The sequence below is a fragment of the Podarcis gaigeae genome (genome assembly GCF_964106915.1).
Source record: "Podarcis gaigeae genome assembly, chromosome: 6".
Lineage (NCBI taxonomy): Eukaryota > Metazoa > Chordata > Lepidosauria > Squamata > Lacertidae > Podarcis > Podarcis gaigeae.
Genome location: NC_139682.1, coordinates 81,674,611 through 81,746,699, shown reverse-complemented (window position 1 = coordinate 81,746,699; position 72,089 = coordinate 81,674,611). Strand labels below are relative to the sequence as shown.

Here is a 72,089-nt window from a genome sequence, read left to right as displayed (position 1 = left end):
GGAGCCTATCTTCACATCCAGGGGAAGTCCTTAATTCATCAAGGGTTTAGGTAAAGGTAAAGAACCCCTGGACGGTTAAGTCCAGTCAAAGGCGACTATGAGGTGGGGAGCTCACCTCGCTTTCAGGCCAAGGGAGCTGCCGTTTGTCCATGGACAGCTTTCTGGGTCATGTGGCCAGCATGACTAAACTGCTTCTGGCACAACGGAACACTGTGACAGAAACCGGAGTGCACGGAAACGCCACAGCAGAACCTATTTATCTACTTGCACTGGTGTGCTTTCGAACTGCTAGGTTGGCAGATGCTGGGACAGAGCAACGGGAGCTTACCCTGTTGTGGGGATTCAAAATGCCAACCTTCTGATTGGCAAGCCCAAGAGGCTCGGTGGTTTAGACCACAACACCACCCATGTCTGATCAAGGCTTTGAGACCTATCAACTGCCCTCACCTGGTTCAGCCAGCTGGCCAGAGCCGTTCCCAGGATGTAGCCACTGTCACATGTGATCAGCTTCCAGGAGCCACGGGTGCAAACTGAATTCAGGGTGGGAACCTCCCCAGGAGGAGCACAACATGCTCCCTACTAATGCTGCTATCCCTCCCTTAACACCCCATAGGATGTTGATATCTCAAACATTACATGTGGTGCTGTATTACTGCAGGTGGGTGGGGGGTGTTGGCAACAGCTCCTTAACCCTGTTTACTTTCTGCTTGTGTTTATTATCCAGACAAGGCTGTCAACCCTGAAGCAGCAAGGGGCACTTGAAGTGGAGAACTGGTGGGTAGAGAAGCAATTAAGCACAGAAAGACACATTTGCCTGTGCACATCGCTCCAGTGCTCTAGCTTTGACATCTCCCTCCTTTGACATCCAACTTTTGTTACAAACATATGCATGTAGTACAGCGTGAAATTGTGCCTTGAGTGGAAAAGGTGGAACCAAGTGGATGGCTGGAAAACAATGTAATGGCAGGAACCTTTTTATCAACATACTTAGACAAGTGTGCCTAGCCTACAGATCCCTTCATTCCAACGTAGAAGGCCTTGACTTGACTGGTGTATTTTTTACCCTGGTTTTGTGTCAGTTTACAAGAAATCAGTAAAACTGATTTTCTTGTAAAATCAGTTTACAAGAAAGAGGCGGCCTCGAATTCTGTAATAAGAGACTGGAAGGAGAGTTCCTGATATATCCTACATTTTTCTTTTCATTCTGGAAAATCCTTTTTATCCTAATTTATGTATCCTCCTTATTTGCTTTCACTTGCTTAATGCAGGGCAGACAGTATATTTTATATCATGGTCTGGCTCTTGAGTTTTCTTCCAACTGTAGAAAGCGCCACATCAATTTGAAATGATTATATAGTGTCATTTAAGCCCTTATGGGACCAATCTACCAGCATCATTCCAAATCTGACCTCCATATCTTTACAGACCGATCTGTTCCCTGTATTTCTTCTCAAAACCTCCACAGCTTGACATGCTGCCTATATTTATTCCCAGTTCTGGGAGCTCAGCCAGGAGGAAGACATGGTAGTGATGCATCACTTTTTAGAGTATTCATAAGTTTTCAAACACATCATCTATATAATGCTAGTTACAAAAAGCCTGTAAGGTATATCCCCCCAAATTGGCTTGCATAAGATTGTTCAAGTTCAAGACCGAGACTCAGAATTCACACTCTTACGGTGTAATCCCACCATTTCAACTCAGAAGTAAGTCCTATAGAATTTAGTGGGGCTTGCTCCTCCGTAAGTGGAATTAGGATCTCATCCTTAGTCAATGTGGCGCCAACTCCAAGGGATGAGAGCTTTCCATCAAGGCTGAAGTCAATCAAAGTTTGGATGACTATTTGTCATGGATGCTTTAGTTGACATTCCTGTATTGCTGGGGGTTGGTCCAGTGTACCTGAAGGAGCATCTCCACCCCCATCATTTTGCCCGGACGCTGAGGTCCAGCGCCGAGGGCCTTCTGGCGGTTCTCTCATTGCGAGAAGCAAAGCTACAGGGAACCAGGCAGAGGGTCTTCTCGGTAGTGGCGCCCGCCCTGTGGAACACCATTTTAGCAGATGTCAAAGCGATAAACAACTACCTGACATTCAGAAGACATCTTAAGGCAGCCCTGTTCAGGGAAGTTTTTAACGTGTGATATTTTACTGTATTTTTGGTTTCTATGGAAGCCGCCCAGCCAGATGTGCGGGGTATAAATAAATTATTATTATTATTATTATTATTATTATTATTATTATTATTATCCTCAGGGTCCCTTCCAACTCCACAATTCTATGATACTATGAAACTACTCATCAAACTTCTGGGCACTAGAGATGGGGCCTTTTCAGTGGTGTTTCAATATCTCTGAAACATTCTCTGTCCCGAAAGAAGTACAGCCGTACCTTGGTTCCCGAGCGCCTTGGGAGTTGAACGTTCAGGCTCCCGAACAATCAAAAACCAGAAGTGAGTGTTCTGGTTTTCGAACATTCTTTTGGAAGCCGAACATCCAGCAGGGCTTCCGCGGCTTCCGACTGGCTGCAGAAAGTTCCTGCAGCCAATTGGAAGCTGTGCCTTGGAAGTCGAATGGACTCTGTTTAATCCTATATTTGTTAGCTTTTCAAAACAACCTTAAACATGCTTTCATTTTAACCTGCGTTTTGGGGGGAAAGTGTTCCACTGGGCACAGAGTCGCCTGCACAAACTCAAAACATATCCAACAATCCTGCGATGCTAAAGGGTCACCAGGTGCTAAAATTATAACCCTTTGGCATAAATGATGATATGATGATAATGATTAATCATTAAATTGCAATATGATCCAACTTACTTTAAAAGTGGCAATCCTGGAAAGAAAGTCACTGTTGCTGTTTTTTCACTTTATAAACGCAAAATTATTATTGAACTACATCAGAGCAGGCATTGCCAAACTGGATTTAACACATACACTTCCTCAAAAACAAAGATTTTAAGGGGAATTCCCAGTGCACCAGAAGAGATTAGGAAATGCTGTTTGTGATTCGAGGACCCGATCCCCGCTTGGGGAATAAAGACACATGGACACAGAATGTAAGGTTAATGGGCAAGAAAAGGCCACAACTTTATTGATTACAGCATGTGAGAAGGTATTGGCTTAGGCACTGGACCACGGAAGATTTGACTCCACCTACTCAAAGAGGGGTGAGTCTGAAGAAGGGGTTAACCACCAGTAGGGAGAGCCTGTTGATGCTAATACAACTATAAGCTCTCCCCTGATGTCACCGAGGGTTGTGCGATGGCCCCCCGCCACACAGGGATCGGACAGGATCCACGACCGCCGGATTCCTTTAACGGAATACCCAAAATGAAGGGGTAGGCGATGGCCACACCTTGCCCTTCCACACACCAACAACACATTCCAATGCCTAACCACCAAATACCACGAAAGTTGTGACGATTGCTACAAGGTAGGCGAAAAAAACCAAAAGGCCGGTGCCAATTTGCCAGTTGGAAAAAAATCCTACCAGGCCCCCTGGGCAACCAGGGGGACCAACCATAGGTCCATAGCAAAGTCAGGAGAAAAACTAAGCCCTAAAGGGAGTGGTGGGGTGACTCGAGGTGAAAAGTGAGTGCAATGAGGCAGAATGGCTGGCACGGCTGCATTTTGGGCAGCAAACCACGTCCCCACCGAGCCTCCCGGTTGGGTGCCCAACCGGGGGTGTGGCGCACCAGCCATGAGGATAGGGCAGGGAGCTGAATGCCCCATGTGTGACGCGGGAATCATCTCCCGCTCACAACACCTCCCCTCTGGAAGGAGGAGAGGCCTTCTTTACGTCTTCAGAAAGCTGTTATGGTTGAAAAGGGAAGAATGCAGGGCAGCAGTCCCCTACACTAACCTGTTGTCCCCCAGTGTGGTGCTGAACATCTTTCCGTCACCAGTGTTTGAATATGATTCAGCCACCAGTTTATCTGTTCTCTGTAGGGTGAAAGGGGAAGTTACCATCTTGTTGTTTGCCTCAGGCTACACAATGTCTTGGGCTGGCCCTGCTGGAAGGAAATGTGGTAGCCTCCTGCTTTTGAGATTTGGGGTGATATCCTTGATGTCTTTGACTCCTTTTGCTGCTGTGCTCAAGTCTGCCAAACTGCCCCTCTCCAAAATTTGGCAGCATGCGAAAAGGGTGACAAAGCTGAGGAAGGCGTTTCTGATCAGGCCTATTCTGCATGGTTTTGAAATCAGAACTTCTAATGGAAAGTTGCACTTTCGTGATATTCCATGGGGATTTGCTGTTGTCTCTAGGCCTTTCGAAGTGATGGAGTTACATTAGGATAATGGCTGTTTCTGTTTACACCAGGGGCTTAAATAATCACTCAGTGCCTAAGTAATTATCATGTGAGGCATTTAACACTCAGCCTCTTTAGAGGTGATGTCTTTCGGAGTCTGCTGAACAGTATGCCACCACTTAACCATTCATAGGCTGTTAGCGCCAGGAAGAAAGACATTTAGAAGCTGGCTTTTCAGTCAACAATGAAGAGTTCTTCAAAAGAATGGAGAATTTGTTGACAAAGAACTCTTTTTAAAATAGTGTTTCTTATAAAACATCAGAAATAGTAATACATAAGCTTGTAGAGCATCCAGAGATTTATAATTTCAGTGTGCTATCAAAGCAATTTTTTTTCAACAAAGGTGTTTGGGTGTGGCTCTTTAACATCAAATATATCAATTTTGCCAGAAATGGTACATGCCGTTGTGACTCATTCCCACAACCAAAACATTTGGAAGAACCGACAGAATAAAGGTCTACCTCCCATTTTTTGGTCACCACCTGACTAATAATAATAATAATAATAATAATAATTTATTATTTATACCCTGCCCATCTGGCTGCGTTTCCCAAGCCACTCTGGGCGGCTTCGAACAAAACACTAGAATACAATAACCTATTAAACTTTAAAAGCTTCCTTAAACAGGGCTGCCTTCAGATGTCTTCTAAAAGTTTGGTAGTTATTTTTCTCTTTGACATATGGTGGGAGGGCATTCCACAGGGTGGGTGCCACTACTGAGAAGGCCCTCTGCTTGGTTCCCTGTAACCTGGCTTCTTGCAGCAAGGAAACCGCCAGAAGGCCCTCGGCGCTGGACCTTTATTATTAGAAGTCAGACCTGCCAGAATAAATAAATATTTCCAAATAATCACGTTTCCCCAGCAACTGCTGGCAATGCCATGTTGCCAAAAACACAGGTCAGAGGCCTGGACTTAGCATATCTTGAAATGTATACTAAACCAAGAATGTGCTTAGCACAGATTATAAGTGAAATTGTTTGGGGAGTTCCCTTCTATTCTAATACCATGATAATCTAACAAAGGAAAGCCAAGTTCCTGTTCAACAACTGTTGACTTCAAATCAAAATCTTTTGCAGTTACTGCCATGTGAGTACATAGCAATGCATCTCATGTGATTGTGGTAAGGTGGAATGCCAGTTGAACCAGTCTCAGGCTATTCATCACTGCCCTGCCTCATCACTGGCCTAATGAAAGTCACTATAGGAAGTGTAGAAAGTTTGGGTATTTGTTTCCCACCCGACAATCAGATGTGTGACCAAGAGGCGAACCAAGAGGCTCTCCGACAAAGAGGCTGTCTTGAATCTTGATTCCTAGCCAAATTGGTCATCTATGGAGCTCCTGCCCATAAAAAAAGTGTTCCCAGGGCTTTCTTTCAGCCAAACCTCAGCAGAACTCAGTTCTGTCACTTCTCAGGTGGGCACCATTGCCATTCTAAGAGAATGAGGGAGGCATTCATGGTTGTTCCGGCACCTCTTTTTATATATATATAAAATAGCACTGAGTCTTCCTCACCCTTCTCTTTGCCTTGGCTCTCCTGGGACCATGTAGGTTCACATTTTAGACCTTTCTGGATCTAGCTTGGTGTCCCCTGGCTTCCTTGGGATGGTAGAATAATGACTTGTTTGTAAGAAATAAAAATGTTGCTTTTTCATATTTTTCATAAAAGGTAAAAAGAGGTAAAACAAAAACCAAAAAAACCCTAAATCATACATTGACCCATCCACATCCATAGTACAGTGGTACCTCGGGTTACATACGCTTCAGGTTACAGACGCTTCAGGTTACAGACTCCGCTAACTCAGAAATAGTACCTCAGGTTAAGAACTTTGCTTCAGGATATGAACAGAAATTGTGCTCCGGTGATGTGGCGACAGCAGGAGGCCCCATTAGCTAAAGTGGTGCTTCAGGTTAAGAACAGTTTCAGGTTAAGAACGGACCTCCAGAATGGATTAAGTACTTAACCCGAGGTACCACTGTACTAGCATATCCACAAACTTTCAATTATTTATTTTGTATAGCACCCTAGCCCCTTAGATTTCAGGACAGTTCACAACATAAAATCCTCAAAATACATAACAAAAACAAAGACAACCCAATTATGCCCCCTTCCACAACACATCTTAAAAGGGCATTAGATGTTTACTAGCAGAATTTGGCTTCAAAAGCCACAATGTATTGTCGCACATATAGATAAACACATGCTGCTCCAAGTACAGTGGTACCTCGGGTTAAGAACTTAATTCGTTCCGAAGGTCCGTTCTTAACCTGAAACTGTTCTTAATTAGGTACCACTTTAGCTAATGGGGCCTCCCATTGCTGCCGTGCCGCTGCCGCGCGATTTCTGTCCTTATCCTGAAGCAAAGTTCTTAACCTGAGGTACTATTTCTGGGTTAGCGGAGTCTGTAACCTGAAGCGTCTGTAACCCGAGGTACCACTGTATATGGATTAAAGACTTAGCTAAAATTAAGCTATTGAGCTAAAAACCATAGCACCTTCTCCCCCATTTCTAGCCTATCTGCCTTAGTAAAAAGGTAAAGGGACCTCTGACCGTTAGGTCCAGTCGCGGACGACTCTGGGGTTGAGGCGCTCATCTCACTTTACTGGCCGAGGGAGCTGGCATACAGCTCCTGGGTCATGTGGCCAGCATGACTAAGCCGCTTCTGGTGACCCAGAGCAGTGCACAGAAACGCCGTTTACCTTCCCACCAGAGCGGTACCTATTTATCTACTTGCACTTTGACGTGCTTTCAGACTGCTAGGTTGGCATGAGCTGGGACCGAGCAACGGGAGTTCCCCCTGTCACGGAGATTCAAACCGCCGACCTTCTGATTGGCAAGCCCTAGGCTCTGTGGTTTAGACCACAGCGCCACCCGTGTCCCAATCTTCCTTATGTAGTATCAAATAATTTAACACCCCTCCTTTTAATTCACATTAAAAATGACACCTTATACAGTTTTACATTGAAGCTTTTTTCTTTTTTTTTTTTTATAAAGATATTTATTAGGGTTTTTTATAAAAAATACAAAAATAATAAACAACATTCCTTTTGTCTTAACAAATTTTCAAACCTTTTTGGACTTCCTCACGTTTCCCGTTCACACTTACATTGTAAATACATTTTTCCAAGCAAATTATCATGTAATTTATAGTCGCTCTTTTAAATGATAAATAATAAATAACAATTCTTCAGCAATTTTTGTTTTCTAAAATCTCACTTATCTTCCAATTCAAATCCAAATTAGTGATGGCCAATTTTTTGTAATCAAGCACCCTTCTTAACATTCCACCAAATTACAATATTTTTGTAAATAAATCTTGAATTTCCTCCAGTCTTCTTCAATCTTTTCTTCTCCCAAGTCTCGGATTCTGCCGGTCATTTCCGCCAATTGCATATAGTCCATCAGCTGCATCTGCCATTCTTCCAGTGTGGGTAAATCTTGAGTTTTCCAGTTCTTAGCGATAAGTATCCTTGCTGCCGTTGTAGCATACATAAAGAATGTTCGGTCCTTCTTTAACACCTTCTGGCCGACTATACCCAGGAGGAAGGCCTCTGATTTCTTAGTGAAAGTATACTTAAATACTTTTTTCAGCTCGTTATATATCATTTCCCAGAAGGCCTTCACTTTCGGGCAAGTCCACCAGAGGTGAAAGAATGTTCCTTCATTTTCCTTACATTTCCAACATTTATTTTCGGACAAGTGGTATATTTTAGCAAGTTTAACAGGGGTCATGTACCATCTATATATCATTTTCATTACATTTTCCTTCAGAGCATTACATGCAGTGAAGTTCAGCCCAGTGGTCCACAACCTTTCCCAATCTTCAAACATAATATTATACCCAATGTCCTGTGCCCATCTTATCATAGCAGATTTAACCATTTCATCTTGTGTGTTCCATTTCAACAGCAAGTTATACATTCTTGATAATATCTTACTCTTTGGTTCTAACAGTTCTGTCTCTAACTTCGATTTTTCCACCTGGAATCCTAACTTTTTATCATTTTTAAAAACTTCTTTAATCTGAGCATAATGTAACCAGTCTAGCACTTTACCCTTCATTTTCTCCAAACTCTGCAATTTCCAATTGTCACCATCTTTTTCTAATATTTCCCAATACTTTGGCCAATTGGCCTCCATATTGGGTCTCTTCCGGGCCTTAGCCTCCAGAGGTGAAAGCCACCTTGGGGTTTTGTTTTCCAACAAGTCTTTGTATTTTGTCCAGACATTAAATACAGCTTTCCTGACAATATGGTTCTTAAAGGCCTTATTGGTCTTGACTTTATCATACCATAGATATGCATGCCAACCAAATGCATTGTTAAAACCTTCCAGATCCAACACATCCGTGTTTTCAAGAAGTAGCCAGTCCTTGAGCCAGCAGAAGGCTGCTGCTTCATAGTACAGCTTTAAGTCCGGCAGGGCAAAGCCACCTCTTTCTTTCGCATCAGTTAGTATCTTAAACTTAATTCTAGGCTTTTTGCCCTGCCAGACAAATTTAGAAATATCTCTCTGCCACTTCCTGAAGCACTCCGTCTTATCCACAATTTGTAATGTTTGAAACAAAAACAACATCTTTGGCAATACATTCATCTTAATAGCGGCAATTCGGCCTAGCTACATTGAAGCTTTTTTCAATTCGCATAACCCATTTTCTGCATGCAACATCTTGTGAGAACAGCAGCTACTACATTTTCAGTTGCACTATGCACAATTTTAATTACTTTTTCCTCAAATAAAATTTTAATATAGTGGTATCGAACATCCATATGTTTTATTCTCTTACTTGATTTTTCTGACTTAGCCGTGTTACTGCAAGCTTGATTATCCTCATAAGCTGTAACTGCTGCTTGCATCTCCAAGATTAAATCAGTTAACAAGAAACTTTGAGAAACTTTGAGAACCGTTAGAAAACCCCTGCCAGAACAGGCCAAAGACCAGATACAATCAATTAAAACTAGACACCACAGGCTTATAATAATAATAATTTTTTATTTATACCCCGCCCTTCCCGGGTCAGAAAACCGGGCTCAGGGCGACTAACAACAAATTTAAAACACTTAATTGATGCTACAAAAAACAGCATAAAATACGGTATAAAACGTGAATAACAATAAAATCAAAAACCAATTTAGGGGGAAAATCCATCCAATAAACATTAGATGATCACCAGGGCTAGCTGGCTAAATTAGTCCTATTTGGGCCAGCGAGGAGACCAGGGGAGAATTAGCTGTGGGATTCCACGCTAATCTCACACCCTGGAACACCCTCCTTGCAGATGTCAAGGAAATAAGCAACTATCTTACTTTTAAAAGACATCTGAAGGCAGCCGTGTTTAGGGAAGTTTTTACTGTTTAATGCCGTATTGTGTTTTTAACATTCGGTTGGAAGCCACCCAAATGGGTGGGGTATAAATAATTCTTTCTTTCTTTCGAAAAACACAAAGAGGCAGGGAGTGGAGGGGAAATAAAAAATAAAATTCAGACACAAGTTTTTGATCAGCTTTTGCATAGTTCAGTGGTCGGAGGTGCCCTTGAATGTGGGCAAATTCATGAGCATGAGGATGAAGATGATGATGATGATTTATTTATACCCCGCCCATATGTCTGGGTTTCCCCAGCCACTCTGGGCTGATCCCAACAGAATATTAAACAGAACAAAACTTCAACTATTAAAAACTTCCCTAAACAGGGTTATCATGAACTGGCAGGACAATGGGGAAGAGGAGGAAAAGGATCCCGGCGAAGGGTGTAGCTGAAACTGAGATACACCTGGGGAAGAAGAGGCTGGTGTAGGAAGTACTCACAGGGTGGCGGAAGGTGGCAAGGGGATGGAGGTCAGTGCACATCACCAGAGCCAGAGGAGCCCCTGTCCCCATTAACACGGCAGGTTCTAAGGCATAGGGAGCGGCAGGAATGGCACAGTAGGAGGCTGAGGCAGGCAAGGGCCTACAGCCCAGCTCCCTAGCTGGCCAGGTGGAGCTTGCTAGCTCTGGGATGTAGGGATGTGATACCTCAGCTGGAGTAGGCTTGGAGCAGGTGAGGGTCACCTGCCTCATCCAGCCCTGCAATTAGCAGGCAAAGTATAAAAGGGGAGCTGAGCTGAGGTGCTAGGTCTGCTCAACTGTCCATGTTGGTGAACCTCAGCTTGGCTGCTCCAGGATCTCTGAAGGACTGTGCTTCGCTTTGGACTTTGGACACACTGCTTGATCCTGGACTGGGGTCTTGGCATACTGACTTGCTGCCAGGTCGGCCCGGGTTTTAGGATGCATATATTCTGAATGATCTTTCATGTCTCCTTGCTCTTCCTTGCCACCCGCTCTGTAGTAATATACTAAAAAGAGGAAATGCTCTTAGTTTTTTATGTACTCTGCTGGGCCCAGGGGGTAACCCAAGCAATGCAGTCCAGGTCCGGTCCCAAATCCAAGGGTTCTGTGAGGAGTCAGTCCGACAGGGCCAAGGCAGGAAACCAGGTACAGGGTCTCAGGCAGGTTCTGGCAAACAGCAATGTTGCTCCCGCAACTTGGGGTGGGGTCTGACAGCCTTTTATCTTCGTCGGGGTAATGACCAGTCCTGATTCCCCAGTGACTCACCTCCCTGTCTTGCCCGAAGGCAAGCACTCCTCCTGCGAGTACTCAGGTCTCTCCTTCTCCCAGACCTTAGTCTCTGCAGCTCGGGAGATGTCTGTGGGTTACTAGATTTGGAGGCCACCTCAGCCTCTCTGGACCCAACTGATAGGGAGCAGCTGTAAGTGATTGCCCAGCTGAAGGCAATGAAGTAATCCCCGCATCTGAAGCCAGGGCAGGCTCAGGCCCCTGACTCGGCCCAGCTGGTGCTTGTTGCAGGGGAACCTGTGCAGACTGGGGCTCTTCAGAATCAGGCTCCAGACTAGGTTCAGATGCCGCCTGAGGCAAAGGATCTGGTGCGGACTGAGACTCCTCTGGTTCCGAGTCCGAGCCTGAGTCCCAGGCCATCACATGTACTACACAAATGGTACATTTTGTCAATTAGACAAATGGTCAGGACTGTGTGTCGGGAAATGACACAAGGTGTGTCAACTTATATTAAAGCTGAAGAGTTTGCCCAGGGAGAAACGAGACGGAAAGAGGAACCTTCATCCTTCCTAGACTGTTTTTCTAACCTAACCACTGACCTCTTCTAAATTGCTAGACTATTCTCAAGGTTTTGTTGATCTGACTTCCTGCTTCCCCTCCCTGCTTTCTCACACTCTTACTTCTGAAGCAGAGAGGAGAGGCTGCATCTCTCTTTTGTTCCTCTCCTGCAGAGATCAAACAGCAAACATGGCTGCTTTGTATCCTCAGCGTTGCTAAAACTTGGAATTCTTTACTATCCAATACAGTGGTACCTTGGGTTACAGATGCTTCAGGTTTCAAACTCCGCTAACCCAGAAATAGTACCTCGAATTAAGAACTTTGCTTCAGGATGAGAACAGAAATTGTGCTCTGGTGGTGCGGTGGCAGCGGGAGGCCCCATTAGCTAAAGTGGTACCTCAGGTTAAGAACAGTTTCAGGTTAAGAATGGACCTCCAGAACAAATTAAGTTCTTAACCCAAGGTACCATTGTATGTATTTATTGTAATAAACATAACTTTTTATTTTCCATACTTAAAGGCTCGGTGTGATTGCCTTACTACTAAAGGGTGCTCAGCAGCAAATGTTCAGAATACAGCCTTTGCCAAGTTATCCAAAGTGATGTTTGCCCTTATTTGTGTATTGCTTGTTATAATAGTCTCTTAGGTACAAGCAGATCTAGGCAACTTTGGAATATGCCATCTAGAAATGAGATCCTCGTTCATAATTTTAGTATTTTTACAGGGCCGGAACTAAGATCTCTTAGATGAGGTAACTGAGTAATTTGCTGGACCCAGAACTCAAATTGTTGACATCCTGGCCTGTTTTAGCTCTTTGGAAAGCATCAATAAATATAAATTGGTAGCAAACTGTTGGTGGGCAAAAGGAATCCAAGGATTTCATCATTAAAGGAAGGGTGGAGTGATAACTTCTTGTAAAAGCAACAGAGGAACAACATAGTGGTTCAAATAGAGTTTATGGATAGCTTTTAGTGGCTAGCGGGGGGAAGTATTATCTCATTAAAAATACTGAAGCATAACCAAGGCTTGCATTTTTGTTTTTTTAACCAAGCTTATTATGGCAATGTGCATAAAAGCTGATTTGCCTACTGGCACAGTGCCTTCACAATAATCAAAACAACTCCCAAGTTCCAGCTAAAACAAACTTGGTTAAGGAAAACATCAACAACTTCCAAGAAAATAGTGCATCTCCATTTTAAAAAATTGATATGCTCCTTGCCTGCGTTTCATCCATTTGCTGCACCTACTGGAAGAGAAGGAAAACAGATCCTGCAAAGAATGAGGTCTGTATCCGATGAGGCTAAAAATGGGAGCAAAGATCTCTGGAACAATGTAATACCTATGTCAGCATTACAGCTCATAGCAGATCTTGAACTGGTGACCGGGCACGGATGCAACCAGTTTGTTAGTGTCAAGTGTTAGCCAAAGGAAAAAAACAGCAAGGATGTCAGGCACACAAACCGAGGGAGTCCCCTTGCACCAATAAGACAGAACCAGGCAGGTGTGGCACTGTGCTCTAAACCACTGAGCCTCTTAGGCTTGCTGATCAGAAGGTCAGCGGTTCGAATCCCCACGATGGAGTGAGCTCCCGTTGCTTGGTCCCAGTTTCTGCCAACCTAGCAATTTGAAAGCATGCCAGTGCAAGTAGATAAATAGGTACTACTGTGACGGGAAAGTAAACAGCATTTCCGTGTGCACTGGTTTCCATCATGGTGTTCTGTTGCACCAGAAGCGGTTAAGTCATGCTGGCCACATGACTTGGAAAGCTGTCTGTGGACATACGCCAGCTCCCTCGGCCTGAAAGCGAGATGAGCGCCGCAACCCCATTAGTCGCCTGTGACTGGACTTAACCATCCAGGGGTCCTTTACCTTTACCCTTTTTAAATTACACATTGACCCCTAAAAAGGCTTTGGGGAGGAATTTGCTTGCTGGTTTCAGAATTTAAAAGCAGACTACATGTTACTGTAAGAGCCAGGTACATGAGGTTTGAGGTCCCAAGTCATGTAAGAGTTTATAGTTTAAAACTGGCACATAAAACCAGGCTCATATTGGTTGCTTGTGCAGCCAGAGCAGAAACAATGTGATATGTTGGGATTGTGTGATCCCCAGTGACACTGGCCACATATGATACATTACTGAACTATTTAATACTGGACAGAGGGTTTTTTCATATTAGCTTGGTCATGATCACTACAGATGGTAACAGCAGTCACGAAATTAAAAGACGCCTGCTTCTGGGGAGAAAAGCAATGATAAACCTACACAGCATCTTAAAAAGCAGAGACATCACCTTGCCAACAAAGGTCCGTATAGTTAAAGCTATGGTTTTCCCAGTAGTGATGTATGTATGTGAGAGCTGGACCATAAAGAAGGCTGATTGCCGAAGAATTGATGCTTTTGCATTATGGTGCTGGAGGAGACTCTTGAGAGTCCCATGGACTGCAAGAAGATCAAACCTACCCATTCTGAAGGAAATCAGCCCTGAGTGCTCACTGGAAGGACAGATCCTGAAGCTGAGGCTCCAATACTTTGACCACCTCATGAGAAGAGAAGACTCCCTGGAAAAGACCCTGATGTTGGGAAAGATGGAGGGCACAAGGAGAAGGAGACGACGGAGGATGAGATGGTTGGACAGTGTTCTCGAAGCTATCAACATGAGTCTGACCAAACTGCGGGAGGCAGTGGAAGACAAGAGTGCCTGGCGTGCTCTGTTCCATCGAGTCACGAAGAGTCAGACATGACTAAACAAACAAAAAAGAAGCAGAAATAACATTTATGCATAAAGTCATATTGATAAGATGCCTCTCGGTTGTATGGATTCTTGCAACATTACGGTAGAAATGGATTAGTTGAGCTCTGTTTGTTGTTTTTCCTATCCTTTTACAAAAATGAAAAAGTTAACACAGCCCAACAATCCACCAACAAGCCAAAGAGCTATCCTTGCTCACCATACACGAACTACCTGCATATCACAGATGTTTACTAAACTATATGTCACGCCTATGCTGAACTCAGGTATTTTGTTTGACCATACACTGAAGGTGAGCAAACCTTGATCCACACCTCTCCCCTCCCCTCTCCCCTCCTCCTGCTACCAACTTATTTCATTTTACTTTAGTTTGTGTTTGCTGTGTCCATGGAAAACTAAAAACATTTAATAAAACACTTTAGGAAAAAGAAGTGAAAGGGAGCACAGGAGAATGGTCCAAACATATCTAGTGGTTGCTTTCATCAATGATTATAAACTATGATTTATTGTTCAGTGTATGAACCTGGGCATATCCCCAGGCTGATGAGCTTCTTCCTTGCCTTCTTTTCCTTTTCTGACATGGGAGTGAGGAGATTGGAAACTTTTGTTACTGTTTTTGTCTAACCACTATTTGCATCATGTCAAAACCCAAACTGACTCAAAAGGGGCTTATAAGAAGCAGCCAGTTTCAAACCTTGGAGCAGGAAATTCTTCATGCTAAAGGCTCATTCGCCTAATAAGTTAATTATTAGTCCAGTGGCACTGTGTTTATATGAATCTTCATTACCCACAAAGTGGGTTTCCACGTGTGTGTTTTTCCAGACTTTCCAAATTCCTTTATTGCTTGACACATCCATTGGTATGGGTGTTTGTTTTGTCTGTCTGACTAACAATGAATGAATCTTTTTCTATGCTTTCTGGATTCCCAGTCCCCTTCATTGTTCATGGCCCACATTTCATGTTTCTCTGAGTCACATTAAAAAGCTATTGTCTTATTTTGTGTTGGCTTGTTATCTGGGTATATGCTAGTGTGTATTCTGTAGTGCTCCCGTAAAGAGCCATCTCCAAACCTTGCATGGAGTCTGTGGTCTAACACAAGTGATAAATAGATTAGATTAATGAAGGACTGCTATCTTTCCCATGAATACGTATGGGAAATGTCACATTATAGTCACTGGGACTTCTCAGTAGAAAAGGCGGCAGCTGAATAGATGCATTAACATGTTTTAAGTAATTCACTTGCATTGCTTTGTTACCTTTAAACAATCATGACAATCAACAGGAAAATAAATTTAAAATATCTATTTTGGGGGGAGGGGGAGAAGAAATATGTTAGTTCCAAAAGTTCACTGAGGAGGTTATTTAAAACAAACATTTAAGACTGTCCTTCTTTGTTGTTATAACCTACCAAATACTGAACAGTGTAGAAGCTGGCCTTGTCTTTCAATACAGGTAAATCGTGAAGTGACTGCAACAAATTTAAATGGGCAGGGAAGAGAACAGATAAGGTATGGCACAAAGATTGTTTTAGCTTGTTCTAGTTAGGACAGGGTAAGAAATATATGCTGATGGAGGAAGATTGATAATAACGGGCACTGCAAACAGTTTGGTGGACTCAACTCCTGGGAGCAGAGAATTTCAGGCATGGGATAAAATTTGCAAAATTCAGGAATGAACTATCTGCAACCATTCTTCAGAAACTGAATCCACAGATGCATTTTGCCATAAGAACCAATGTTTAAAACATCCCTGTGGGTCTCTGCAAGAGTGTTCGTCATACATCTTCTAGCAGCAGGATTTAAAATGTAAATAAACCAGTAAGCCAGGGACTTGTTTTGAACAACTGGCACAGCTAAGCTGTTGAATCGTTCAACCTTGGCTGTGGTCAGGTTGGCAACCCAACGAACTGGATATCTAATTTTAAAAAGGGCTAAGCAAATGTAATGATCGACAGGCAGGCACATTGTGGGTTGTTATATTAACTGCAGGATATGCTTTATTTTAATGCCAAGGGTGTTCCTTAAATGTTCTAGGCGCTCAAAGAGAGCAACAGGAAACACAGCGCATCATGTGTTCCCATTTTTATTCCCTCTGCTGTTGTGGATGTCATCAGTAGTACTAAACATGCACCACAGTCAAAAACTAGGCTGTTGATGCATCCCACAAAGTATGTCTAGTACAGTGGTACCTCGGGTTAAGAACTTAATTTGTTCTGGAGGTCCGTTCTTAACCTGAAACTGTTCTTAACCTGAGGTACCACTTTAGCTAATGGGGCCTCCCGCTGCTGCCGCAGCATGATTTCTGTTCTCATCCTGAAGCAAAGTTCTTAACCTGAGGTACTATTTCTGGGTTAGCAGAGTCTGTAACCTGAAGCGTCTGTAACCTGAAGTGCCTGTAACCCGAGGTACCACTGTACAGTGTTGACCTTTTGCTATGTAAGAAAGTTTTGCATCCCTCCCTCTGCTCTCCCCATGTGTTAACCTAAATCAGTTCTGGGCAAATTTGGGGTGGGCACAGAGGACTCGTGGGTAAAGGAGAGGGAGTGGACATTCCATTGTGCAAGTAGAAATCCTTAAACTGCTGGAAGTACAGTGGTGCCCCGCAAGACGAATGCCTCGCAAGACGGAAAACTTGCTAGACGAAAGAGTTTTCTGTTTTGGAGGTGCTTCGCAAAACGAATTTCCTATGGGCTTGCTTCGCAAGACGAAAATGTCTTGCGAGTTCCTGCGGGGTTTTTTTCCTCCCCCCCTTTTTCTAAGCCGCTAAGCCGCTTATCCGCTAAGCCAATAAGCCGCTAATAGTGCTAATCCGCTAAGCCGTCAATGGGCTTGCTTAGCAAGACGAAAAAACCGCTAGACAAAGAGACTCGCAGAATGGATTCTTTTCGTCTTGCGAGGCACCACTGTACTTCATTAGATGCCCCACTAGACTTCTGTGTACTCTGTTCTGAACCATATTGTGCTATCTCCATATTATCTTACATTCTTTTGAACTGGGTGTAAAGTCCATCAGTTAAGGCCAAAGATACTATGATATATGCAAAGAATTACATGCCTTGGGTGAATGCAGAAGGAAGTGGAGATTGTGCTTTGTGTGCAGTTGACTGCAGGTCAACAATGATAAATGAACTTATGATTATTCATGTACTAGTGAAGGGAGGGTTTCTTGTTTTTGCTATTATTTGCTATTTTTTGTGTTTTTATATTGTAAACCACTGTGTGATCTTTGGATGAAAGGTGATACAGAAATGTACCAAACAAATAAATAACATCTTGGTACATTGGCCACACATGTCAATGGGGATGTACGGATGCAGCCCGCATTGCCAGGTCCACTTACCTGTGCTATCATCTGTTTTCAAATGAACATACTGTGGGGTACTGCAGAGTCAATCTGCAATGAGCCTTTATTTTCAGAATGCAACCAATTGCTCAAAAAGCACTTTTTAGTTTCAGAAAATATGCAATGGTTCTAGATTGCAATTGAGCAATTTAGGGGGGGAAACCCACAAGTGCTTGGACTGACAATAAAATTATATATATATAAATGGAAGGTAAATAGTTACATATCTATTAACTTAAAATGGACTGCTATTCTTTCTCTTCCCCTTTTTAAAGTTTTTCTTTTACTCTGTTTGTTGATCTGTGCAAACATCAGGTTTCTCAAAACATTTAAACAGAAAACTCTAGGCTTAAAATTTCTACCTTTCCCTATTGTTAAAGAAATACATCTGGGTTTAGAAAATCTTCATTGTAACAACAGTAACATACTAAAGGAAGTAAAAAAAGGTTAAGAAAGCAATTTCCCCAGCCATTTATGGTACCACAAATATCTGTCTGATCTTCTGCCTCCCTACCATGCTGACATGTCTAGTTAGCAAACATTGCAGAAGGACTGTTTGTTTTCATGTTCCGAGAAGGGACTCCCTTGGATAATTCTTAGGCCAAAACTAACGATAAACTTAATTTCGGCTGGCCAAAGTTTAGAGGAGGCTGAAGAAGTTAACCATAAAGCCAGCTGGAATGAGGGGCTGGATATTGATGAAAAGCGAATTGAATGGGGAGGGGAGAGCAAAGAACAGAGTAAGAGGACAGAAGACTCAAAAACTTCAAAGGGGAAAGAATGGGATATTTCAGCTTCTAAGACTTCAATCCAGTGCACCCATTCAGTTTAATGGATCTCAAACTTTGGGTAAACTTATTCAAGACTGGGTTGCTGTTAAGAGGCCTTTAAAAAAAACAAACAGAATTACTACTTTTTTCTCATTTATTCTCATTGAGATGTATTATACCTTTGCATCTCTCTTCCCCCAAAAGAATCATACAGAGATGGTAGGAATATTTTGGGGAAAGCAGATAATTCAATCTTCTCATTAGAAGAGTGATCCTGAGCCTTGCTTTTGTACACCAAATCTACTATTCGGAAAATATAGAACATCTATAGATGGTGGCAGAATTGGGGGGAGGGGGTAAAAGTTATTATTTCATTTTATAATGTATATAAAACAGAACGATTATAATGGACAAAAACTGGAAGATGAAATACGAAACCATAAAATAGGCATGCAGAATGAGTAGTTGCCTCATGAGTTAAAATAAAGTCCAGGTAAAGATTATCAGCATTTTCAGATCATCAGACATAGCCCCAGATTCACCAGGCTTGTGAATGACGAAGGCTAGTCTTGAAAATGATGCTTCCACTGTATATGTCATAAAGGAATGCCAAATCACATAAAAATGTTCATGGGGGTTCTAGTCCTTGTCGAATTCCTTGGCAAATTGTGAGCTGTTGGTACATCAAAATCTGAGATGCAAGAGAAGTAACTGGATATCTTCTATAGGCCTTTTGTGCATCCCTGTGTGTACAGGGTTCCTTCATGCTAATTTGAAAGCACAATGATGTTCGTTTTGCTGCCTGAACCAAAGGGCAACAATTGACTCTAAGACTTAAATGTTAAGTTCGTTGACCAGGAAATAAGTCCTACTGAATTCTGTAGAACTCATTTATGAATAAGCACACCTAGCAATAGGTAGTTGCTGCAATCTTGTGCACACTTCATTGAGATTATTTTTCAATGTATTTTTCCAAGGAAGCCTACACCATTGATTTGTTTAGATTGCTTTAATGCAGTTACTTTTAAAGGTGTTCAGGAACAATGTAAATGGTGGCTTTTAATTACAGATATGAGCCTAGGCAACAATTTTATTTTCAATTATCCCCAATTTAGTATTCCATCTGAACCCAAAAAAAAAACCTGTGGTTAATATTAAGTTTCCTGAAACAAGCCAGCTTCATAAACCATGGTTTGAAATCGGCTTGTTTTAGTAAACCATAGTTCTAACTAACCACAGTTTGTCTGAGTTCAAATGTAACACTACACTGCTGTCAGTAAAATGTAAACAAAAGCTGCTGATTTCATCCTCAGACATTCTGCATGGCTGTGTGTGTTATACTGAGGCTTGCATAGTCTTATAGCTTATCATTGCACTGTAACCATTCTTTGCTGTGACATCCAAATGCTGTCAGAGGTGGAATTGCACCCAATTTTTCCAAAGACATTCAACTTCCATTATAGTTCATCCATAAAAGCAGGCTCCTCGCCTTGCTTTTCTATTGCAAAGGTCTCTACTTTGTTCTCCCACGTATTGAGACCACTCCCTGAATTTTGCAATCAATTGCCCAATTAAGTCATGTGTGCACACAATATATATAGTGGTGTAAAATGTACATAACATTCATATATTAGTGAAAATAGCATATAAAAATACATTTTCTTAGGGAAAACTGCTTTGAAAAAAAAAAAAAGTATACTAGGCAAAAATTCGGGGGGGGGGGGGAGAGAATAAATCCACACTAACATTCTGATGAACTTTCTGAGAACTTTTAAAAAGGAAAGATGCAAACTGATATGTAAATGTGGAGAACTGAACTTTTGTGGGGGAATGATAAACTGAAAGACTGACAGAATTACCCATTCCTACCTGCTGTCTTCTGTAATTTTTTGCTGCTCCTTTACTGTTTTAGTGTTATACTTTAAGATTTATTTTAGATTACTTCATTTTAAATTGTAAATACACGTTTTTATCCTTGCAGCCAGCTGCCTTGAGTTGAAATGTTTCAAATAAATAAGTACCATACGTTAACATGCAGCACCCAATACAGTGGTACTTCAGGTTACATATGCTTCAGGTTACATACGCTTCAGGTTACAGACTCTGCTAACCCAGAAATAGTACCTCAGGTTAAGAACTTTGCTTCAGGATGAGAACAGAAATTGTGCCCTGGTGGCACAGCAGCAGCAGGAGGCCCCATTAGCTAAAGTGGTGCTTCAGGTTAAGAACAGTTTCAGGTTAAGAACGGACCTCCGAAACGAATTAAGTACTTAACCCGAGGTACCACTGTACCTTGTTGACCTTATGTAAATGATGCAGGTCCCTTCCCCCAATAATATTCTCAGAAGAACTGAATAAGATGTTGTGAACCATGTTTGGGGTTAGTGTTGGTGAAGAGCAAGGAATAGGTGTAAATGTTAGCAGCCCATATGGTAAAATTCTGGAACCTCTGTAAAATCTGGAATCCTTTGTGCAGTTTGTAGCCCAGTGCAACTCTGTTTGAGTTTTCTGGGAAATTCCCAATGAAAATAGCCACATATGTGAAGCGTGAAGGAGTGAAAGCAAACAGAACAGGAAGGACAGAGGCAGTTGAGAAATTGGGGAAGTATTTTCTACTTCGTTTGCATAATTCTCTGCCAAAAGAAAAGGCTGATTGTGTGCGTGTTGCAACAGGGTTAGAGGGGGGAGTGATTGGTGAAGTGAGAAGAAAAAGCTTAAGCAAGGCCATTCCTTGGCACAATCAGGAGAGGCTAAGTGGATGTAGCAGAGACTAAGAGGCAACCAGGCAAAATCCGTTTGCAAAGGGTGTTCAACCCTTTGCAAGGCTCGGTAATGATGCCACATTTGCTGAGCTATACTGCTCTGTTTCTGCTATGGATATGTTGCTCTGCGCAGAAGGGTAAGTAGTTGAATTTTAAACCGATGCAGAAAATAGATCTCAGTGTTCGAACGATGTGGTTGATACGTCTGTATTTTACTTCTCTAAGGCTGCCATCCTAAATACTCCTAATTCATTGGGATTTGGCTATAAGAGTTGTACAAGTTCCAGAGTCAAGTTTCAGATTTCCATTGTGCAGTTAAAGATGTGAGTAGTTTGACTCAGCTGTAGTTTCAGGGATGCTTGAGAAGAGAGCTGTGCAGTGTGACCCTAAACACGTTTATTCAGAAGTATGCCCCGCTAATTTCAATGGGTTTTTCTCTCATGTAATTGTTCTTACCATCTTAATCAAGGTGGGACTTCTACTACCATTGTAACCCACCCTGCCTCCAGAGCATCAGAAATGAAGACTTGGACCATATTAAGAAGCACTTCTGTGTGCATGCGTAGTGATGCTTGAGCCTCAGCTGTAAACCAGTTAGGAGTAAGTTCCATTGAACACTCTGGATTGCAGCTGCAACTTCTGAGTAGACTGCAAATTCTACATTGTTTGTGTGCACGAAATGGTAGAACCACCCAGCTGAAAATACTCCGTATTAAGTAGAAACCAATTTTCCATCTCACTGAACTTTGAGAGTGTGTGTGGTTATGCACAACTGAAGTGTGAATAGAAAACAAGGAGGCTAAAAGCAGGTATATGGATCCAAGAAATTTTGCATAAACATAGAAGGGGAGAGGGTTTTGCATATTCATTTGCTTTGCAAAAAAGAAGAAGAAGAGGTGCATTTGATGTCATTGCTGAGGTTTTGTCTGTATAGGTATGATGACATAGGGCAGCATTTCTGTACCTTTAATGGTTGTATCAAAGAAGGTAGGTGTAGCTTGTAGGTGTAGCTTGCTATTGTTGGGGACTGCATTTGCTGAAAGGTGGAGAAGCAAATGCTACAACATGTTGGAGATGTGGCTTAACATCAGCAGCCTATAATGTATGTATGGTGGTATTATGCACTATGCAATGAACATGTATGTCCCAAAGCAGGGGATATGGTTAGGATGGGGGATAACCTTAGAAAAAATATTGTTTTGGCAAGCAAATTCCAGCTGGTCACTAATGTTTGGAAGTATTTCTCATACAATGTGACCCCCCCACACACACTACACTGTGGTTTTTCACTGCCCCCACAGTTGGGGCCCACTCAAGTTATTGCCTGAGGTACAGCAGAAAATGGCATCTCTCCATAGAACCTAAGGCCAGTAAAGTTATTTTAGCATCTTACATAGAAAAAAAAAACCCATAAACACTCTCCTCTACTCTGGGAAGGAAAATGGAACAACAATAAATTAAATAACTAACCATTTGCTACCTTTTCATCGTGCCCAGTATTAGCCAGCACACTGTGCCAGACAACGGTGGTTACTGTGGGCATAGAGGGCCACTTTTGCAAGTATTATGTGGCTGTTGCATAGTCAGTGCTTGAAACCTTGTGAGCATCACTGGGTAGCCATTTTTGACAGCATTCCCATGGCAACTGTAATGTGTGAACCAGTCCTAATTTGTGCACTCTGCCTCCAACCTCTCTCTCTCTCTCTCTCTCTCTCTCTCTCTCTCTCTCTCTCACACACACACACACACACACACACACACACACCACCAGCTAGAATATTCAGATCTTGCCTTGTAAATACCCTTATATTGCCATGAACTGCAAACCTCAATTGGAAGTCGACATTGGGCAAGAATGTAGTTAATCATTAGTTACGAGAGAGTCAAGCTATGCTCCTTTTTGTTAGTGCTCAAGTCCAATTCTTCATGCTGTGCTCCCAGGTATAATAGAACAAATAATATTGTAGACTTCCGTTTATATCTGTTGCTCATCGGATATTCTTGTGGGTGGTAATGGGGAAATAAGTGAGTATTTATGAGATAAGAATTATTCGTCTGCAGTGTTGATCAGGATTCCTGTTTAGATTAAAATAACCAGGAACAGCAATCTTTTCCATGCTGTCAAATCACAAAGAGTTGTTGCTGATAACTGTTTTGAAAACCATTCTTCACCCAGAATGTTTTCTAACATGTTCTGAAATGTTTCCATTATATAAAGGCAAAGGAAGGCATGCATGTTTGGGGATCTTTTTGAAAAGCAAAATTCATACATTTAAAATCTGAAAAGAAGCTGAAAGCCCATGGCTGTTATGCTTCTAATGCGATTAGCCAGCAGGGCTGCATGCTATGCAAGAGCACTTAGCAGGAGCTAAGCTGAAATTCCTTAGGACACTTTTTTCTGAGAGAAATTTCCGAGATCCCCCCTTTCCCCTCCTCAACTTCTGGCAGAAAAAGAAGGCACCCCACAACCAAATTTCCTCTGAATATTCTTCACCCTATTTTTGTGGCAACTTTCACACCTCCCCCCAACCCAAAGCTCTGGCATGGCACTGGGCATTGTGGAGAAGGCAAAAATAGTGGGTGGGTTGTCGACACCATTGCCTCTGCTCCTGTATAATAATAATAATAATAATAATAATAATAATAATAATAATAATATTTATGCCCCGCCCATCTGGCTGAGTTTCCCCAGCCACTCTGCGTAGCTCCCAATCAAATGTTAAAAACAGTACAGCATTAAATATTAAAAACTTCCCTGAACAGGCCTGCCTTCAGATGTCTTTTAAAGATAGAATAGCTGCTTATTTCCTTCACATCTGAAGGGAGGGTGTTCCACAGGGTGGGCGCCACTACCGAGAAGGCCCTCTGTCTGGTTCCCTGTAACCTCACTTCTCACAATGAGGGAACCGCCAGAAGGCCCTCGGTGCTGGATCTCAGTGGGGCTGGATGATGGGCGTGGAGACGCTCCTTCAGGTATACAGGACCGAGGCCATTTAGGGCTTTAAAGGTGAGCACCAACACTTTGAATTGTGCTCGGAAATGTACTGGGAGCCAATGCAGATCTCTCAGGACTAGTGTTATGTAGTCCCGGTGGCCACTCCCAGTCACCAGTCTAGCTGCCACATTCTGGATTAATTGCAGTTTCCAGGTCACCTTCAAAGGTAGCCCCACGTGGAGCACATTGCAGTAGTCCAAGCGGGAGATAACTAGAGCATGCACCACTCTGGCAAGACAGTCTGCGGGCAGGTAGAGTCTTAGCCTGCTTACCAAGTGGAGCTGGTAGACAGCCACCCTGGACACAGAATTAACCTGCGCCTCTGTGGTTTAAAGTGACCACAATGAGAAGCCTAAGATAGAAAGGAAGGAAAACATTGTGCTACTGCTAACAGTGAGTCTCACTCCTATTAGAGCTGACTCCTGTTGGAAAATGTCTTCTCCCTGTGATGAAATTTCTTCCGTCTTCTTCAGCCACAAATGAAGTGGAGAATTCCAAGAGACAATTTGTACAGGGCTCTAAATTATAATGTGAGCCTGTGAGGCCCAGTAAACTAGGTCTCTCTCTCTCTCTCTCTCTCTCTCTCTCTCTCTCTCTCTCTCTGTATGTCACTGTATAAAATTGCCTCTTCCTTCTCTCCACTACTCCCCTGCTATCACATCATTAAGGCTGTGGTGCAAGTATGGGAACACCTCTCATGTGTACATGCCCCGAAGCCCACTCCCTTTGGCTCTTAAGAGCTGCTGTAGGAAATGAAAGTGTTTGCCCTGAGGGGAGTGGAAGAGAGCTGTCGAACCATATGCAGTTGGTAAAAAGGCATTTCTAGCCCCCAAGGCTACCTGAGCCTCCAGTGGCAGAACTGGATGCAGAAGCACCCCCCACAAACTGCAAGTCCCTTCACAGGGAGTGTGACCCCATTCAAGGTAGGCAACCAACCAGTTTCTCAGACATAGGAACGACTCACCCCCAGTGCCAGGATTCAAGCTCAGCTTGTTTTCCCGCATCCATTTCACCACTGTGTCCCGGCAGTGGTCCAGGGACTTTGCAGCCTCTCCTGATTCAGATGTTATGGAGAAATAGAACTGAGTGGCATCTGCATACTGAGGGCATCTAACCCCAAAACTCCTAATGACTGCTCCTAATGGCTTCATGTAGATATTAAATAGCACTGGAGTGTAATAGTTCCATATAACACTGGTCCTGAAAGACCTACATTGGCTCTCAGTATGGTTCCAAGCACAATTCAAAGTGTTGGTGCTGACCTTTAAAGCCCTAAATAGCCTTGGCCCAGTATACCTGAAGGGGTGTCTCCACCGCCATTGTTCAGCCCAGACACTGAGGTCCAGCGCCGAGGGCCTTATGGCGCTTCCCTCATTGTGAGATGTGAGGTCACAGGGAACCAGGCAGAGGGCCTTCTCAGTGGTGGCACCCTCCCTGTGGAACGCCCTCCCTTCAGATATCAAGGAAACAAACAACTATCTGACTTTTAGAAGACATCTGAAGGCAGTCCTGTTTAGGGAAGTTTTTTATGTTTGATGTGTTATTGTGTTTTTAATAATCTGTTGGGAGCCATATAAGTAATAAATTATTATTATTATTATTATTATTATTATTATTATTATTAATCCCCTGTGGAACCCCATAAAGTAGCCACCAGGGGCCCAAAAGCTATGCTACACTCTAGACCTGGTCCTAAAGGTAGTATTGGAAGCACTGTCATACCCCAATTCCCATTCCCCAGAGTTGGTTCAAGAGGATGTCATGGTCTATGGTCCCAAACACGGATGACTGATCCAGAAGCTGGAACAAGGTCATGCATCAGTTTGACCAAAACGGTGGCCAGGTCTGAACCCAGATTGGAATGGATCTAAATAATCTTTGTCCTCCAAGAATGCTTGGGGCTGCCCCACCACGGTCCTCTCCACCCCCAGCCCTAAAAGGGGCTTGTGGCAGTTGGTTGCCACACCCCCTGCCCCCACCTGCCTTGCCCCACCCCCTGTTCCTGGGACTCCTCATGAAGGACCTGTCCCTGAAGGAAGAACTGTAAGGGCCTCCTTCCACCTGCCTTGCTCTACCCTCTAGTCTCTGCTTCTCAATGTGTATTGTATTATTTTATGTAGTGTGGCTTGCCATTGTTTTATTGATTATAGTTTAGATATTTATTGTAACTGCTGAGTGGATTTCTGCTTAACTTTTATATGTTGGTATTATTATTTTATGCTATTCTAAAGATTGTTGAATGTTACTTTTTTGATGTAGGTTGCCTATTTTAAAGTTGTTTTATTACCACATTTTTGTATTGCATTAGATTGTTATATGATGCACATTTTTTGTTTCTTCAGCTTGTAAACCGCCTTGAGTATTGTAAGATAGAAAGACGGTATACAAATTAAAAATGATGATGATGGGCCAACTGCATTGCAGGGGGTTAGACTAGATGACCATGGGGTCCCTTCAAACTCTACAGTTCTATGGTTCTATGGACAGGGGTCTAGGGAGCAAGTTGTCGGACACATTGCCTTGACTACATCAGCTGATTGCATAAGGTGAAACTGACCCTGCAAAACATCCTCAATAACAGCACTGCATACCGTATTGGCCTGAATATAAGACGCACTTCAGGGTGGTAGTGCTGGGAGTCAGGCGCACCCAGTTCCGAATATAAGCCACACTTGAACTTTTCGCAGTCGGAATTTGGAAACAAAAAGTGTGGCTTATATTCGGGCCATAATATGATATTTCAACCGGAGCTTCAGCAAGTGCAGAGTCACGATCACTCCAAAGCTGAGTGACTTAATCCTCCAAGTGTGCAGCCAGTTGGTCGCAGTAGGTCTTTGGGGGATCCACAGGTTCCTCCCCTACACAACGCATTCCTTCACAGGCTGCTTGTGAGCTTTCAGTGGGATATCACTGGCTGCCGTTGGATGCAATGCATTCGTGCAAACAGCCCCATAGGAAAGATTCCCATCTGCCTTGCACTTTAAACGCTATTGATTGCCTGCAGAATGGAATTTGGGCATTCTCAGATCGTGTCCGGAGGTGCAGCGGTGTTAGTCTCTTGCAGCAAAAACAGCAAAGAGTCTTCTGGTGACTGGATAGCTCAGCTGGTTAGAGCATGGTGCTGGTCACACCAAGGTTGCAGGTTCGGTCCCCATATGGGACAGCTGCAGGGGCGCCGACTTATAAAAAATATTGGGGGGCGGGGGCCCATACCGACTTATAAAAAATATTGGGGGGGCCCAAGACCTCCAAACCGCTGCTGCTGGGGGAACGAAAGGGGCGAGCCCCGGGCTGCCCCGACCTTAAGTGAACCTGTGAGGGCCCGCCCTTTGCGGCAGCCGATTGGCTGCCGCCGTGGGCAGTAAATATTAATGAGCTAGGGGGAATCCCCGCTTCTAGCGGGGCTGATGCCAGCCCCGCGTGATTGTTGATGGGTCGAGAGCCCGCAACCCCACCCCCTCTCTAGATCGGGAGTGGCTTTGTTTTAACTCATTACTGAATGTATTTTAAAAGGTAACTATCGTCAAACAAGGAAAATAAAAAATACCAACATAATTTTGTGATTTTACAAAGCATAATATAACTAATAATTTCCTTAAATTATTGGGGGGGCAGAGCCCCCCAAACGAATTTTTGAGGGGGCTCGGGCCCCCTCAGGCCCCATGGAGTCGGCGCCTATGGACAGCTGCATATTCTGGCATTGCAGAGGGTTGGACCGGATGATCCTCAGAGTCCCTTCCATCTCTACTATTCTATGACTCTAACTTAAAGTAGAGCATTTATAATGTCATGTACCTTTGCAGACTGAAGTCCATCAAATTCATGAAGTGTCATTGAGTTGCATGGTTTATTGGGGAGAGGTGGACCTGTAAATAGTGAGGTTGGAAGCAAAATGGTGATGATGATGCTATTGGCCAAGACAATTTGCAAAAATAATAATTACTCACATGATTTCTCAAATCATGAAAAAGTTGGAGACTTTTTTTTACAGAGAAATAGCCGCATATCAAACAAAAGAAACAAATCTTGAAAAATACGTAGAAGAAAACAAGTATGAATGGGTCTTTCATAGTCTTTAATCAGACAGTGCATCCTTTGGATAGTATGACTGCACCCTCTAGTGGGAGCAATAGTACTATATAAAATCCAACTGCACACTTGAAAAAGAGAGAGCTGAATCTTTTTTCAATAATAGTCTGAGGCTATGTTCCAGTGACTACAAATGTAGTATTAAGTCAGATGAATCAGTTTCATTCCTAAACCACTGAGCTCATGTAGCCTTGTGTAGGTTCATGCCATTCAGTTAATTGATTGGCAGAGCAATCTGAATTGCCTTGCACTAGTCTGGTTTTGTATGGGATGTTAGGGGAGGAAGAGTACCTCTAGTAGGTGGCAATCATGCCTGTTCTGGGGTAGTTTGACCATAGTTGGTCTCCACCCTGCACTCAGCTCTTGCCTATGGCTCCTAGAATAAGACAAGCTCTAATGGATTGAGTGGATGAGGCCAACAGTGGGTCCAATGGTCATGAAGGTGATTTCTGCACATGCTGTAGAAAGAAGTGAGGGGCAATGAAGTTTGTCTAGGACAGCGGTTCTCAATCTGTGGGTCCCCAGATGTTGTTGGACTACAACTCCCATCTTCCATAGGTAGCAAGGCCAGAGCTCAGGGATGATGGGAGTTGTAGTCCAACAACATCTGGGGACCCACAGGTTGAGAACTGCTGGTCTAGGAGAAGGAAGTCTCTGATCCTAAACCTCCACTGCCTTGTGGGATATCTTCAGGGGAGGAAAAGGCTAAGCAGTAAACACTACACAAATCCGGAGTAGAGTCCCTAATTTGGTTGAATGGCACCTTGTACACCTCCTTCCGGCAACTCCTGCAGCCAAGTTGGTGCTAAAAGTATTGCTCTGTTTTCCTTTGGACCACATCAGCATGGCTAGTCTCAGCAGCCCAGGCTTGCACACCACAGAGGTCACTTCAGTGCTGCTAATGTAGCAATCTAACTTCACCCCCCAGAAGCAGACTCCATTGTCTCTCGAGACAGACGGATGCCAACAACTGTCTGGTTGCACATGGGCCACCCCCTGTAAATAACACCAGTATCACTTCATGAGCACAGACCTCCTCCTTCCACCTGTCATCATTAACCAAATGTTAATTCACGAATGTATTAATTCCATAAAGTTCACTATTCATCAAGTCATTAAAGAGAATGTATTGAACTTGAAACTTGAATCCAAACAAAGAAAATGTACTTGTCGGTGTTATCTCAGTTCTTGATTACTTTTATATAGAGTTTAGAGGGAAAGTTTCAGGCTTCTAAAAGTAATACCTCTAACCTGAATTTAAAGCTTTTAATGATTCTTCTATTACTATTTCTCCTTCTTTCTGTGCCACATTTCCACAGAGTTGTGCCCCAAATGGCTTACAACATATCGGATGAACAATCACCATTCAAAACAGATAGCTAGATAAAGAGAAACAATTAGAAATAATACTAACATCAATAATTAAAAAGATCAATCTGTACAACATTGTGTAAAACAATGCAAATGATTGCTTCAGTGAAACAATATTGCATAAAACAATACAAGTAAACTAATCTAATTTAATGGCTTAAATCTGATGAAGAAACACCCACACCTCTTGACTTCACAGCCATTAACAGCAGCTCTTCAGTTGAACATCACTCAAGATGTCTAACAGCCTTTCCGCAATCTGTTTCACATGTTAATCCCAGCTGGTTAAGCCTAAACTAGAAGAAAATAAACTCTTGTCTATTGCATTGCATCTAACTGGGTGGGGTCTAAGAAACTTAATTCTTCACTAAACCTCCCTGAAGAACACTCCCGAAACAACCTTTTTAGACTCAAATTATCTTGATCAATATTAGCCCATTATCACTGTCACCTTCCTGGGTGATTCAAGTGATTAGTGTCCTTGCTGAATTAGTGTGTTGCCGGATAAGAACAGTATTTTGTGAGAATCCCAGCAACAGGGTACAGTGGTGCCCCGCAAGACGAACGCCTCGGAAGACGAAAAACTCGCTAGACGAAGGAGTTTTTCGTTTTCTTAGCCGCTTCGCAAGACGCATCTCCCTATGGGCTTGCTTCGCAAAACGAAGCTTGCCCCGCAAGCTCCGGGGATAGCAGGGAAGCGCAGCGATTCTCCCCGCTGCCCCTTCCCTTGCTTTAAAACAGGTCCACGCTCCCCTCTATCCCCGGACCTGTTTTAAAGCAGGGGAAGGGGCGGCGGGGAGAAGATTGCTTCTCCCCGTTGCCTGCCCCGCGCCTTCCCCTCTGTCCCCGGACCCCTTTTGAACCAAGGGGCGGCAACGGGGAGAAGCGATTGTCCCCGCTGCCCCTTCCCTTGCTTTAAAACAGGTCCGGGGACAGAGGGGAAGGCGCGCGGCACTTCCCCTCTGTCCCCGGACGGTCTCCATAGGAACGCATTGATTGATTTTCAATGCATTCCTATGGGAAACCGTGCTTCGCAAGACGAAAAACTCGCAAGAAGAAAAAACTTGCGGAACGAATTAATTTCGTCTTGCGAGGCACCACTGTATTCTGAACACTTTCCATTGATGGACAGCAACATACCTTCTGCTCAAACCTGACTTATAGTACAATGAAGGGAGATTAGGTAGCAATCACAGTTACAAAGCCAGCGTTGTTAATTGCTTAATTCATTGGAATCCTCAGTTCTTGCTCTTTTTTCTTCAGATACTTTAAATGTTAGTGTACAGGACCTGGAAGTCATACTTGATTGATGCTTTCTCCCCTCGTATCTAGGTGGAAATGACTGTGGACCACCCCCAAGAAGAGACCGTGAAGAACTTGCAAAATTACCAGGCAAGCCATCCTATTCCCATGGGGAAGAAGTAGTCTACAACTGCCGGCCTGGATATATAAAACTTGGGCGCATTAGATTTCAGTGCAATGATGGAGAATGGGTGCAATCTGTACCACATGTGGAATGCAGGAGTAAGTAAAAGCATAACTTTGCAGAATTCAGAATCACAGGCAATAGAAATATTTTGAGCAGTTAATTTTTTCCCCTTTGTGATAATCATTGGGATGACTCATTTTTTTTTTAGCATTCTAACAGAGACCACAAGGTTCTATTTCAGTTTGTAGGCACAATCTCTCTTTTTTGTTTGACATTTGGATTCCATTATTTGTTTCCACTCAGAGAGGTGGAGAAATATAATCATTTTCCTTTTTAACTGAAAGCTGAATACTGCCTACACTACTTCTCTTCTCCTTCTCCTTTGGCGATCACTCATAGCCAAGTAAGATTGTCTTCCATAAATTCTGGGTCCACATGTCCTTCCACAGTGGGGACATAGGTTTCTGGGTGGGAGTTGATCACAGTGAGGGTTTGCCAAGCGTGCCTTCCTCTTAGGGCGTTTCACTCTTTCGTCCTGAGTTTGAGTGTCTTCAAAGCCAATGACACCTTTGGAAAAGGCTGTTCTCCAATTGGAGCACTTGCAGGCCAGTGTTTCCCAGCTGTCGGTGTTTATACTACATTTTTTAAGATTTGCCTTGAGAGAGTCTTTGAACGTCTTTTGTTGACCACCAGCATTACGCTTTCCATTTTTAAGTTTGGAATAGAGTAGTTGCTTTGGAAGATGAGATTCAGGTATCTGCACAACATGACCAGTCCAACAAAGTTGATGTTGAAGAATCATTGCACACACAAACACGGACACACACGGAAGCTGAGGGCCAAATACAATGTTATGAAGAAAAGTTGTTTGCCACCACAAACAGCTCCATATCTCCCTGGTTATGACTTCTAAAAGAAGGTGCTTGAAGCAACTTAAGACTTCCACCCCAATTTTTCTACAAGAGGCACCTGGTGAATCAGAGCAGGAGTGGGGGAATTTTGAGCTCAGTGATGTTGAATGTCATCTATTTCTTCGTGGAGAGACAAGGAGATGCAAGGCTGTTCTTCACAACCTCATATATTCCTCCTAACATTGCATGGTTCTCAAATGCCATGTTTTTCTAACCAGAAGTGTTATAATGCATTACATTTCACTTTTTTTTTAATTTCCAGAAAAGCCATGCGGACATCCTGGAGATATTCAGTCTGGCTCTTTTGATATTGTTAATGAAAATGAATTTGTCTTTGGTGCTCGTGTTGTGTATCGATGTGATGATGGGTAAGTTACCCCCCTCCTTCAGATATTTAATCATGGTATTATTTTAAGGACAGGTGCTTTATGATTAAAAACTCTACTGATTTTAAAAACTCATTAAAAAAATAGAACATCAGGTGTATATTATATACTTAAATGGGTGGTTGTACTTGGGTAGTGTTGGGGTGCCTGACTGACTGCTCTTGGGCTAAGGCACCCATTTCACCGCAAAGTATTTCAGTCAGAAGAAAACAAATGGCTGCAAATTATTTTTGTCAAATTTGCCTGGTGTGCACACTGCAGCTGTTCCTGAATATTCGTGTCATCCCTAGAAACAACTAGAAAATGTTCTTTCTTTTTCAAAAGCCTCGTCATGTTTCGAAGTACTATTACAGAAGCTGATCCACTCATGTAATTCTATAGTTTTAAAAAAATTGAGTTTATTTTTTAAAAAATCTTCCAGGTACAAGATGCTCAGTCATACAAATTACCGTGATTGCCGTGCAGATGGATGGAGCAATGATGTCCCTCACTGTGAAGGTAAGTGGACCTTCTGAGATCTTGACTGAAATTCAGAGTACATCGGAATTGTCTAAGGTTCTATAAGGTAAAAAGGTAAAGGGACCCCTGACCATTAGGTCCAGTCATGACCGACTCTGGCATTGCGGCGCTCATCTTGCTTTATTGGCCGAGGGAGCTGGCGTACAGCTTCCGGGTCATGTGGCCAGCATGACTAAGCCGCTTCTGGCAAACCAGAGCACCGCACAGAAACGCCATTTACCTTCCCGCTGGAGTGGTACCTATTTATCTACTTGCACTTTGACGTGCTTTCGAACTGCTAGGTGGGCAGGAGCAGGGACCGAGCAACGGGAGCTCACCCCACCACGAAGATTCAAACCGCCAACCTTCTGATCAGCAAGTCCTAGGCTCTGTGGTTTAACCCACAGTGCCACCCGTGTCTCCGTTCTCTAAGGTAGCTTCCACCAATTCTTTTATTTCCTTTCTCCTTTGTTTTGAAGGCTGGGGAACTCAGAGGAGCTTTCCAGGGTGCTGCAATCCTCTGTGTATATCTGGATGTTTTTTCTATGTGTGCAGGGGGACTGATTCTGAGCCTTTGTCCTTTAATTGTTTTACTTGAAGCAAGAAGCATTTCTCTTTTGTTCACACAGCTCCCAGGATTCCTTAGTGTTATCAGTTTGTGGGTGCCAGACCACCATAATCTCCAAGCTGAGCAAGTGTTAGAATTCAATGAAGGCTTGGGATGTTGAAACTGGGTTCCAGACCCATGTGTATTAGGCTGTATGGTAGGCACTTCTGATCCCCTGGAATCAGCAAGTGTTAAAAGCTAGTTAAATTCAGCTAGCCTCCTGTGTTGAGGTGCGCCATTAAGACAGCAAAGGTCAAAGGAACTCATTGTGAGATGGCAATTGGTTGGGGCCTCTCCCTCAAAAGATAAAGCCACAGAGCTTAGCTTAGAAAGGTTAGAGTTAGGTGTTATGTGACAGAGAAGCAGAAGAGCAGGAGGAAGAGCACAATATTTGATGCCTGTTTGAATCTAAAGTTGTGTCTATGGGAGACGCAAGAGCCATTTGGGTGCTGATGCTGTGAATCCCTCCATCATAGACTCAGGTTCTATGTATGTGCAAATAAACCATATATCACAAAACAGCGCAGTCACCCCTGTGTCTCATTCCCAAATTGTGAGAATCTATTAATATTGGTCTACTTTTTTGTGGAGGAATAGTTTCTTCTTTGCTAATGGAAACATTGATATAGCTAGTGATTCATACTGTAGATATTGAAGATTTACTGGTTTTAAAAGGAATGTTTGGCTGCTGTGATAGCCAACGCTTTAGGCTATAGATTGTATGTTCTGGCCAATGGCAAAGATAAGAAAAACTGAACAGACAATCTTGTGTGTATTAAATCCACACACAGCCAGGTTTAATTTTGATAGATCTGCTCAATAATCAGTCTGGGCCAGGCTTCCTGTTTCCTGTGTGCCAAGGGGTAGATGCCTCTCCCAACACAGTGGAGAGAGACAGACGGAAATAATCAGAAAATGATGGGGGAACTGCATTTTCTGCATTCCTCTTCGGTTGATAAATAGTACACTTGAATATCTCCTGTCGAGTACAGTCATACCTTGTATCTCAAATGCCCTGGAACTCTCCTGAACACCACAAACCCAGAAGTGTTTGTTCCAGTTTGTGAACGTTCTTTTGGAACCTGAACATCCGACAGAGCTTACGGGGCTTCTGATTGGCTGCAGGAACTTCCTGCAGCCAATCAGAAGCTGCAATTTGGTTTTTGAATGTTTTGGAAGTTGAATGGCCTTCCGGAATGGATCCCATTTGACTTCCAAGGTACAACTGTATTATGGTTGTAGTAATTATGCTACTCATTTGCTACTGTTTTTCTTGATCACCTTCAAAAAATATATTGCTAAACTTTGCATGATGTTGTTATTTGTTTTATAGTGACAAAGTGTTTCCCAGTAAAAGCACCAGAAAATGGAAGAATCCTTATGACTGGAATACAAGACCTAGACCAGGAATTTCTGTTTGGCCAGGTGTTACGGTTTGAATGCTCCAAAAGTTTCAAAATCGAGGGGTCCGAACAAATCTTTTGCACAGCGCATGGAAACTGGAGTGACGATGTACCAAGATGTGTAGGTTAGTTGGGAGGAGGGGATAAAACAAACAATCAAAAGCAGCAGAAGATATGTTAAAGCTCAGTGCTTAAAGCCCCTTTTGCATGCCAAAAATGATCACCAAAGAGTTTGTATAAAATAATAGGGCTGTTCATTTAAAATTAGATCCATCAATTCCATACCCTCCAACATTTCTCTGATGAAAATAGGGATGTTCCGTTGCATAATGTTAATTTTACTATTTATACCCCACATATATTATTGGGTTGCCCCAGACACTCTGGGCAGCTTCCAACATATATAAAAACATAATAACATTTTTAAAACTATACAGAATTACCTAAAGATGGCTCGGGGGTCAGATAACTCCATACCCTCCAACATTTCTCTGATGAAAATAAGGACATCCTAAGGAAAAGTGCCAACAAAGGTCCGTATAGTTAAAGCCATGGTTTTCCCAGTAGTGATGTATGGAAGTGAGAGCTGGATCATAAAGAAGGCTGATCGCAGAAGAATTGATGCTTTTGAATTATGGTGCTGGAGGAGACTCTTGAGTGTCCCATGGACTGCAAGAAGATCAAATGCATCCATTCTTAAGGAAATCAGCCCTGACTGCTAACTGGAAGGACAGATCCTGAAGCTGAGGCTCCAATACTTTGGCCACCTCATGAGAAGAGAAGACTCCCTGGAAAAGACCCTGATGTTGGGAAAGATGGAGGGCACAAGGAGAAGGGGACGACAGAGGATGAGATGGTTGGACAGTGTTCTCGAAGCTACCAGCATGAGTCTGACCAAACGGCGTGAGGCAGTGGAAGACAGGAGTGCCTGGCGTGCTCTGGTCCATGGGGTCACGAAGAGTCGGACACAAGTAAACGACTAAACAACAACAAAAATGGGAAAGTGGGACATTCCAGGATCAACTCATATACCAGGACAGCTTCTCTAAATCAGGGACATCCCTGGAAAATAGGAACATCCCTGGGAAATAGGGTCTGCAGTTCCCATTAGCTTTACCTAACTAAATCAACGATTTGAATTTATTGATGGTGTGTTAACATGTGTGCCTTATCACATGTGATGTTCATGTGTACATGTGCCATCAATGGAAGCATGTCTTGTGATACTTGGGGGTCAGAAGATGGTTCACCATGGGGACACTTTCTTTTTTACAGTAACAGGGGGAGATCAGCAGTATAGGTACAAAACCAAGGATTGTACATATTTATCACAGAAGAATAAGCAGTAAATGTGCAGCTGCCTATAACTATGACCACAGGGTGGAGCCTGGAGAGAAAGAGAGGGAGGTGGGGAAAGCTACTGTCATGTTATAAAGCAAGAAGAGGTTGCTAGGAATCTGGCACACTGTAATAGAGGCCTAGATTTCATGGAACAACCCTGACATGTAAATTAAAGGGATTTTGTACATGCATAGGTTCCTTTGAGCCTGACATGGTGTGGTTTCCAAAGCAAGCAGCTTGGATTCTCCTGAACCTTCTCAGTTCATTGAAAAATAGCTTTAAAGGAGAGGTGTGAGGCTTCCTGTCCTCTCTAGGTACCTGACTAGAATGGAAGTAAATGACAAAGATGGAGGAGAGGCAAGGGTAAAAGGTAGAGAAAGAGGTGAGGGGAAAGCTGAACCGGGCTGGAGCAATTTTGATGAGGTCCCATAAAGACTGAATGAAGATTGAACAATGGGGACGCTCTTAAATGCTTTATTTCCTTAAAAGGTGGGGGGATGTTACTTGACACAACAGGCAAGCCATCTACAAAAATGAGGTAGGGTATTTTTAGCTTCCTGTCACAGGTAGTTTAAGAAGCTGCTTGAGCACATTGTTCTCAGCCATTGGTGCTGAGTGAAAAAGTAAGAGATGAGTGCTTTGTGCAAATTGGATAGAGTACCTCTGCCATCCAGAGTATCATGTTCAAACCTGGGCAACTAGCCTTTCCAGATGCCGGCTTGTAGAGACAGTGTTTTGGGAAAGGCCATTTTTGTTCTCACCAGGGCTAATGAATGGCCAAATATTGGATTGTGGCCAGGCACAGAAGCAATCCAGTGTAGAGCAAGGCATTTTCACGCATCCAGAATCCTTAGGCAATGAGGCCAAGCACAATTCCAGCAAGGGAGGCGAGGCAAGGTCACCACGGCTCACTTCCTTCATTGTGCTTCTATGACATAGGCATTCATTTTTTGAGTAAACGAGTCAAGATGCTCAAGGGAAATGCTCAGCATGATAGGGAGTAACCCTTGTTGCAGTGCAGGTTTCAGGGGAGCATTACTCTCCTGGCATCACTGCCAGTTAGAGAAAGGGGAAGGTCAAGGCAGTGAGGAGCTCAGCACAGTGCAGTGGCAGTGACAGTGACAGTGCTGAATTGACTCTGCCACTGCACCTGTGTCGCAACTCCCCACTGCCTTGCCCCCCACTCTTGGTAGTTGGCAGCAACGTACAATGTTGGGTAGCCCAGGTGAGCAGTGCCAAACCACCCACACCAGCCAGCCAGCCAGCCACAACTCTCTCTCTCTCTCTCTCTCTCTCTCTCTCTCTCTCTCTCTCTGTGTGTGTGTGTGTGTGAGTGAGTGAATATATATATAGTGACAAATTGTCAGCAAATGTTGGCTAATATTATATGGCAATTTGCCTAACATACACATTTTTGTAAAGCCATTTCCCCCTACACAATGCATTTTTGTATGCTATTTTCCAAATATGTATGTATTTTAATCCACACAGTACCCTATCATATGCACCTTTCTACACATTAGTTGGCCAGAGAACTGCATTACAAAATTCAGAGCAGTGAGAATTTCAAAGGATGTCTGTGTTTTGGTTTCTGTATTTTTTTGCGAAGGCAAATAACATTCACCTTCAAATACAGATTCACCTTCAAATATGAATCGGATCAATTCATATTTAAGCAGCTAGGAAAGGTTGTTAAAAGAGAAAAAAGTGGTGTGTCACTGTGACTCCTAAAGATTATTTCAACACCTAGGAAACATATGGAAGCTGTTGAGAATATTTTATGTCACTGGACTTGAATCTAGTTCACTCCTCAATGAGAATTATGACTTCAGTTCTGCATTTAGCCTGCTCTCGTGCATGATTACGTGACTCCTTCTGAGTTCTGGCACCTTAGAAATGGGAATACAGTGAATTATACATGGAAGAAACTTTTTAGAAACATTGCATTACATCTCTTTTTGTTACAAGTTAACACCTTGTTTCCTAATACAGAAATTTTGTTTGTATTTTGCGATAGAAATTACTTGCCAAGAAGAAAACATTGATCATGGATATATACTAAACCCAAAGAAACTTTACAAAGAGGGGGACCGAGTGCACTTCTCATGTTCTAATGGGTACAAGCATGCTGAGAGATCGGATGCTACATGCACTAGGAATGGGTGGAGTTCAAGACTTGCGTGCATAGGTTTGTATGTTTCCAGTTCCTAGAGCTGTCGTCGTTTCAGTGTAACCCTGTGCATGCTTACTTTGAAGTAAGCCCACTCTGTTGCACAGCTCTCTGAGGGAATTGTGCACAAGATTGCAATTTTAGTCAAGTGGATTGGATTAGATAATTTAAAATAGATCAGAACATTGTCCTTGGTGAATCAGGACAATGATTTTTACACCTTTAAAACTATGCCATTTTGTGTTTTATACCAGTATTTATTTATTCCTCACTTACATCTTGCATATAGGAGGGAATGCTTCTACAGTGGTGTCCGGAAAGGCACTTATTATTATTATTATTATTATTATTATTATTATTATTATTATTAATTATTATTAATTATTATTATTATTATTAATAATAATATACCACCCAATAATCCAGAGGTTTCAGGGTGGTTCACAAAAAAGATCTATGACAGCAGAAAGAGAAGAGAGGAACATCTAGAATGGCAGTGGCATGTTGCAGCACTGTGCTTATATTATTTTAAAGGGACTAATAATTCGGTGATCCAAGAACAGAATACATGTGCTTTTGTTACTTTTCAACTTTTGTTCCTTTTCAACAAAATACATATTGCTAATCAAGTAAATTTTCTTTAGCAAGTTCCGCTGATTCTGGTTTTGCAATCTTTTGCTAAAATGTTGAGATGTGAATTTTAATCTGTTCTTATTCTACTGTTATTTTATCTTTTTGAAAGTTATTATTATTATTGTTTACTTTCTTTTTTTGTAAATTTATTTGGGTTTTTCAAATTAAAATTTACAATAGCATATCAACATACAATATAGAAACAAGATTCCACAGAATCTCCTGGACTTCCCTCATCCCCGTTGTGGGTCCTATTGCTAGTCCTTTCCTCCTGCATCTTTTATAATAATCCAGATCTTTTGCATCTCCATTATGTCCAAAATTCACCTTTAAACTGCAAGTGTTAGTCCATCCTGACTAACAATTTTAGGTGTTTACAATGGTTTATAAGATATAAATTTCCCCCTTTCCTTATTAAGACTTTGGTCTTTGAAATTATTGCTTTTCTATCTTATTGAAAAAATTATTAATATTTCATAAATTGCTTTGAAGTTTGTTTTTAACAAATAATAAATACATTCTCATACTGATGTACTGAATTATATCTAGCCAGGGAAAGAGTTTGTTGCTTGATCTGTTGTTGACCAAGTGTCCTCTTTGTATTCCTCCATAGAAATTGTCTGCTCCCCACCCCAAGTAGAAAATGGCGACTTCCATCCTAAGCAGAGTCACTATGACTATCAAGACACAATCGAAACACGGTGTGAGTCTGGCTATCAGCTTCGGAACCACCAATCCCCTTCCATGTGTACAGAGACGGGGTGGTCTCCTCCTCCGATATGTATTCGTAAGTAGCTTTCTCTTTGCAGTTTCAAAACATGAACAACTAGCATTCAATGCATCCAACTTTGTAGTTTGTGAATTATATGCCCATCACGATGATAGTTGAGGTGTGTGTGCAGGGAGAGCCATGAACCTCTACCTATTGCTCTATTACTGGAGGTGAGGGGCTGTGCATGGAGGCACATGGGGTCCCTTGGATGGAGGCTGGGTTATTCACAGTCAGAGTAAGGGCTCAGATTTTTGCCCACTGAAATGTTGTTCCCAAGTACAAAGTTTTATTGCCGTCATTCACAAATATATCGGACGAAATAATAATAATGATAATAATTTATTATTTACACCCCGCCCATCTGGCTGAGTTTCCCCAGCCACTCTGGGCGGCTCCCAATCAAATATTAAAAACAATACAGCGTTAAATATTAAAAACTTCCCTGAACAGGGCTGCCTTCAGATGTCATTTAAAGATAGGATTGCTACTTATTTCCTTCACATCTGAAGGGAGGGTGTTCCACAGGGTGGGTGCCACTACCGAGAAGGCCCTCTGTCTGGTTCCCTGTAACCTTACTTCTCGCAATGAGGGAACCACCAGAAGGCCCTCGGCCCTGGATCTCAGTGTCCGGGCTGGACAATGAAGGTGGAGACGCTCCTTCAGATATACAGAAATAGGGATGCAGGCACATCCGACTGAATGTCTGCATAGGCTCAAGCTTTTTTGCAAAGATTTGATTTCAATGCTTGCTAAAATATTGGAGTTCCCCGCACCATTACCCTATGTCCTTGTTCTATGGGTCAAAAGCTTATCTCTGGGCTGGAGAAGACTGTGGTCTTCAATCCCCAGCAAACTGTCTTTCCTCAGCTCTGACTGTTCCTGGCAGCAAACGTGGGTCTGGGGACCACCTGCATCTTCTGCCACAGTCATCCATTTCTGTTTTCATACACAGTCCAAAGAGGGGAACCCAGATAATATTCAGACACTGATACACTTGAGCCAAATGTGCATCCTCCATTAAACCAGCCAGCCCAAGGAAAATAGCAAGTGGAACATCCTGATTTATTTATGTTTGGCTTAACCTTTTTCTCATCTTCCCCAAAGCAAAGAACTGTGACTATATTCGGATTGAGAATGGACAACTATCTGATTCCTACGAACACTATCCAAACTACTATTTTCCAAAAAGGGTGGGAGAAACAGTTGACTATCGTTGCCGTTATGGTTTTCTACCAATAAATAAACAAACATGGGGTAGAAGTTCATGCACCAAACTCGGCTGGAATCCAGAACCAAAATGCTTCAGTAAGTTCACATTTCCCTTGCATTCTCAACTTTGATCAGAAATGGAAACGACCATATGCAAACACAAAATATGCCTATTCCGAAAGATGTGGAAGGAAAATGTGTAACATGGTTAGACAGTGAGTAATCAGAATGGAAAACTTTAAAATTTAATATGAAAATGTCTTCATATGGCACCAAAATTATAATAAGCTGAGTACCAGGCTGACCAATTTGGTAGTTGTGATTGTGTTCCATAAGTGGGGGGGGGGGCTGATGGAAAGGCTTTCTGTGTGATCACCACCCCCTGATATCAGTGGAAGATCTTGGCATTTGGGCAGGTGGCTATGGACGTAGGGGAGGGTTGAATCATCTTAATCTCTCATCCTTGTGATCACCACACAAGTACACTGTAAGTCCCTTCTGTCAATAGCCTGTGTAATATTTTAAGACAAAATCCTAAAAATACGCCTATTCTTTAAATATATAAAAAAATAGTTATAATGGTATTTGAAGGGGTTCCATGGTACACTTTTTCCTTTAACAAAAAATCTAACTGCTCGAGTTTGGTGTAATAAGTACCTGGAGGCCATAGTGCTTTATGATGTGACACTCCTTCCTGGGTAATTGTACGGAGACAAAAATGGCTGCCCTCCGATACCTATGGAGTCACCTCTCCTTTTCTCTATACGTCACACATCACAATGTGTCCCACCCCCCGCTTCCAGGGGCCTCTAGTTAGTGATGGACAAATCTGTTAGTTTTAGTTTCTTTGGGTTTCTAATTTTTCCAATCTTATGTTCATTTCTCCACATTTCAACATCAGTTTATTGGTTTGAATGTGGTGTGTGTGTAGTGACAAATTGTCAGCAAATGTTGGCTAATATTGTATGGCAATTTGCCTAACATACACATTTTTGCAAAGCCATTTCCCCCTACATAATGCATTTTTGTATGCTATTTTCCAAATATGTATGTATTTTAATCCACACAGTACCCTAACATATGCACCTTTCTACACATCAGTTGGCCATTGCAAAATTCAGAGCAGTGAGAATTTCGAAGGATGTCTGTGTTTTGGTTTCTGAATTGTTTTGTGAAGGCAAATAACATTCATGTTCAAATACAGATTCACCTTCAAATATGAATCGGATCAATTCGTATTTAAGCAGCTAGGAAAGCTTGTTAAAAGAGAAAAAAATGGTATGTCACTGTGGCGCCTAAAGATTCTTTCAACACATGAAGGGGTCCATAAAGGACCTATTTTATGAATCATATTGTGTGTCTATTTTCTACATCTATATGTTGCAAAAGCATATAGAAGAACTTTAAATCACGTCTCTTGAGTAATGCACCACCTATCTTTAAAATAAGATTTCAGTTGCCAAAATATGTGTCAATCAATGATGTAACCTTTTCCCCCCCTTTTAGAAAAATGTGATATTCCTAGACTGCTTGCACATGGTACATTCAATGCCCATCCTAGGCAGTTCATAGAAGGTGATGAAATTTTGTATTCTTGTGAGGCTGGATATGATCCTATAAATCAACAAGCTAAGGCCATGTGCACCAAAAATGGCTGGTCACCTACTCCACGTTGTAACGTAAAAAGTAAGTGTTATTTATGGAATCCAATTTGACAGTATAGAACCTGAGAACCTGGAGCCTGCCCTGTCCTGCTGTGAACAACCAGTACATTAGATTATTTTCTTGGACTTCTCACAGTTATAGGAAAGCTTAAGGATGTGCATGTTTGCAAATCTCATGTTGATTTGTAATGAGTAGCAGAGGAAAGAGGCCTTTGCAGCACCTATCTCTTCTGAACATCTCCTCTTCACTGGGTGAAGCAATCACAAGTAGTCTGGGTACTTGCCAAACATGTGGTAGATGGAGCTGAACCTGGAAGAACTTGTTTAATATTTGTACTCAAAGGGTGGGACTTCTGACAGGCTGTGGAATGAACCTTAAAGTCTCTCTAAAACCTGAGCTACACAACTTAACCAGACTAGATCTCAGTTGAGAAATTTATGAAACATTGTAGTGGACTTCACAAGAAGCTGATTCTTAGCTAACAAAGCCCACCATAATTTATGGGTTCATGTATCTAATATGTTCCTTTTCCTCATTAGAAATATGTCGACCCGCGAACCCACCAAACGGCTTTTTCACTGAAAGAAGAAACCAATATAATTTGAATGACAAAACATCATATCGCTGTCAGCCTGGCTTCACAACTCCACAAGGACTTGAAACGGGAGATATACAATGCCATGAAGAAGGGTGGAAGCCTGAACCAAAGTGTATCAGTAAGCAGTTTAAAGAATCATCTATTATGGATGAAAAATGGGTTGGTTTAGACCACACATTGTATAAGTCATTAACTTAAGCTTAAAAAGCAGTCTCATCTACACAATATGGACTTCTTCTGTCTGTTTCCTCCATCTTCTTTCAGTGGTAGTAATTTCGAAAGCAAAATATTGAGGAACGTATTACAGCAGGAGACTCAAACTAACAACAAGAAATTGTTTTCTTGGCAATCAATTGATGAGAGACAAAGTTCTAGGCCTCATTGATGAAATGCAAACTGGCAAATCCATCTTAGAGTAGTCAAGGAACTCAAATGTGAAATTGCTGTCCATTTAGCTACAATATGTAACTTGTCCCTCAGATTAGCCTTCATAATGAGGCCTGGAAAATAGCTAATGTATCTCCAGTTTTTAAAATGGGATCCAGGGAGAGCCTGGAAGTTATAGTAGTGGTAGTAGTAGTAGTAATAATAATAATAATAATAATAATAATAATAATAATAATAATAAATAAATAAATATTTATACCCCACCCTCCCCGGCCAGAGCCGGGCTCAGGGTGGCTAACATCAATAAAATTACAATAAAACATAATGGGAGGGGGGAAACAAACAAACAAACAAAAAACCAGTTTATTAAAATACAGGTTAAAATACAATTTATAATGCAGCATTATTTTAATAGTAGCCCATAAATCGAAAACACAAGGGGAGGGAAATATAAGGGTCAGACTGAGTCCAAACTAAAAGCCAGGCGGAACAGCTCTGTCTTGCCGGCCCTGCAGAAAGATGTCAAGTCCCGCAGGGCCCTAGTCTCTTGTGACAGAGAGTTCCACCAAGTCGGAGCCAGTACTGAAAAGGCCCTGGCCTTAGTTGAGACCAATCTAACCACCTTGCGGCTTGGGACCTCCAAAGTGTTGTTATTTGTGGACCTTAAGGTCCTCCGCGGGGCATACCAGGAGAGGCGGTCCCATAGGTACAAGGTTAAAGTTGCTTAATTTCTGCTTGCTTAATGGAAATTTGTGGGAAAGTATTGTGAAAAATAAAATAACCAACCATATAGAAAAAGAAATCTTGCTGAAGTCAAAACAGGCTGGCTGTTGTAAGGGCAAATCCTGTCTCACCCACTTAGTAGAGTTCTTTGAGTGTGTTAGCAGGCACATATGAATGGTGGTGATCTGGTTGACTCCTTGGACTTTGAAAAAGCTTTTGACAAGGTATCTCACCAAAGACTCCTAAATAAGCTTAGCAGTCATGAAATAAGAGGTGAAGTCCCTTTATGAACCAGGAATTGGTTAACCAGCAGGCAGAAAGAAATGGACAGTTCTCTGAATGAAGGGATTCAGAAAGTGAAGTCCCTAAGAATCAGTAATGGGACCTGTTCCTTTTAACTAGCTCATAGACAATCTAGAGTTACAGGTGAGCAGTGAAATGGCCAAGGAAGCTGGTGATACTAAATTGTTCATGGTCATTGTAACAAAAGGAGACCGACAGGAGCTCCAAAAGGGACTCTCCAAACTGAGTGAATTGGTGGTAGAATGGCAAAGACAATTCAATTTAAACAACTGTAAAGTGATGCATATTGGGGCAAAAAAATCTTAATTTCACACGTATGTTCATGGAGTCTGAACTAGCAAGATTTTAGAGCATGTAAACTGATGCTATAAAACCAATCATCCATATAATCCTTTCTTTATTTCCTCAGAGACATGCCAAGTGCCAACTCAAAATAATGTAATCTTTAACACAAGTCAATCGGTTTTCTTGTTTGAAGAAATACTTCACTACAAATGTAAAGATGGGTTTGAAACCATTAAAAAGGCCACAGGTGACCATGTAGTATGCACAGAGAATGGATGGAGTCCAAATCCTGAATGTCTACGTAAGTTAGATTGTTTAATTACCGGTATATAACACAGCCTTGATATAATTATATAACACAGCCTTTGTCAATCAAACAAGGTTTGTTTCACTGATGTTTTCTATGTGGTTACATACACAGGCCACTAGTTTATAATCTTTCAGAAGCAAGGCCTCCAATTATCCTAGATATAGACTTTAGGATTATCTAGTATGTCATAACCAGCAATACTCTGGTTTCTCTTCAGATATTGCTATAACCAGCAATATCCTTTATTTTCTTCAGGTAATTTTCTCCCAGTGATTCCTAACGATTTTACATAACTAAAATACCTCAAGTTGGCATACATCAGTGATCTAATTAATAATGATCAGTAAGAATATATGTACTCATCTCGGATGTAATAAAGTAAGATATGAAGCTGGATTTTTAGCAATCTGATTCTGTAGATGAAATTGCTACATATAGGAGTCAGGCAACTAGCTCTGTGTTTAACAATGTGTTTGGCTTGCTCAGAGTTCATAGAAAACATCTGAGAATAAAATACCCCAACTGAAGCACCTTTTTGCAGTGGTTCCTTCCTTCATCCAGGCAGACTGATAAGAATCCTTCACCTGGAATGTAAAGAATGAAGAAAAAACAACAGGAAAGCACAAAGTTAATGGAATATATCCAAGCCCAGGTTGTTCAAAGAATTTACACCATCTTCTATATTAAGCATAGCACCAGCAACTCACCTGAGTGTGCCAGTTGTTGTGAAAAAATAGAATTTGACTTCTTCTAGAGAGATTTTCAGGCATGGAAATTTTGAAGGTATGAGGAAGGTGGACTCACCCAATAGCTGAGAAACATGGCATGCTGTCTTGTTAAAGATTTATTGGTCTCCACTCCCAGGAGGTCAGAGGTTATGCAAGCCTGCAATAAGTTTGATGAACATTTGCAAACATTTTGCTCAGCGGGTTAATTTCAGGCATGTTTGTTTTGAAATGCACTTAATTATATTCAATCTGCTTTGCTCAACATTTCCTTTAGCAATACATTGTGATGGTTTCCTTCTGGAGAATGGGCAACTTGACCCTAGAAAGAACCAATATCAGCACGGAGACGTGGTGAAATTTTCCTGCCGTGGAAACAAAAGAGTTGGGCCTGACTCTGCCCAGTGTTATCATTTTGGATGGTCTCCACAGCCCCCAACATGTAAAAGTATGCATTTTTTTCCATAGCTTATACAAAAAGTAAATATCAGTGCACTTGTTACTCTTAAAAATTTCCTGGCAGCCTCTTTTAATAATGTTTCTCCCAAGTCTTACTGGGGAAGATAGTGTATACATATATACATTTTGTTTAGTGTTGTGTGGTCAATGGAATATGGAAAGGAGGTGACGCCGATGGCACTGTGGTCTCAACCACTAAGCCGCTTGGGCTTGCTAATTGGAAGGTCACGGGTTCAAATCTGCACAATTACCGTATTTTTTGCTCTACAAGAGTCACTTTTTCCCTCCTAAAAAGTAAGGGGAAATGTGTGTGCGTCTTCTGGAGCAAATGCAGGCTGCGCAGCTATCACAGAAGCCAGAACAGCAAGAGGGATTGCTGCTTTCACTGTGCAGTGATCCCTCTTGCTGTTCTGGCTTCTGAGATTCAGAATATTTTTTTTCTTGTTTTCCTCCTCCAAAAACTAGGTGCATCTTGTAGTCTGGTGCATCTTATAGAGCGAAAAATACGGTAGCTGCTGGAGTTTAGATTACATATAAATAAAGGCAGCTCCATGTATAGCAATGGAGGAAGAATCTGTTTTTAACAGATTTAAGTAGGGAATTTGCTGGTTCCAACCTGATTGAGATTTGCTCACATTGCACTGCCTATTGCATCGACCAGCCAGTTATGTCCAAGCTGTCTCTGCATTGCTGAGTTCTGAAAGAGAAAGAAAATGCCTGAAATGAAATGAAATGAAACACAAAATTATATGGGAAAATATGGTATGTTATACATGCAATATACTCCGTTATATAGTCCCATTTGATACAGGTAAATTTCATCATATGCAGGGGTTACATTCCTTGCTACCATGTGTATAAGCAAAATTATGTAAAGCAGGAGTAACCCCAGAATGGCCCTGTGTGAGCATCCCTACCTATCTGTAGATGGGGGGGGGGGGTTTCATTCAGCAACATGACAACCATTTCCCCCTGGCTTCCTCTACGCAGTTATTGGTAATGGGTGAAACTAGGAGCTACATGAGTAGTGTTGATCATTTGAGTCTTTCCCACATAAATGACACCATCCATTCCACACAACTGGCTGGAACTCAGCACATCCAACATCATTTCATAATTGTGAAAATTCTATGTGGAAGGGTGTGCTGTCTAGACTTATTTTGAGTCAACAGATACAAGACTGAAGTGATGCTCTCTTACTTCCAGCAAAAGTCAATCCTTGTCAGCCACCCCCCAGCATTTCAGATGGCAGTATTAGCGGTGACCTTAAGGAAGGATATGAACATGGAGAAAAGGTGGAATACAAGTGTAATTTCGGATTTGCAATGACTGGATCAAAGTTGATTGAGTGTTTGGATGGACAGTGGACATCTTTACCACTCTGCAAAGGTAAATTACAGGTGCAACTAAGGCATGTTCACAGGGCAAATGCTATGTGCAGATAAAACTGTTTTTGTTAACTCAGCAAAGTCCACCATGTGCATATATTCCACTAGGATTTATTTTCTATTTACATGCTGGAATTTTCTGTCCCAGAAGTTTCCCAAGTAGCTGGAGAAGAAAAAGGTCTGCTGAAGGGAAAGTGGAGCGTAACATTTGATGTCTCCATTTGAAGCAGAATCAGACCATCTTAAGTGTCTTCATGCTTTGCTTTATCATTGAAATGCTATGTTTAAACTAAAGCTCCCAAATGTGGTATAAAAGAAGCCATTTCTAAATTCCAGCCTTAAGTTTCCAATGCTTGGGACTGGGAATAAGATCAAAACTGAACAGAGAAAAGTAACAACAAATCAATGCTCAGTTATTAAGAATGAAGTTAAAATCATACAAGCCATAATAATATCAAAGTCTGCCTCTTCATTCTACTTCTGCAATATATCCTGATGAGCTGAAAAATGAAGAGCTGCCCTTGGCATTTTTTATCTGGCGTGTAGGAGAGGCTGAAGAGAATGAGCAGCCAAAACAATTGAGGACTGAGATTATAGTTTTGAGAAAATTAAGAACTCATATTTTGTTTCACATTATTTCCTTCTGTTTTCAACAGAGGAACCCAGAGCTTGTGAAGTACCTCCAAATATTAGAAATGGAGGCCCTGTCAGTGTTGACTCAGATAGATATCTGCATGGCGAAACTGTGGCATATGAATGTAATGAAAGATTTTTCATTGTTGGAACTAAAGAAGCTGTGTGTCTGCATGGGCAGTGGGAGTTACCATTATGTGTTGGTAAGCTATTATTATTGTTTATTGAATTGATATACCACCCTACACCCAGGGGTCTCAGGGCGGTTCGCAGAATAAAATCAAGATATAAAACCACAAAATACATAATAAAAACAGAAACAACAAGCCAATAGCCCCCCCCAAAAAAAAACAACAGAAGGGTAAATCAGATCAACGAAAGGCCTGGTTAAAAAGGAACGTTTTTGCCTGGCGCCTTAACAGTGTCTAATGAAGGTGCCAGGCAAACTTCCCTGGGGAAAGCATTCCACAGACAGGGAGCCACTGCAGAGAAGGCCCATTGTCATGTTGTCACCCTCTGGACCTCTTGAGGAGGAGGCATATGAAGGAGGGCCTCAGAAGATGATCTCAGGGTATGGGTAGGTTCACAGGGAAAGAGGCGGTCCTTGAGGTGTTGTGGTCCTGAGCCGTTTAAGGCTTTATAGGTCAAAACCAGCACTTTGAATCGAGCCCGGAAACTAATTGGTAGCCACTGCAGTCGGACCAGGATCGGTGTAATATGCTCAAACAGTCTTGCTCCAGTGAGCAGCCTGGCCACTGAATTCTGCACCAGCTGATGTTTCCAAACCGTCTTCAGAGGCCGCCCTACATATAATGCATTGCCGTAATCTAACCTTGAGGTTACCAAAGCATAAACAAGAGTAGTTAGGCTATCCCTGTCCAGATAGGGGAGTAGCTGGGCCACCAGCCGAAGCTGATGGAAGGCACTCTGGGCTACCGGAGCCTCGAGCGACAGCAAAGGATCCAGGAGTACCCCCAAGCTACGACCCTGCTCCTTCAGAGGAAGTGTAACCCCACCAAGAGCAGGCAACCTCCCACCTATCTGGTCTAGTGGTTACCCACTAACAGTAGCTCAGTCTTATCTGGATTGAGCTTCAGTTTGTTGGTTCTCATCCAGTCCATTACCAAGGCAAGACACTGGTCCAACACTTCCACTGCCTCAGCTGGAGATGTAAAGGAGAAATAGAGCTGAGTGTCAAGCTATACCATTACAAATAAATGCAACTCATATTTATATAGACACTTTTCATATTTAATTACCATTTATTAACATAAGCAATTATATGCTTGTGATCCATTGGACAGGAAATTAGACCTACTGCCAGGAGACCTCTGCCACAGACATACTTTGTGGTCTTAATCAAGTCTGTTACTACTTCTTCACCTCAGCTGCCCTATAAAAAATGGCAATAATTATGGTTTCTCCTCCAAAACTGCTGCAAGGATTGACTGCAATAAAGACTGAAAGGCGTATTGGAAAATAGATGTGCATGAAAAATACCAGTGAGATTTTCTAGTTGATTAACTCCATTTGATTATGATTTGCTAACAAACAACTTTACTTGAACAATATTTGAATTGTTAGATGTTGCAGCAAAATGTAGACGTCCACAGAATGCAGAGTTTGTACCATTTGCTTCTCTGGAGAAAATGTTTATGCACAACAACGTTGTAACCTACATCTGTGGTTCCAATCAACACAAAACAAAATGTGTTAATGGAAAATGGTCACCTGAGCCAGAATGCACAGGTACAGTTTTGCATGCTATATACAAATGCATGGTTTCTCAACTTGAGTGACAGATGTGGCCACTGGAAGCAAGAGTGGGACAGACCTGTTCAGGAGTGCCTTCCTGGGTAGGCTAGACTCATTTCCTTTGGAAAGATCACATAAAGCTTCCTTTAAGATTGCATGAATTCTGCATGCCTTATGTACTCGGCTGGTGTGAGATCAGGATATTAGTTTATCCACTTCAGGAGCAGAAGCATTGCTGCCACATGGGAAAGGCAATCATTTGACCCAAGGACAGAATTAGCAGCTTGCAAAGCAGTCACTACAGGCTGTTGGTTCTTGCAAACAGAGGCACAGAGTGCATTTACCCTTCTGCATCCCTGTCGGAGAGCACCATCCCTGGAGGTCAACTTAACTGTGATGCCCAGGATTCAGAAACACATAAAACTGGATTGGGTGGCATATCTTGCTACTTTCTCAACAGTGACCTTCCGGTAGCTTTATAATAGTAAAATCTGGGTTGAGTTCACATGTCAGATTTAGGTTGCCAGCAAGAACCTTTTTGGTATACCACAAGAAGTGTGCAAAGCTGAACTGAACCATACACAGGATAAACACTGCAATAGAGGAAGGGTAGCATGCAAATATTTTGGGAGCGACAGCAACTCTCCACACTTCTGAAGACAGACACCTCACCTGCACTGAGTTTTGGAGAGCCTGATGAGGCAACATGGGGATCTCACTGGAACTAAACTGGAGAAGTTCTGCTTCTCTTGCAGGTTTTACCAGGCAGCTGTTTGGTTCAAGACCAATGCAACTAACACATTGCAACATTGAATTCATTCAAGGGATAAGGAGGTTTGACTAGATGCTCACTTTTCATCGTTTCCTTGCATAACTTTATATCATTGAATTCTAATCGACTTTTGTTTATTTATTAAAGCATTCTGTCCACCACCACCTCAGCTTCCCAATGCCATTGACATAACTGATACGAGAAACTATAAGAGTGGTGAGGAGATAAGCTTCAGATGTCAGGAGAACTTCTTTCTTCAAGGGCCACAAAAAATAAAATGTGACAATGGAAAGTGGCAAACCCCACCGCGCTGCTTAGGTTAGTATGATCTTCCTTTCATATTTCCCTTTTTTGTTTTCAAGAAGTCAGAGGATTGAGGGTGGTGGTGTGTGATTTATAATCTAAAGAAGCATAACTTTTTAAAAAACGAAAGGAAACTAGAAAATATAAATGACAATGTGGCCTAAAAAATTATTCTAAGGACACAGTTAAACTTTGGAACCTACTCATACAGAAGACAGTGATAGCCACCAAGTTAGATGGCTTGAAAAGAGGACTGGAGAAATTCATGGAGAAGGCCATTGATGCCTATGCTTTGCATATACCAGTTGCTGCAAATCACAGGAAGGGAGACTGCTCTTATGCTCAGATCAGGATTGTAGGTCTCCAACAGACATTTGGCTGCCCACTTGAGGAACAGAACGCTGGCCTAGAAGGGCCATTGACCTGACCCATCAGGCTCTTCTTATGTTCTTATTTAATAATGGGGATTCGAACCAGGGATGTGGGTGCTGCTGTGGTCTAAACCACTGAGCCTCTTGGGCTTGCTGCAATGGGGTGAGCTCCTGTTGCTCTGCCCAGCTCCTGCCAACCTAGCAGTTCAAAAGCATGCCAGGGCAAGTAGATAAATAGGTACTGCTGTGGAGGGAAGGTAAACGGTGTTTCTGTGCGCTCTGGTTTTCGTCACGGCATTCCATTGTTCCAGAAGTGGTTTAATCATGCTGGCCACATGACCCAGAAAGCTGTCTGTGGACAAACACTGGCTCCCTTGGCCTGAAAGCGAGATGAGTGCCACAACCCATCTAGGGGTCCTTTACCTTTTTTATAAATAGTAATGCACTTGTGAGGTAATAAAGATGCTTATTCAATAGATCAGTGGTTCCCAAACTGTGCTCCATGGAGCACTCGGTGCTTCACAAAGCATCCAAGTGCTCTGTGAAGAGATTGGAAAGGAAAATAAATAAATATGTTTCTTTGGTATAAGGGTGGAGATAGTGCTCCATGATAAATTTCTCTCCAAGAAGTTTGGGAGTCGCTGCAATAGAATGGCAGGAATTAAATGTAACACGAATGGCAGCTGATGCCATAAGTAGCAACCAAGTGTCTTACACTCTTCCCCTGTTGTCCCCTACATTGCTGATGAAGCAAAATATATGATGTGATCTGATTGATTGATTGATTGATTGATTGATTGACTGACTGACTGACTGACTGACTGATTGACTGCATATCCTACTCTTCTTTGCATACCCAGGCGGAATAATTAATAAATAAATAATTAAATAAATAAATAAATAATTTCTTGTTTTTACCCTGCCCATCTGGCTGGGTTTCCCTAGCCACTCTAGGCAACTCCCAACAGAATATTAAAAACAAGATAAAATATCAAACATTAAAAACTTGCCTAAACAGGGCTGCCTTCAGATGTCTTCTAAAAGTCAGATAGCTGTTTGTTTCCTTGGCATCTGATGGGAGGACCTTCCATAGTCCGAACGCCACTACCGAGAAGGCCCTTTGCCTGGTTCCCTGTAATCTCACTTCTCGCAGTGAGGGAACCGCCAGAAGGCCCTTGGAGGAGGACCTCAGTTGGGTGGACACACTCCTTCAGGTATACTGGGCTGAAGCTGTTTCGGGCGGACAAACTCTGTTCAGGCATTCAGTGAACATGCATAGAGAAAAGAGGGAGTTGCCATCCTCCTCCTTACACACGCCTTCATTTTGCATATAGAACTTGAGTGCCTGAAGGAGACCGCTTGGCTGCAAATAACTCCTCCATTCTCCAACTTTCAAGACAATGGCATTGCACCCTGCATATTTCATTGGCAACCTATAATTGGCATAAAAGGAGAAGATAAAAAGATACTATGCATGGTACTGAGCCAAGCAGTCTTATGACTTGCTGTGGTTTGAATTAACTAAGGCAGGGGTAGTCAACCTTTTTATACCTACCGCCCGCTAATGCATCTTTCTTGATGGTAAATTTCCCTTACCAGTGCTTGATGGAAGGAGGATTCAGTTTGTGCCGTAGAACCCCCTACCGCCCACCTAGAATCCTGAAACGCCCACTAGTGGGCAGTAGGGACCAAGTTGACAACCCCTGAACTATGGAACGGAAAGTGTAGCTGAAATCTTAAGTGCATTTTTATGAGAATAACCCCCACTGACTCACTTAACTGGAAAAAACTTCTTGGTAAACCTACTTAGGGTGTCTAGGTACTTAACCACTCTCCCATCTGCAGTGCACATATTAATAAAATAACAGATATCACAGCAATACTATAAGCCTCCAAATTTCTTTCTTCCCTGCCTCACTTTGTAAACCGACTTTGAATTGGCTGCCTCTGAAACTTTCTACCAGATGAAAAAGGAGAGAGCAGTTCTGCATATAAAACACTCTGGAAATCTTTTTATGCCATTTAATTGTATTCATGAAGACCGCATGCTATATAACTCCCTTTCCAGATACAAGATGTGGAGATCCCCCTGCAATTGCCCATGGTGAGGTAAATAATAGTTCCCAGAGGAAGTATCTTTCTGGTGAAAGTGTGGAATATCATTGCCATGAAGGTTTTGAACTTGGGGAATCAAGTACTTCAACATGTGAAAATAGGGAGTGGTCCCCACTGCCAACTTGCAGAGGTAAGAAAATATTCTTATGATATAATAATAATTTATTATTTATACTCCACCCATCTGGCTGCGTTTCCCCAGCCACTCTGGGTGGCTCTCAACGGAATATTAAAAACATGATAAAACATCAAACTTCCCTAAACAGAGCTGCCTTCAGATGTCTTCTAAAAGTCAGATAGTTGTTTATTTCCTAGACCCTCAGAGCTGGACCTCAGCTTCCATTCAAAAGTGGAGGGTAACTATATATCCAATGCAGAGCTTTCAATGAGACTTCAGTCTTATTCCATCAAGAGTATGCATGGAAGACATTTTGCCAAACTGTCAGGGAATTGGAGGCAGAGAAGGAGGAGAAGGGGGAGAGAATGGGCACTTACAGAGATCCTGTGCCTTTAATTAGCAGTCGCTCCTCTTCGGACGAGGAAGGAGACAAAGGGCTGTCGGGAGACAATGAAACTGAGAGGAGGGAGCCATTTCCAGGATCCAGCCACTCTCAGAGCAGAGGAAGAAGGGGGGCTGGGCTTAGGAGGTGGATCTGCTGGGGGGGAAGCGGAAAGAGCCATTCGCGGCAACTGGCTGATTGTGATGGTGTCGTTCTTTTGAACCCTTCTAAATACTTTGAAGCAACCAATAAATCTCTGTAAATATGGCTGGATTCCCGGACTCTTATCTCTGCTAGCATTCACAACTCATCTTTGACACAAACCTATAGAAATTGTGACACTGCCTCACTTGAAGTGTCCTGCCAACCAGCAAACATTCAGAGTTTTGAAATATTCTCCCTCATACAGAATTGAGGGTAATTCAACTTTCAGTCTAACATTTTGTTGCTTTAATATTTCAACCATGACCTTCCTTTTGGTTTGGGGCAGCACTTGAATGTCTCAGAAACTTTTGAGGACTCCTCAGTGAGACGCTGGTTTACTGGCTTACCATCCCTAGTCAGAACAGACAAGCTTCTGTGAAAGAAAACTTGATCGATAGAACCTGATCCACATTTACTGGTTTTCCCCTGTAATGCACAGCAGCAAAAGGCATAATGTGTATTATGGGCTGCACTGTAAGATTATGTGGGGCAGCGGCAAAACCCAACAGGTATAGCCAGTGCTTATTTTCTAAGAAAATGTTTAGGGGTACTCTCATTTTGACTCAAGAAAATCACGATTTTATAGTTCAAATTGGGGGGAATAGAGTAAATGGACAAAAGTACAAAGATTCACAAAATGTTTAGGGGTATGCGTACCCCTGCATACCCCCAGGAAAAAAGCACTGGGTATAGCCACTGCCCTGCTTAAACTGAGAATGTGCTTTAGGTTGTGACTCCAGAATCCCTCAATATTTAGGATTTCTTTGGGAGTCAAATGGAAACTTGAGAGCAGGCAATTAGGAAGGTGGTATAACAGTTTGAAAACCACTGGATGGAGAACCTGGCCAGACTTAAATATGTATCTAAATTCTTTGGATTGGCCATAACAGACATATTAAATTACTAAACCATCTGTTTTCTTTCCCAGTAATATTTATGTTCTTCAACATTTAACCCATTGTGAACTTCTCTGATTACTGATCCTTCTGCCCACTTTCTGCCTGCCTTCATATCTTACCCTTGGGGGGGGGGGGGAACAACCAACAACACACAACTCCCTTCAGCCTTTGAAATGCAGCTTTGTTCAGTATTTTAGTAGGGAAATCCAGACACAGGTATGGTGATATTTTTTGAGAATCATATTTTCATTTGTATTATCTTCTCAGAAAAGTCATGTGGGGAGCCCCCCAGACTCACTGATGCTGCATATGAAGGATTAATAAAAAATCGCTATGAGCCTGGGGACGTGATACCTTTCAAATGTGCACCAGGTTATGCTACAGAAGGACCACGGAATATTACATGCCACAAAGGAAAGTGGTCGGAAGCTTCAGCCTGTGAAGGTATGTTGCATGTTTCGCCTGGGTAACAATTCTAAAGGTAGTTTGCTTCTGGGAACAGAGCAATTCAAGCACTGGTTTGAACAGCAAGGGGCATAGTGAACAAGCAAGTACATCTCTGTAGATGTTTAGGCTCACAAATGTGATTCTGCTTAAATCCTTTACCTCTCCAGTTAAAATGATCTGGGGTAGAAAGGCTTGGAATGAACTCTGGTGATACCTTGGAGAGTTCTGCTGATCAGCATTGGCAATACAGTGCTACTTCGGTTTACGAACTTAATCCATTCTGGAAGTCCGTTCTTAAACCAAAGTGTTCTTAAACCAAGGCAGGCTTTCCCATAGAATGTAATGGAAAATGGATTAATCCGTTCCAGACGATGAAAAACAACCCCTAAAACAGCAATTTAACATGGATTTTACTATCTAACGAGACCATTGATCCATAAAATGAAGGCAATAATCAATGTACTGTACTATAAAATAAATAAGACAGTATTGTAGATGATAAATATTTTTTTTTAAAAAAAAATCCCTTACGTACACTGATGATAGTCATTGTTTGGATGGGGGGGGGGTATCCATTTCTGCAGTCACACAATCAACCAGTAGCTGTACTGGGTTCCACACAGTCACAAAAATGAAGGCACCAGCCACAGTCACAGAAACAAAGTCACAAGCCACAGTCACAAGTAAGTCCCATAAAACGAAGAACAAGTCACAGTCAAAAAAATGTAAAAGCCACATAAACAAAAACGCAGAAATATAGCAAAAACAAAAGCTCCAAATGTCACCTCTGTATTGTGTGGGTGCTCAGGACTCAACAGGAAGCCTCTGATTAGCAGTGGGGGACTCAATTTACAAATGAAACACACTCAACAAGAAGCAGAACATGTTCCGTTTCCAATGCAAAGTTCATAAACCAAAACACCTACTTCCAGGTTTGCAGCATTCTATTTCCAATTTGTTCATAAACTAAGCTGTTTTTAAATCAAGGTACCACTGTATTGATCAGGCAAGAATCTGGGCTCACCCACACTGACCTTTCCTCCTGCACTTTCTAGGCAGAGCTCCAAGCTTTAAAGCTCCATATCTGAGAGCTTTTCTGTGGATTGCTGTTTGCTCCGATTCAGCAACAAATGGGTATTTGTGGGAAAAGACAGCTTCCGATTTATGTGAATCCTACTAGATGCAGAATGTTCTCTGACAAATCAGAGAAGTGGTCAGCCACTCCTACGCTTGGAGAAAAGAGAGCTTCTGATCAACATCACAGGTCCTTCTAGTGCAGCCTTCCTGCTGCCCTGGGGTACCCTTTTATTTGTATCAGCACTTGAGCAGTCCCTGCAAGCAGTGTGTCCCATCGTACTGTACCTCCCTTATCAACCCAGGAAGAAGTGGGCCCACAGCACACACGTAACCTCTTTTTGGGTTGGAATCTTGCTGTGAAATCTATATAACGTTAAAAAACTGAAAACAGTAAGTTTTTAGATGAAGGCTCTTATTGCCAGCACTAGTGGGGCAACAGCTCCTTCTTTGCTTCCCTCCCATGCCTCACAAACAGAGAGGACAAACAGCAGTGATTACTTCAACCTACTATCATTCTCCACAGGGCAACCTCCTGACTCCTCCTCCATCTCCCATCTCCAATCTCAAAAGCATTAAGGAGAGGAATGTAGATCCCCGCTCTGCTGTATTTTGCGCTCTATAAGACGCATCAGACCACAGGACGCACTTAGTTTTTGGAGGAGGAAAACAAGAAAAAAAATATATTCTGAATCTCAGAAGCCAGAACAGCAAGAGCGATCGCTGCACAGTGAAAGCAGCAATCCCTTTTGCTGTTCTGGCTTCTGGGATAGCTTCACAGCCTGCATTCACTCCATAAGACGCACACACATTATTTCTCCTTACTTTTTAGGAGGGAAAAAGTGAGTCTTATACAGCAAAAAATACGGTAATTTCCAATTTGTTTTATGAAGGAATTGGGAAGTGGGATCATGACATTGCAAGTGTGGATGAATGGAATGGATGCTTTTTTTAGAACTTGGTATGTTTGGATGAATGGAATGGGTGATTGGGGGCAACATTTATTATTTTTTTGTGGAGTGAGGCATTTTTGCCCCACCATTAGATTGTAGGGCATCAGAGGCTGGCAGCATTTAAATCCTGTCCCCAGGCTTAAACTTCCCCACCCCTGATGTAAACTGTTACTAAGTGATACATAATGTAAATTGGTTTTCTGATGGTTATATTTAGGAATTTAGTGCTGAATCCCAGGTTCTGCCGCCGTCATAATTGTAGACGTCGCTTTGTCAAATTTAAACTCTGCCCTGAAGAAATAATATTGCCTAATACAATTCAATTAAAGGGCAGTGGCAACATCCAGCCAGGTTATTCAACGTAGTTATTCTTCCCACTGAAATCTATGCGACATAGAGCTTAACTTGGCCTATATTATAGCAGAACAAATCAAGTATCTTAGAGATACAGTGGTACCTCAGGTTAAGTACTTTATTCATTCCGGAGGTCCATTCTTAACCTGAAACTATTCTTAACCTGAACCACCACTTTAGCTAATGGGGCCTCCTGCTGCTGCCCCACCGCTGGAGCCTGATTTCTGTTCTTATCCTGAAGCAAAGTTCTTAACCTGAAGCACTATTTCTGGATTAGCAGAGTCTGTAACCTGAAGCATATGTAACCTGAGGTACCACTGTACTTAAACTAAATGGCCTTGGGTTAAAATAACTATCTGTCTGAGGTATGGATGGATCTGTCAGTTTCAGTTCTTCCAGCTTCTCATTTTTCCTGGGCTGCCCAGACAAGAAGACTCCCCTCTCAGCTTCGCTGATGTGGTTCAAAGGGAACCAGAGCAATACATATGCCACCAGCTTGGCTGCAGCAGTTTCTGGAATGAGGTGTACAAGGTGCCATCCAACTGTTTTAGGGACTCTGCTCTGGATTTGTGTAGGGTTTACTTTCCTTCTCCTAAAGATATTCCTCAAGGCAATGAAGGTTCAGGATCAGAGCTTTCCTTCTCCTAGATGGGCTACCTAGTTGGTGAGCCCCATCTGCCCCTCACAGCATTTGCAGAAACTGCCTTCTTAACTGTTGGACCCACTGTTGGTCTTTGCATGCAGGTGTAGTAGTAAACCAATGTTTGGCTTTAGTTAGGCATTGGACAGCAGGATTGCAGTTAAGCTTGGTCCTCCTTAACCATGATCTGTAAACATAGGGGCCGAGACATTGGGGGTGACTTCTTTCCCTTGCACAGGGACGCGGGTGGCGCTGTGGATTAAACCACTGAGCCTAGGGCTTGCCGATTGGAAGGTCAGCAGTTCGAATCCCCGCGATGGGGTGAGCTCCTGTTGCTCGGTCCCTGCTCCTTCCAACCTAGCAGTTCGAAAGCACGCCAAAAAGTGCAAGTAGATAAATAGGTACCACTCCGGCGGGAAGGTAAATGGCATTTCTGTGCTCTGGTATGGTTCGCAAGAAGCAGCTTAGTCATGCTGGCCACATGACCCAGAAGCTGTATGCCAGTTCCCTCAGCCAGTAAAGCAAGATGAGCGCCGCAACCCCAGAGTCGGCCACGACTGGACCTAATGGTCAGGGGTCCCTTTACCTCTTTCCCTTGCATGGCAGCCAGCTGGGGAGGACGGGGTCCACCTGCTGCTGGGGTCGTGCTGCAGCCTCATGTGGCTCCACCGCCCAGCTCTATGTGATGTTGCACATGTGACATCAGAGTGTTGCATCAGGCCCCTGCAATGCTTTTGAGAAGTTGGCAACTCTGTCTGTAAGCAAGGTTTGCTTGCATTAAGCTCTTGCACTCTTATCTTTGTGTTTGTTCACATTAGGTTCTGGTATTCTTTTTTAAAAAAAGAATGATGGGTATCTATTATGCAGAAAGCACAATTTGTGGAGGAAAAGCTTATTTGTTGGTTTCCTCTCCCCATTTAGATGCAACCTGCGGAGAGCCCCCTGCAGTTGCCAGTGCTAACATTGTGGTGGGGACAGCAGAGGTCTACCTGCCTGACCACAAGGTGCATTATCAGTGCCATGAAGGTTTTGAAATCTCTGGATCGCCTAATGTAACATGTCAAAATAAAGAGTGGTCAGAACCACCGACATGTGTAGGTAAGACCTGGCATTGCAGGTGAAAATGATTTTTTTATTATTATTTATACCTCACCTCACCTATCTGGCTGGATTTCCCCAGCTACTCTGGGCGGTTTACAAGATATCTAAAAACAAAATAAAAGCATCAATCCTTAAAAACTTCCCTAAACAGGGCTGTCTTCAGATGTCTTCTAAAAGTTGGATAGTTGTTTATTTCCTTGACATCTGATGGGAGGGCATTCCACAGGGCAGGTGCTATGACTGAGAAGGCCCTCTGCCTGGTTCCCTGTAACCTCACATCTCGCAAAGAGGGAATTGCCACAAGGCCCTCGGAGCTGGACCTCAGTGTCCGAGCAGAACGATGGGGGTGGAGATGCTCCTTCAGGTATACTGGGTTCCTGATCTTCCTTCTGTGTGCCAAACATAAATGTGACAAAGGAAGTGGAAGAAACTGAGAAGATATTACAAAATGTCTGATGGCCAAGGCAGATATTTTATTTCTGAGTTAAAACTAGAGGCATGATTTACTGTTACAGCCAAAGAAGGTTATTTTTAAAGTCCTAACAAGGAGAATTATCCACCTGTGTGAGTCCCTGTTTTCCGTGTTCCCCCCTCTGAAGGCTGGCAATTTTGTCTCTGCACTGGGAAATACTGCATGATAGAATGGTATCCCAGTGTTAAGACATGCCTCTTTCCAGTCAGCCTCAGATGGGGAAGGGCAGCAATAGAGCATGGAAACTGCCTCTCAGACTGTGCATTTTGGGCTCAGAGAAGACTTGAATTGTATAGGAGAATTTCAATATTGCAATGTACTAGCAGGGATCGAAGATGGGTTTTGTATGCGCAATGCGCCACGTTCATTCCCTGGCATCTCCAGGTGGAGGCTAGGACAAACCACTGCCTGAACTCCTGGCGAGCTTCTACCAGTCCATATGGACCAGTGATGGGGAATCTGTGCCCCCCAGATGTTGTTGCACTTCCCATCATCTCTGACCATCAACCTTGCTGGCTGGGGATGATGGGAGATGTAGTACAACAACATCTGGAGGGCCACAAGATCCTGGACACAGATAAAATTGAGCTAGGTGCACCTCAGTGCTTTTTGTGTTTCAGGCAGCAGAATTGCCATATGCACCTTGACTTGCCCTTAAATGACCCAATACAGCTGCCATTTTCAGGGACTTTTCTTCCTGGACTCATTTACAAAAGTGTAGTGTAGGTGGTTTCCCATGAGGCAAAACACAGTGATAACAACAAGAACCTTTATTGAACGGAACTGGACAACAGGGGCAAAGGAACTGCTTATGTACATTTCTGAAGGCCTGGGCCTCTCCCACTCCCAACGTGATTGGCTGACTAAACTTCCAAGCTGTGAATTATGACTCAGAGTTTAAGGGCCGAAGGCAGAGGCCCAAGTCCTGAAATGTTCTGTGATTGGATATCATGTATCGAATCAGAACATAGGGGCTCAGAATTCTTAGTCCAGACTCAAGCTCAGGCAAACACAGACCACTGAATACAAAACAAAAAGCAAACACTTTTGACCTCTAACTTTTATAGCTAAGAATGACAGCACTGGGGTTGCAGGCTCGTGGCTTGAGGTTGCAACCCCACAAGCATGTGCTCTTTTCTCAGCTTCCTCCAGTGCAAGTTTATTCTGAGTCGAACAGGGCTCTTTCCTAAGTCCATGTGTTTATGGTAGATAGGAGTAGATAGGAGCCCATACCCTCGATGAGGGTTGGAGACCAGCAATTCTCACAGTTAGGACAGTATCCCCTCTTATGACATCTTTTGTCCACTCTTTTATTTCTGAGTTAAAACTGGAGGCATGCTTTACTGTTACAGCCAAAGAAGTTTATTTTTAAAGTCCTAACAAGGAGAATTATCCACCTGTGTGAGTCCCTGTTTTCCGTGTGCTCTCCTCTGAAAGCTGGCAATTTTGCCAGCTTGGAATGTTGGAACAAACTGGTAGGTGCTGTTTTGTGGGAACAGAATGCATTTTCAAGGACTGAAGAAGCTTTCTCTATCATTTCAGATGTAACATGCCCTCCCCCACCCCGGGTTTCTAATGGTCAGACTACGACTGATCTCAAGCAAAGGTACTTACCTCTTGAGAAGGTGCGCTATCGCTGTCACCACGGATACAGCCTTTTTGGAGCTTTTACAGTAAAGTGTGTGAACAAAAAATGGACAGAATCACCAAGATGCATAGGTATTTGATGTCCAATTTTTTTAATGGTCTAAAAGAGAGGAATATAACATTCTTCCTTTAAAAAAAATAAAGTTGTATGTTAAATTTTGCACTGTGCGGATTCTTGCATAGTCTTGGACTGTCATTTATTATTTACCTTCTACTAATCTCTGGGCTACGAGGAATATACCAGAGGAAGTCAAGACTGAAGTGTATACTATGGGAAAACCAACAATCTTCATCTAGAATGGGCCTGATGGAGATTCCTATGGGATCACTCAGTAGTTGGAGTAGGAATACTCAGTAGTATTCCTTCATTGACCAATCATCACGATTGTGATTGGGAAGAAATCCATGCAGACCAAATTGGTCTTCCACAGCACAAGGTGGCTTGCAATGCTTATTTAAATCAATTTGAGCTATTTGCAATGTAATCATCTGTTTGTGGCACATGTTGATCTAGACTGTCTATGCCAATCTGTTTCCTGTCTCCCTCCCAGATGACTGTGATCCATAGCAAAGGATAGACTAGAAGTATTTTTGTCTCTTCCAGCACTAGTAGCCAGTGTCCCTTGAGCTGTAATAAGTACAGAAGAACTGAGATATCTCAACCTTTCTATAATAAATTCAAGTAGAATTTATAGTACTTGATGCATTCTCAAGACACACACTCTTGTTCTCTAGGAAATTGTTGAGTCAATTGTTCAGCTGGATTACTCAGCTCTAGATGACTGGGAACTACCTGTGTACCTTGAAGTATGCCATTTGAGGTGGTGAGAGTTGTGTTGTTATATGTGCTGTGGATCATTTAGACATTCGTTCCACCATTTGGCTAACCCTTATAACCTCATAAGTAAGAATAATGTTATGGTTTTTTACACCATCAATGCATACGGTGCTTTAAAGCATAAAAGTGGGGGTGGAGGGGAGACCATGCAGAAAAATAAGAACAGGTCCGTTCCTGAAAGAGCTTACAAACTGAACTTTAGTAGATTGGAGAGGTAGGAACATAAATACTGGATGAGACTAAAGGTTCATCTACTGTGCTTTGCACAGTACCTAACAGGATGGCTTTGGAAAACCCACAAGGAGGACAAAATCTGGACGGGGACAAGGCAAGAAAGAGAGAGAGAGATGAATAGGTCATATTCGATATGTCTGCCCAAAATGATGGGGTGCACCCTGCCTCATCCCATCCCACTTCAGACATTTCTAAGCGGAAAGCCAAATGCTTCATGGGAAAGGCGGTTTTAGAACCAGTGGAATTACCCCCATTCAACTGCAGCAAACTTAGTGCTTCAAGATGTTGATGGACTGTAACTCCCCTGACCATTCGCCATTCTGGGACTGATTGGAGTTGTAGTCCAGCAACATCTAGATAGCATCACACTGGCTACCCCCAAGTTGCATGTTTGGGGCAGGAGTTCCAGACATCGCAGGTAGAAAGGAGGAAACTAACAGAGGTGTTTATGAAAACACAAGACCTTCAGGAACCAGCATTTTATAAACTTCTATGCTTCTGCAGAATCAATTTTTACAAATAGACACTTGCAAGATACTGAAAGAGATTTTCAAAAACAGCAGAATATGATAAATTTTGATAGTGAAGAGCTGAGCAAAATTCAGAGGACAACCGGCTCCTCCCCCCAATGAGATCCCATCCATGTCAAAATAGGTTTTAGTTGTTTTAATGATTGGTCTATTTGACCAACTAAGGAGGTGCTGATGGAATGTCAGCCACACTTGAAGAGACATTAGAAAGACAATTTGTTCACTGATTATTTCACCCAGCAGATATACATAGCTCAGTAAAACGTATATAAAACGTATATTTTCTTCCTTTTTAAATTAAATCTTTGCATTATACTTTTCTTTTTTTCTGATGTAGAAGCTGAATTATAGAAATGCTTGTGTGTGCAGCCATATGTGTAATCCCAGTAATTGCCATGTCATAGATTCCTTTTTCTGTTTCAATGCATCACCACAGATGCTGCAGGAAAATGTGGTCCTCCACCTCCTATTGAAAATGGAGACTTTCTGGGCCTGGCAACTTCGGAATATATGCCAGGGGCATATGTACGGTATAAGTGCCAAGCTTACCACAATATGCAAGGAGATGAATATGTACAATGTGTCAACGGGCATTGGACAGATACACCAACATGCATAGGTACAGGAAATTTCTCTAAATATTTGCTTTTTCTGTTCTATTGAAGGATATTCAATAAATTCAAAAACCTGTGACCTAGTGACACCAGTGTGGTGCCAGCAGTTGGCATTGTTCTATATGTGTTTTTGCTTTACTACACACTTTTAGTTACCCTCCATCCCAGCTCCTCCCATGAACTACAGGTAGTTCTCTCATGAAGCAAAGTGAGCCACTCACCAAACTCTGGGTGCCTTTACTACTAATAATAGGCAGCCATGTGGTCTAACAGTCCCCCAGAATGCACAAGCTCTTTCCCTTTGCAAGGTTTTCCTTTCAGACACTGACTTTCCACTTTCCTCACAGCAGTGAATTCAAATTCCCCTCAATGCCTCTCCCTGCAAACAGCTAGGACATCAACAAATTATTAGATGGGCCTCAAGGTTAATCATATCTATAACAAGCCTTCAAACTTCATGTTGTACAGTGGTACCTCTGGTTACGTACTTAATTTGTTCCGGAGGTTCGTTCTTAACCTGAAACTGTTCTTAACCTGAAGCACCACTTTAGCTAATGGGGTCTCCCGCTGCTGCTACGCCGCCACAGCGCGATTTATGTTCTCATCCTGAAGCAAAGTTCTTAACCCGAGGTACTATTTCTGGGTTAGCAGAGTCTGTAACCTGAAGTGTCTGTAACCCGAGGTACCACTGTATACCCATGTGGTCTGCAGGAAAGTATCTCCTGCAAGAGTGTGTGATTGGAACTGAGTACTTATAAACTTCTGTAGTACAGTGGTACCTCAGGTTAAGAACTTAATTCATTCTGGAGGTCTGTTCTAAACCTGAAACTGTTCTTAACCTGAGGTACCACTTTAGCTAATGGGGCCTCCTGCTGTCGCCGCACGATTTCTGTTCTCATCCTGAAGCAAAGTTCTTAACCCGAGGTACTATTTCTGAGTTAGCGGAGTCTGTAACCTGAAGCGTATGTAACCCAAGGTACCACTGTAATGTTTTGGACAAAAATCAATAGTTTAAGAAGAACATTAACAATAACCACTTGTGGATACCATATTGTTCTTTACCCTAGATAAGGAGAAGGGACAGGAGATATCTTAAGGTTGTTGTCTCTTCTGACAAAATTTGGGCTGCCATTACTGTTATGTATTGAAGTGCTCACTCTGGCCACCAGGGGTATTGTGTATATAGTTTTCACTCAGGTCCACGTCAGTTAATTTAGGCGGGAAACCCTGGGGTGTTGTTGTTACAATGTTGACGGCCGGCTTCCTATAAAAGCAGGCCGGCTGAGCTTTTCAGTTCAGTTCAGTTCCAGCTTCCTATAAAGAACCACTTGGAGAAATATCTGTATTGTCTGCTTTGTCAACCCACTACTTAATTACTGGCAACCCTCACATCTTGTTCTGCTGTTACTGAATGCCCTGATAGGCCTCAATAAAACATTCCTCCATGACTTGATCGGGGATGAGGGGGCTGACCTGCTATCTTCCTCTCCAGGAAGCCAGTCCACCTGGGAGCCAGGGTTGAGTTGTTCCTGCTGTTGGGCCAGAGACACAAAACAGGGGTCCTGTTGGTTTACTGTTCGATCTGATGTTCACCAGCCTCTCTGTTTAAGCTAGTGGAGATGATCTGGGGAGTTGGACTGGAGAATCCCCAAGCACTTCATAGAATCATAGAGTTGAAAGGGACCCCAAGGGTCATCTAGTTTAAGCCCCTGGAATGCAGGAATCTCAGCATCCATGGCAGATGGCTATCCAACCTCTGCTTAAAAACCTCAAGGAAGCAGAGTCCACAACCTCCCAAGGGAGGTGGAACAGCTCTTATTGTCAGAAAGTTTTTTTTCTGGTGTTTAGTCAGAATCTCCTTTCTTGTAACTTGAAGCCATTGGTTTGAGCCAGAGCAGGAAAAAACAAGCTTGTTCCCTCTCCCATGTGACAGCCCTTGCGATATTTGTGCTTGGAGACTTCATTTACATGCCGAGGCTGCATAGTCTAGACTGAGTCAAGGACCTCATAGCCACCATGACAACAGCAGGGGTCTATCAGTACAATGTGGGCCCAACTTATGTCATACCTTCAATTTGACCTTTGTCGTAAAGCAGATTGTGAATGTCCCATTGGTGGGAGCGGTTGTCACAGGTAGATTATGTCCTGGTGAAGTTGACTTTGTGGTAGCAGGTTTTCCCTGCAGGGGGAGTAGGGGATCATTGGGATGGTCTGCCCATGGAAACCTATAGAACATGAGAGATTCCCTTTGCTCTGGGGGATTTCCCTACCAGTGCTGTAAAGCCCCTAGTTTCCCTATGGAATGATGGGATAATGGAAGGACTGTCAATAAAATCACTACCAAGTGCCCTTTCTGTCATCCCACCAAAAAGGTCATGTTGGAATAAAAAGTGCTGAGGTCTTCTTGAATAACTTGGTAAACCACATACTGCTATATAATGTATAATAATATTGGTATTAGACCCCAATTCAGAAAGCGCCAAATTAAATGTGGACTGCTACTGATGCTTTCTTCATGTTGGCTGATTCTCAACTCAGAAAATCTAAAGCTTGTGACTCCCAACTGGTTTTAATGGGGAAAATATTCAAATTGCTATTTATTTATTCATTTGACAGAAGTCAATGAACTTTTAGGTATAGTAGGCCCCAAGCTTTACTTATTTTTCCTCAGAGGAAACCCACTGATGGGACCACATTATCAATCTCAATTTATTTCAGTGGGTTTGACTGAGTATGACTAACTTTGGACACAATCCAAAGAGTTGTTGTTTTTTTGTTTTGGTCAAGTGAATTCCTCGTCAAATTAATCTCTTAGATGACATGATTTGTGCCTTTCTACAGCTCCTTGTACAGCAACTGAAGAAGATATGAATCAAAACAATATACGGCTGAAGTGGAAATACGCTAATAAAATCTATTCCACATCTGGAGACATGACAGAGTTTGACTGCAAAAGGGGCTTTCAGCCAGATCCATCCTCGCCTCCCTTCAGAGCCCAATGTAGAGAGGGCAAGTTGGACTACCCAAGATGTATACCTGTAGGTACATTGCAGTTAAAGCATAATAACAGAATATTCAACACACATAGCTGTGATTTTTGTTAAGCTATAGAAAGCAATGTGCATTACAAAATAAATGTCTTTGAAATTTTCTTGGTCTACAGCAGATTTTCGATTTTTCCCCCCATCTATACCCGTTCTTCTCATCTCCCAGAGTAGCTCTTCTTTGTTGTTCATCATCTCTTATTTTCTCCTCTCACCTTCCCTTTCTTTCACTGTTTTCTCCTTTCTCTCTCAAAGTCATAGAATTAAAATGAGAAAAAAGTAGTTCTGCTGCCACAAGTAAAGCCCAAATTAAGCCATGACACTATCTACTTTGGGTATGAAATGCCACAAGTGTGTTAGCGCTTCCTTACTCAGCCTTTAGAATAAATTCACCAGGACCATTTAAACTTCAGTGCTCCTAAGCATCAGAATCATCACGTTGTGGAGTAAGCATCTCTTGTTGCTCTTTCACTCTGAATGAATGGATTCATAATATTCCCCAGGATAGTTCCATAATTCACACACACACACTCCAAAATAAATCTCAGCTGGTATCATAAATACAGCAGCAGTGTGGTGTAGTAGTTAAGAGCAGTAGACTCATAATCTGGTGAACCGGGTTCGCGTCTCCGCTCTTCCACATGCAGCTGCTGGGTGACCTTGGGCCAGTCACACTTCTTTGAAGTCTCTCAGCCCCACTCACCTCACAGAGTGTTTGTTGTGGGGGAGGAAGGGAAAAGGAGATTGTTAGCCGCTTTGAGACTCCTTCAGGTAGTGATAAAGTGAGATATCAAATCCAAACTACAACTCCTCCTCCTCTTCTTCTTCTTCTTCTTCTTCTTCTTCTTCTTCTTCTTCTTTGTGGTGCAACACTGAGTCTGTATTAGCACCTGATTTCTGACTGGTTTTTCAAGTCCCCACGACGGGGTGAGCTCCCGTCGCTCGGTCCCTGCTCCTGCCAATCTAGCAGTTCGAAAGCATGTCAAAGTGCAAGTAGACAAATAGGTACCGCTCTGGCGGGAAGGTAAATGGCGTTTCCATGCGCTGCTCTGGTTCGCCAGAAGTGGCTTAGTCATGCTGGCCACATGACCCAGAAAAACTGTCTGCAGACAAACGCCAGCTCCCTCGGCCTATAGAACAAGATGAACGCTGCAACCCCAGAGTCATCCATGACTGGACTTAACTGTCAGGGGTCCTTTACCTTTTTTTTTTTAACTTGGGTTGAGTCCAACCCTTTAAATTGGTGTTGAAGTTTACCTATCAATATCAGAAATGTTTGCCTAACAAGGCATATTTTGTGCATGTGGAATGTGATTTTTAATGCCATCACTCATGTAAAATGACGTTTGACCTTTTATTGTAACACAGATAATTTGGAAAGTAATAATGGCAGCAATGATTGTGCAATGGGGTTATCAGTGTCTGTTGAGTGACTCTATACAAAACAACTTGAAACCATCTTATAATTATTATATAGTGTTACTTGCAGATAGAACCAGTTTAATATAATAAATTAATCAAATACTTTTAGTAGGTATCTACACAAAGGATAATTATGTATGTATATAACCTTACATTTTCATTGCTTACTTTCTATTTAACAGCCACAACAAAAGTAATTGGAAGAAGCATACAGAATACATTTTTAACCAGCACCTGATCTTCAAAATTCATTGATGATTTATTTTTAATATTATTAAATCAAGCTACTTCTTCACAAACACCAATAGATTTCCCCATGGATTATACGCAGCTGCTCACAAAGGATCATGGACCTAAAATTGGAAGCCTACTTCCTTGAAGACACACTTGTAACTTTTAAGGATTGATACAATGAGTATAGATGTAGGCCTGGTTCACTTACAATAAATTCTACTTTAAAGCATCGTGGAAAATGTTATAGGAAGGAAAGAAATACACCAGTAGACAATAACCCAAGAGTTTTGTATAAACATTTCCAGCTCTGGACTTTTGAATTCTCAGTGAGGACCAGCAGCTGTAAATAATACACTAGTTGTGTAAAACTGCAGTGAATTTTTGTAAGCTTGTAGGGCTATTATGTTCATTAAAAAATAAAAGCACTTGTTTTAAAAAAATTGTGTCCTTTGTTAGTATATAATAAAAATGCATAGCATACAAATTATTGGTTTTTTAATGTACTAGTAGCAAACTTACATACCTGTGGGAGGAAACCCCATTGAGTACGTTGAAACTTAGTTCTGGGTTAACGTTTATAGGATTGTAGTATTACAGAGGCAGATTTAGATCAGTGTGACTGGTTCTGCTGCACTGGGCACTGAGCCTGGGGCATCACAGGGCATCGCAACTATGACATGGTGGATTGAACTGAACAGAAGGGGAGGTTGCTGAATTTGGGCCCCACATAGGACACTGCTGAAATCTGAAAGACCAAATTATGTCCCTGACTATTACCATTGCTTTTGAATATGCTCAGACAATCGTTTTGACCCTTTGGCATATTAACAGCCGCACAGATCGAGATATGTGGCTGCATTGGTGGCTACTGGAATTTGGAAGTAACACTCTGTTTCTTATGTCCTTAAATCCCAATATTAACAAACCATGAAAGTATCTGTCAGATCAGCCTTTCTAGTCCTGTTTTCCACAGTAAGCAATGTACCTCTGGCACTCCCAAAATGCAAAAAGATTATCTTGTGCATGTTCCCTAACTAGGGATAGATTTTGTTTCCTTTTGTGAGATTAAGAAATAAAGGAAAAATTACAAGCAAGGGTGTGCCTCAAACTCAGTCTGGAAAGTCCCCATGAGCTGCGTACACAGGATAAAGAAATCCAAGGGGCGTAGGCCCATATCTGATAATAGATGAAGTGGTTAGTGTAGAGTGGACAATGTATTAGAAATGTGTTGAACTCTGATAAGTAGATTGTAAGCCAAGCCTCTGAAAGAGGGGCGGCAGCTGTAGGGATAAAACTGCTGCGCTTATGCCTGATCGAGGCTCTTCGTATCTACGGGTACGGAGGGTCCGCCTTTGCAAACGCGACTAATAAAAGGGTTAACCTTATATTGAAGTCCTTTGTCTGTTTGTTTCCACGAACGACTTCTCACACTTTGCTTCTCTGTTTCCCAATCTTAAGTTCTCTTGCTCCCTTTATATATTTTGCTGTTTTATAAATGAATAATAAATAATAATCAAAATGGAAAAACCCAATAACCCCCCCCCCCAAAAAAACCCCACATTTTGAAAGGGTACAGGACAGTGGTGGTGAACCTTTCGGAGACAGAGTGCCCAAACTGCAACCCAAAACCCACTAATTTATCACAAAGTGCCAATATGGCAATTTAACATGACAAACCTACACAGCATCTTAAAAAGCAGAGACATCAGCTTGCCAACAAAGGTCCATATAGTTAAAGCTATGATTTTCCCAGTTGTGATGTATGGAAGTGAGAGCTGGACCATAAAGAAGGCTGATCGCCAAAGAATTGATGCTTTTGAATTATGGTGCTGGAGAGTCCCATGGACTGCTAGAAGATCAAACCTATCCATTCTGAAGGAAATCAGCCCTGAGTGCTCACTGGAAGGACAGATCCTGAAGCTGAGGCTCCAATACTTTGGCCATCTCATGAGAAGAGAAGACTCCCTGGAAACGAACCTGATGTTGGGAAAGATCAAGGAGAAGGGGACGACAGAGGACAAGATGGTTGGATAGTGTTCTTGAAGCTACTAACATGAGTTTGATCAAACTGCGGGAGGCAGTGGAAGACAGGAGTGCCTGGCGTGCTCTGGTCCATGGGATCATGAAGAGTCGGACACAACTAAATGACTAAACAACAATATTTAATATACCGTTAAAAATTAGCTTTTGGGGGGACTGCCCTGAGTTGTTGAGCTTTGGGGGTCATTGCCCAGAGATTTTTTGGGGGGTGCAAAGACTTGCAGAGCTTTTGTGGGGGCTTGGATCAATGTTGTTTTTTGGGGGGGCAGAACACTCACATGCATTATAAATACTTCCTGTGGCACACGGAGCAGAAACAACACATAGTCTCAACAATTGCAGGCAGCAACCAATGACACGAACTACAGCCGCTGACTATCTCCTGCTCGCTGCAAAAAATCCCACCAATCACTGGGGGGGGGGGAGAGGCAGGAAAACACCTGCTTGGCGGCCAATAAACTGTCTCTAAGCTGCTGTGGGAGCCGCGCACTTGAGGGATCGGTTTACACACGAGGAAATGTGGGGGGAAGTGGCTGCCCAATTTGAGAACCCAAAACAACAGCACTGCTGACGCAATGACTCATGCCATAGGTTTGCCACCGCTAGTATAGGATATCAGTCCTTGTCCACACCATTTCACATTTTTCGAAAATGAAAAAAACTGTTCATGCTAAACAAACCATTTTTCATCCAAAATTTGCCAGTGTATTTCAAGTCTCCTTTTTCCTAATAATGAACTTGGTGACCCTGTTCCTATCAGTTTGGCAGAGGAATGTTGATCCCCCATAGACAGAAGTATGACTACAGCTCATTTCATACATTCCAAAGCCACTTTTCACTCACACAAGTCACAAAGCATCTTACAAACAATAAATAACAATAACAGAATGCAACATCACATCATAAAACAAATAAAATAATTAACAAACCATCAGTAAAAGAGTAAAACGATTAAAAACCATCAGTGAAACAATGCCCGCAGGTCACGAATTTCGCCAAAATCCCAAAAGTGTGCGATTCACTCAAAAATGATGCCAAAAACCTGCAAATTGCCCCCTGCAAGGCTTTTTGGTGCAAACACCGCGTTTCCAGGTAGAACTTGAGATTTTTGCTGAAATTGTCACAGAGCGGCTCAGGGATTTTTCAAAAAAGAAATTTTCCACAAGTTCAGTCGTTGAGGGCTAATTCTTTTTCCTATGATGAA

The 72,089-nt window shown here is 42.4% G+C and overlaps 1 protein-coding gene across 7 annotated transcripts; it reads left to right on the top strand.

Annotated features, from left to right (window-relative positions):
* Positions 1-20,823: 20,823 nt before the first annotated feature.
* LOC310847500 (complement factor H-like) lies at positions 20,824-69,285 on the top strand. 7 transcript variants are annotated; one of them, XM_083745314.1, is made up of 23 exons: positions 20,824-21,169; positions 30,820-31,011; positions 32,090-32,195; positions 32,635-32,711; positions 34,652-34,846; positions 38,080-38,250; positions 39,479-39,652; positions 40,742-40,942; positions 42,353-42,532; positions 43,051-43,227; positions 44,932-45,108; positions 46,120-46,290; positions 47,508-47,690; positions 48,346-48,525; positions 49,907-50,071; positions 50,997-51,167; positions 53,592-53,768; positions 55,509-55,685; positions 59,631-59,807; positions 61,825-62,001; positions 63,968-64,150; positions 66,987-67,183; positions 68,794-69,285. In XM_083745314.1, exons 1-23 carry the CDS (start codon positions 21,103-21,105, stop codon positions 68,806-68,808), a joined length of 3,690 nt encoding a protein of 1,229 aa, XP_083601440.1. In that variant the 5' UTR covers positions 20,824-21,102; the 3' UTR covers positions 68,809-69,285. The 7 variants fall into 7 exon arrangements, with proteins under 7 accessions (XP_083601440.1, XP_083601441.1, XP_083601442.1 ...); XM_083745315.1 differs by lacking the exon at positions 49,907-50,071 and having other exon boundaries at positions 20,839-21,169; XM_083745316.1 differs by lacking the exon at positions 43,051-43,227 and having other exon boundaries at positions 20,892-21,169.
* Positions 69,286-72,089: the final 2,804 nt, after the last annotated feature.

Bases quoted from the DNA above. Each gene is read 5' to 3' on its own strand.
- LOC310847500 (XM_083745314.1), top strand. From the start codon at position 21,103: ATGATGCCACATTTGCTGAGCTATACTGCTCTGTTTCTGCTATGGATA. The intron at 31,012-32,089 runs GTAAGTAAAAGC...TTTAATTTCCAG, and splicing joins ACCACATGTGGAATGCAGGA to AAAAGCCATGCGGACATCCT. The intron at 32,196-32,634 runs GTAAGTTACCCC...AAAATCTTCCAG, and splicing joins GTGTATCGATGTGATGATGG to GTACAAGATGCTCAGTCATA.